The sequence below is a fragment of the Rhinolophus ferrumequinum genome, chromosome 18, assembly GCF_004115265.2.
Source record: "Rhinolophus ferrumequinum isolate MPI-CBG mRhiFer1 chromosome 18, mRhiFer1_v1.p, whole genome shotgun sequence".
Classification (NCBI taxonomy): Eukaryota; Metazoa; Chordata; class Mammalia; order Chiroptera; family Rhinolophidae; genus Rhinolophus; species Rhinolophus ferrumequinum.
Window position 1 is genome coordinate 26,005,202 of NC_046301.1, and position 60,948 is coordinate 26,066,149.

A 60,948-nucleotide genomic window follows, 5' to 3' on the forward strand; every position below is an offset into this window, starting at 1 on the left:
ATGCTTACCTCTAAAAGTGATATTCTATTAGAAGTATTTTTTAAAAACTATTTCAACTTAGGTACGTAGAAAATCATGAAACAGTAGACAGTCATTCTGTTGAGGAAGATTCTTGGGACCTTCACCTACAGGAGCTCTAGGGTTGTTTATAAGCCAGTGCCTAGAAATAAAAAGTGTTAAATAATTTTCAACTCTCTGTAAAAGGCATTTATTTAACCAATGATTGTTTTTTTTAACATGTCTTATCATGAAAGGAAGCAGAAACAAGTCAACCTTTATGACATTTGAAGAATTGGGAGAAAGTTACCTGAGTGTATTTTCTTAATATTTTCTATAAGCAGATTTGTTGATACATACTTCCAATGCTTTGCCTACCTGCTTCATAATTTTCTTTCCCTTCCTTCCTTCCCTTCTTTCCTTCCTTTCTTTCCTTCCTCCCTTCCCTTCTTCCTTCCTTCCTTCCTTCCTATGAGGGTGCATTTTAAAAGCATCTTAAATATATTTATAGGGTACCATTTTCGTCTCCTTTTGAAACACAAACAACTTACAGAATACTAGTGCTATGTAATGATATTAGGAATAAAAGAGTCAATATAACTATTGTCTTAAGACATAAAATAAAAATATGGGTGTCTGTTGTGTAAATATGTTTAGAGGATTTTTAAAATATGAGAATCGATAAAAATCTCTCAGTATCACCAAAGCACAAGAACATTATGTTTACCCAGGAAAGTATGGCATGGCATCTTTTGCAATCTAGATAAGCTAAGAATTTTCTAAATCATCAAGCTCTGTTTCCTTTTTGCTTAATAGTTCTTCCTTCAATCTCTCTTTCCTTTCACATTTTACCAAAAACAGTAAGAAGAAACCAAGCAGTACTTTCAACAATTTGCTTAGAAATATTCTCCCTTAAGTATCCAAATTCATCATTTCTGCACACGGCAGACTATAGTTCACTAAAATTTGCCACTATGTAATAAGGACATCCTGTCCTCCTGTTCCAATAATGGGTTGCTCATTGCCATCTGTGTCCTCATCGGAAGTACTTTTAACATTCATGGTTCTACCAGCGGTCCCTTCACAACATATTACGTCTTCTCTAAGATGTATAGGTTTTCTCTACCATGGCTTCCAATTCTCTACTGTGCTTCTGAATCCTTACTAGCAAAGTCAACCTCCGTATTTTTTTCAACAGTGCATTATTCAAAGCAAACTAGGCTTTTGAAAAATCATGCTCCATAAAATTCTTCTAGCCTTTACCATCTCCCTATCCTAATGCTCCTTTCACATTGTTAGATATTTGTTACACAAGCAACCCACTTCTCAATGCCAACATTTGTACTACTTTCCCATTGTTGCGGTAACAATCACAAATCTGGTTACTTAAAACAACACAAATGGATTATCCTCCATTTCTGGAGGTCAGAAGTTTGAAATGAGTCTCACCGGATTAAAATCAAAGTGTTGGCAGGGCTGTGTTCCTTTCTGGAGGCTCCAAGGGAGAATCCATTTTCTATTCTGATCCTGTTTCTTGAGGCTGCACACATCCCCTAAAATAACCCACTCCCATCTTTAAATGCAGCAATTACTGATCAAGTCTTTCTCACATTGCATCACTCTGACTCTCTCTGACTTTGACTCTGACTTCCTTGCCTCCATCCTTCATTTAGAAGTACCCTGTGATTACAATGGGCCCACATAGGTAATCTAGGATAATTTCCCCAACTCAAGGTCAGTTGATTAGTAATCTTAATTCTATGTGCAACTTAAATTCCCCCTTGCTTTGTGCCATATAACATGCTATATTCACAGGTTTCAGGGATGAGGACATGGACATCTTTGGGCCAGGGGTTGGCAGGCATTATTCTGCCTACCACTCTATTTACTGCTATAAAACACCATCTATTTTGAGAAAATGTAGTGAAAAACGTTTCTGTCACCATTAGAATCTTTTAAAGTCCAAGCTGCTTCATGAATGTCCTACCGGGACTAGAAATTTAGGGATTCCGACCTCCATGATCTGCTTTTCCGAAAGAGATATTTTGAAGTGCTAACAGGGTCCCAGTAATTACAAGTTACCAGTGTAAAATTTGTGTAACTGGGTGTGTTCGAAGAAAATTGAAAGCAAATAAAAAGGAGGATAAAAGAGTAATGAAAAGGAAAAGTGATAATGATTTTTATCTTATCTTTCTTGTGTTCGACAAGTTATCCTGATTTGATAAATAGTACAATCAGTGATTATTTTTGTCTGCTAAAAAATAAAGCAAATTTCTGCCCCTGATACATAAAAGAAAAAAGTATACAATAGTGTACAATAGTCCTCTCACTTCTTCCCTCCTGATGCATTGCCCCCTCACCCCTATCTCTCAATTCCTTTCGGTTTATTAACTTGTGGTTTTGGTTTATGAACTGGACCAAGAAGTCAGCAGAGATGAATCCATTAGTCCCATTACTTTATTTGAACTGATATGGCAATAATATCTCAGAAAAAAGAAAGATGCTGGTTCTAAAAATCCCTAGGTTTAAAGAAAATCATATAACCAGTTTCCAGGTTTAGCAAACTTAATGAATTGATCCTAGATCAGTGTTCTCAAATGTTAATATGCATAGGAATCAATGGGAGAGGGTTATTAAATGAATATTCTGAATCAGTAAGTTTGGGGTGAGGACTGAGGTTGCATATTTTTGACAAGGTCACAGGTAATGCTGATGCTGCTGAAACACAGACCACAGTCTGAGTAGCAAGGAGTTAGTACTCAGTAACTCCTATCCTATCTCTGTTTGTCATTGTTATTTGCAAGTGTGGAAAGAGTACACGTTTGAATGCTTTGTACCTTTGGCAATTATAAGTACAAGAATAACAAGGCATCTTGAGAAGAACACTTGAGCTATTCTGCCTAAGCCAACAAAGCTCCCCAGGGTTGCTTTAAAGTGAATATTTGTCCTCATTAACATTTTTATCAAGGTGGCATAACACTTTCCTATCCTCAATAAAGTGGAGGCAAGTAGGTTTTAACCTGCACATCACCTGAAACACAGAAGAATGGACCTGGAAGCTGACGAAATATTCAGGTATTAATTTATCCACTCATCAGTCATTTGATGAGTGGATAAATGATTCTACTAGGATTCTACTGAATCCCTCCCTATTAAAACCCATGTTCATTGCTAGGCACGTAGGCTGCAAAGATTACTTCCCTAATGCAAAAGTACTTTCAGTCCTTTGTCAGGGTCTATCAAATATCCAGATTAAGGAATGTCTTTCACAGTCACCTTTTGATGATTCCAGCCACCCTCATTCCTAGATTGGTTGCTTTTCCCACATACCTCATTGTCTGGTACAAAGGATGGGAGAAGGATACAAGATACACTCTAGTTGAGAGTCTACCCTGTGTAACACTGAGTAGCCCCTGACAGAAATTACTGAGGTTAAATGAAATACTTATCAAGGATTTTGGTGCGCTGTAGAATTTGAGGATGGTAAAAGCTGAAATTAAAAGCTTTAGCAAGTCACATTCCAAGGTGACAGGCATACTGACAAGAGTAATGCCAGTAGAAGAAAATAAAAACAAACAATTAAACAACAACAAAAAACAGGTTTCATACAAGCCTACAGTGCATGGCAACTAGAGGACAGGCAAATGCGGCCATTTGAACCAAACTGATCTTTCCACTTTGCCTTCCTATAGTTTTATAAATGTACATTGTATTTCTATCAAATGATAGCACTTCCTGTTTCTTGAATATCCATGTCATAGCTTCCCACCTCGACGCCTTTCCTCACGTTTTCCTTGGACTAAAAACAAAACAAAACAAACTTCCTCTATTTCATCTTTTCCCAAATATGAACAACCTTTTAAGGCCTAAATCTAATGCTGCTCCATTGTGAAGTATTTATCCTGTTAAAAAAAAATGTCTTCTGTGCTTTCATGTCATTAAACTTGTTTTTTTAAAAAAATAGTATGTGTTTCTCTTTCAATTATGCATTAGTGGATATTTCTTTTTATTTTTTTCTTCTAGGTTTTAAATAGTACTATGATGAGAGAAGCCCTACTGACCTAAGAGATTATCACGGGTTGAGAGTAGAGGAAGAGAAGATTTCAAAGGTGGCAGAACCAAACATGCAAACTGAAAAGCTATAAACTTTTGCCTGTTACTAACGCAAAGTATATTTAAATGACTTTTTTTCTTAAATGTCTTTTTTGAAAGCTTATTCGAACTGTTTGCCATGAGAAGAGCATGTAGGCAAGAATGGGTGAAAAATATGCAAATACGATGCGTCAAAAATGGGACCAGATTATGTGGTGGGTTCGGGGAGAAATATAATTGGAGATATCCGTGAACAATTAGTTTCAAAGTTCCTGGGTTTGAAGAAGGATCGCATAATAATCATGATTAATTGTGAACTCACAATGGAAAAGCATAATGAGATCTTTTTAAAAAGTCAAAAACAATATCAGAACTTATTTTTCTATGCTGGAATACACAACACACACAAGGCCCCCTCACACACCTGCCCCCCCCACCCCAAACAAATGTACTGAAGCAAGCAGAATCAAGACCTTACTGGAAAGATGTAAATGCTCTGTAATCATTGAATGGCACTTGCAAAGGAGTAGATAGGCTTTAAATCTGAAAACCAGGACAAGCATGCGTGCAGATATCAACTTCCCAGCAGAAATGTTGGAATTTTTAATTGCAGAAAACTAGTTTTTCTGGCTTAGTGCAGAGTGAGGATTTCTTTTTTTCCATAAGCCAAATTTTCCATGAGTTCACTCCCTCTTATTTTCCTTTCTTTTCCCTTGTCCCTGTCCCCTCTTCTCTTGTCACCACAGAGTAACTGCTGGGATGGCGATTGGGTAGCTGGAGGGGCCAGGACTCAGTTCCCCTGCCCTAGTCTGGGTGTGGTGGGTGGGACTCAGCACTGAGCTGGTTTTCCACAAGCACGTTTCTATGCAGTTTTCCTACACTTTCACTGCACTAGACCCGAGGCTAAAAGTAGACAGCAGCTGGGGAGCTGCCCCAAGCGACCTACACCTGCAAGGGAGGGAGCGCCGCCAGCAGACCAGAAATGGGGCCCTGAGTGACCTCACCATGGTGCGTTTTTGCCGCTACTTTCTTTTTCTGTCTGAAGGGGAGGGGTTCTGAAAAGTCGAGTGCCGTGGGGAAAGGAACTGCCGGGTTCCTTAGGGGTCATCAGAGACATACAGAGAGACAAGAACAGACCGCCACCGGAAAGGATTTAGTGTTTCGGAGCAGCGTGGGAATCGGGTTTGCTAGAAACGTCGCGTCCCGCCCAGCCTGTTGAGCAGGTAGACAGGAAGGAGCCCAGTGTGAGCTCTGCGGCCTCGTGTGCGGTGGCTGCACTCACGCAGGGACCAACAGGTGCCACCGCAGAGTCCCCTCTCCCGCCTCCCGCCCTTGACGCCCACTTTCTCTCTGCGTTTACAGTGAGGATTTGCGAGGCGCGCCTTTGAGCTGCTGGAGATCCAGAAACAAAGCCCCGAGCTCTAGGAGGCCACCGAGTAAGTGGTCGCTGCATACCCACGCGGGTCGGGACTCCCTAGAAAGACGGTCCCTGTCCCCGGGCCTCTGGCCTGGGCGGGTCTTCCTACCCGTCCCCCACCCCCTGGGAAGCCTTTCCTGCATTCCCAGCTGCCCAGCCCTGGGCGGCCGGGGCCCGGTTCCCACGCTGGGAAGGACCAAGGGAGCAAAGGAGACGGCGCCCGGGTGTCCGGCTCAGGGCTCGGGGGACCTGCGACGCCTGAGGCAGGAGGACTGACGCGGGGTGGGCGCCTGGCTGACCGCGCCAGCGGCTGCGCTCTGCCATCCGAGGCGCGAGAACGCGCGGGGCGCGCGGGGCCGCCTCTCTCCCACGGCTGGGTCTCGGGGCAGCTCAGTCCGCCAACCCAGGGGAGCCGGGCGGCCTGCGGCGCACGCCGGGACGAGCTGGAACGGCAAAGAGGCGCTGGGATATTAGAGCCTGCGGAGCTGGAGTCTGCGCCTGGGCTTGACCGAAACTTCATCCCGCCTGCTACGGCGTGGGTGAGTGATCGCTGTCCTGGACAGCAAACAGCTACGGTAGCTGGATTGCTTAGAGAAAGCGGGCAGCAAACTTCCAGTGGTGCTGTTTGGAGACTGTGTGTGTGTGTGTGTGTGTGTTAATTACTGGTTGGCAGTCTAATTTATGTTTTCATTGTGACTGCCGCACCTGGGGAAACAGTGAGCAAGGGGTCACCACCATCTCTGCGTTGCCTGGAGCCTGTACTCTATGTGCTAAGCAGCCTCCCTGTGACACTGGTGTGAGGTGGGCTGCACTGCAATGTGATCATGCTATGGATCTCATGAGTCTTTTTTTTTTTTCTCTTCCCGTTTGTTTTCACATGGTTGTTTCTTCCTTTTGTACTTGATAAACAGTTTGCATCTTTTGAAGTAAACCAGAAGGTTGTACATTTCACTTAATGGTGATTGGCCGAAGATATCCTGGTTTCCAACATATTGGAAGCTCCTCTGAAATAGAACAGATCATGTATATATTTTTTAAATTAGAGCTTCATTTGTAACATATCAGTAGTGATTTTCCAGGGTAAGTCCTCTGATGCTGATTTCATTAAATGCTTACCTATTGTACTTACCAGAACTGGGCTTGGTAGGAACATCGTTAACCGTCTGGTTCCATATAAATAAACATTAAACCACTTAGCGATAGATACAGATTTTTCTATCTTGGTTCATAATGTAGAAATAATCTGTTGAGCTTTCCCTAAAATGGCTATATATATATATATATATATATATTTTTTTTTTCTTTTTCTGCTGCTGTGGTCATTTCAGGGACTATATTATGAGGAGTAGTGAAAATCATTAACAACATAAGCATATGAATGTCTAAAATTCCAAAGCAAATCTTAATTTGTCATGAAGCCATACAAACTTTTTATTACTCTTTAATTGGAGGTTTTCTGTGTAGTCTATGTTCTGTTCAGTTACTAAACCACTCACATTCTGTGTATCTGCTTCAAGGGGTCATGAAGTCCCTGGAATCTTATCAAACATTTGAGTTGTTGCATTTTTAGGGAGATAATCTAGAGTCCTTAGATATCCAAAGAGATCTGTGACTCAATAGAAAAATGAGAACCATGAAATTAAAATATATAAGCTACACTTTTTCTTGTCAAAACAATATGTTCTCTATATAAAGCCTGCAGACATAAACAGGAACAATTAAATAGTGTTACAATAATTAAACATTTCATAAAAAATGGACTCATGTTTTCAAATTTACCAGTTAGGAAACTTAGGTAGATGAAGTTTATTTGGTAGAAATTTGTAATGAATAGATGGGAATCTTGTTTCTTCTTGTACTATAAGATTTCTTTCCAGTATATGACAGAGGAAATAAAAATTATATTTGTCTCTCTTTGAAACCCAACAGAAATATAAAGTACTTATGCCTGATATGGTGTTTAATAGTGTATGAATATAAATAGCCCGTTAAAATCCCTGTTTTTAGATGTCCAGGTAGAAAATAACATGTCTAAGAGAATTTTCTGTTATTTCGAGAATGTGGAAGAAAATGTAAAGCTATTTCATTTGTATCTTAAAAGAAAAGGAAATGTGGAAAACTTCACAATGCTTAGTACTTATCTGTCTTGTAACTATTGTTTATTAAATGATTTTGCTTTAAGGCATTATTTTGAAAACTTTAATATTATATTTTACTAAAAACAAAAGTGATAAAATTAAATTATTTCTATTATGAATAAGTCAATAAAATATCTCTGTGACTGAATGTCAACAGTTTTGTCGTAGATATTTTTGAAACAAAAATATCTTTAGTTAACATTACTTTTCGGATAAATAAAAATATTGCATAACGTTGAATTTTGTGAGAAACTATACAAGTGAAATTAACTTCTGTATTTATATTGTAGGTTGCATTTACCAACAACTAATATGAGTGTAGGGGAAAATACTGATAATTTACAAATTAGTTTAAAACAACATATGTATCCCAAAAGTTTCTAATTACCCTTTTCCAGAAATAGATAAAAATCAAATTAGCCTTAAGAATGAATCTCTCCAGATAAAGAGACGTGGAAAGATAAATCAATATTTGAATATACCAGCCGAAAAGTATGTTATTAATGTTATTAATAGGAAGAAATTTTGGAGGAAATTAGTTATTCAGAATATTTTTTATATGTCAGATTTGCCAGGAAGTTGCTTAGCGTTTTTTTGATTTGCTAGAATATATAACTTTTATGGCACTGATTTTTATATCACTTACATTATAAAATTTACCCAAACAACTTTTCTTAAATATTACTATTTATTACTTTTCTGTATATTTGTAGAAACAGATATTTTCCTTTCTAAAATATCAATAATTTCAATGGTTTTTAGTCTCTAGGCCATCTAGATTTATGAAGTATTTATTAGGTGCCTGTGCAATAGTTTTGTTTTGGGTATATCCATCTTGATCTGATACAAAAAGGGCTTTTGGCAATTTTTAGGTCTTGAGATGAACAAATTCAGTTGCCCATTGACTCGTTGACTGCCTTGGGGTTGGAATAAATTTTTAGCTACCCGGGATCACATTTGCTTCTATTTCTTTCAAGCAGTTTGGAAGTATCTGACCTATTTCATATATTTTTCTTTCCACTGGGTTCAGGTCAACAGGCTTTATCTTCCTAGAATTACTTTCAAGGATATAAGAACTTTAGGCCAGCTTCCTTCTCAGCCCACCGTGGAGAGAATGACCAGCTTATAAAACGAGGGCCCCTTGCCACAGAAAATGTGATTCTCACTGCTTGTAGTTAACTGTGCTTACCTGGAATGCTTTCTGGACATTAATAGTCTTTTATTAAAATGAGTTCTCCCTTTCAGAAAATCAAAGGCAACTCTCATTAATTAACTCACATACCACCTCTTCCTTCTCACCATAGTAAGAATTAGCAAGAAGCCAACAGAAGACAATAGCTTTGGGACTGAACTCCCTGGGGAAAGGAAGTTGGGAAGACCAAGGAAAACTTCTTAATCTTGACATTTTTGCCAGGTCTAACCTATCTACATATCCCATGTCGCTCTGCTACATTATATTAAAAATAGCTGTTTCGATGTCTGAATGTCTTGCCAAACTCAAATCGCCCTACGAATATTCATCATTGGACTCATAGTGCCTGGCACATAGTAGGTGTCTGATAAGCTTAATTTGTTGTCTTCGTAATTATTGAATTAAGTTTTTTTATGCCTTGATGCTACAGGTTGCTCTATTCAAGAATACAATTTAAAGAATTGTGTTTGTTTTGCAATGACCCTCCATGGAATATTATGATCTTCTCTAATATGGCTTGCAGCCTGTTCAGAACTGCTTGTAAGCTGTTATTTCTTTCACCATCACCCAACTTCCCTTAGTATTTCTGAGTTCACTAGTGTTAACCTCTCCTTATTATCAGTGCTTGTCGACCCTCTAAACTTTCCACTTTCCTTGGGAATCCAAAACAACGGAGGTTTTTCTTTCTACACATTAATCACCTGTCATTGTTCAGAACTTCATTCAAAATCTACATGTTCGGCTTTCACGGTACCTTAACCTGTTCCACTTTCCTTTGGGAATCCAAGGTATTTGCCCATCTGGGCCTTTGCATCACTCAAAATTGCCCCTGCTGAGAAAGCTAAGAACTTCAAATTCCATTTCTGACCTCAATCTCCTATCTTTCCAGCAATTTCACTCACTTACCATTACCCAACACTCTCCCCTTCCATTATTGTTCCTTGGCCACCCCCAATTTTCTCATGTTTTCCTCTCTTATTATGCTCACCTTGGTCAGCAATGTCAGCTCTGCTCCAACCCTCAAATCTCTTGCAACTAGAATCTGATTCACTCTAACTTCAGTTTAATGAATGGTTAATAGTGATAGGAATTTATTTTATTCTTTCTTGTATGATTCCTTATCAAAGTCTCCATAGTACATGTTCCAGATTTCCCCAGGTTTTCCAGTCCACTCAAGTGATCCTTACTCCTTTCATCCTTGGCAGATGACCTTTTTTCTGAATTCACAGAAAATATGAAGTTCAATTTAGGCAAACTATTTATCAAGATTTATCTTAAATGTAGGAGGCATTTCTTTATTTGATCTGTTCTTAGTATAAGAACTCTTTTCTTATATTGACATATACTGTTTGTCTCTATAATATCCATATCCCAATTTTTACCTTTTAAAATACTTGCACAAACTGTGTCTATATGATAACTCTTGTAGTCTCTATGGTAATATCCAGTTCCTTCATCTCATCCTGAACTGGCATGGTTGCAGAGTCTTGATATAATTAGGGCGTTTCTCCTTTGGGTATATACTTAAAGTGTAGTCTCCAGAATAGAACCCAGAGGAGTGGACTAATATCATTGGATATCTCAGTTTTTCTCCTCTGGATACCATATAGTAAATCATTCTAAAATTTAATCTGTCCTCTCCTCACTTATCTTTTGGTTTGCATCTACACTATGCTATTTAGTGCACACTGTTTTTGCATACTCTTCTGCAAATAAACTCCTCCCCAATTGTACATTTGGCCACTTGATTTGGGACTTTTAAAAATATTTACTGCATTATATAGGGTGACATATGGGCACCGGACTTATTAGGGAGACCACTTCATAGACTGTGTAGATGCCTGATCAGTGTGCTATACACCTGAAGCTGAAGTTGAATAATATTGAATATGTCAACTATAATTAAACACACACACACACACACACACACAGTGCCAAAAAATTGTTTACTCATTTTAAGAAAGGAAAACTGTATTAAAATTGGAATACTCAATGTATATCAATAACAAAAGATGAATACAAGTCACATTTGACTTCTGCAATTACAAGAGGTGCTCAAAGTGGTTACCATCAGCGTCCAGACACTTCTGATTATGGCAAACTACTGCTTGAGCAACATTGATCAAAGTCTCCATTTGTATACATTTTTTGGCATCCCCAGCATGCATATGTGTAGCCCTTATATATATATATGTGTGTGTGTGTGTGTGTGTGTATATATATATATATATATATATATATATGTACATATGTATGTATATATATGGTCACGGGATGTGGAGATTGGGGGAAGGGGGTTATCACTTTGTGAGGGATGTAAATGTCTATTACATTGTTTCGTACACCTGAAACTAATAAAATAAATTTAAAATAAAAATACTTACTACAATTAAATTTTATCTTTACCTTTTGTTGGCCTATTGTTCCAGAAAGTCAAGATATTTTTGGAATATATCCAAAATATATTCCATGATACGGACTAGCAATCCTTCCCAATATAGAGGCATTAACAGATTTAATCAGGATACAATTAATATCTTCATCCAAGTAACTGTGTAAAAGGCTGAACTGGAAGGACATTTGGCATGATCCTAGCCACCTTCCTCTTGCTTTACAGAGTCCATGAATTAGTCCTCTTGATAAGGCTATTTGACCAGTTATATAGTCAAGTAACTCTCTTTCCTCAGAGTTTACGTTCCTTTGTGTGGCCCAGGAGTATACTGTGACAGACTTGGTCAAATTCCTTGCTGAAATGCATTTCCACTTTTTGCAGAATATATATCAGGTAACCCTGTTAAAACAAAGAGGAAATAACACTTGATTAATTTATAATGATAGATTCTTTGCAACCTCTTACTAGCTTATAGGGAACTACACTTCACGTTTTGAGTGCTAACATACCATAATTTTAAGGATCTCTTGGGAACCATGCCTGGAATTAATGTCAGTCTCTCTAGGCTAGAATTGCTGGATCCACCTTCTCTATTTTGAAAATTGAGGCAATGGCTGGATTCTTTGTTCTCTATCAACCCTTATATTCATCATAATATCTGTAAAGATGATTTTAACTCTTCCCTTATGTCATCCACAAGTGCTTTCAGTACTTTGCAATATAACTTCTTCTAATTAGTGGATTTAAACTCATTTAGAATATTTAATATCATACTATATCTTGGGTCTTTAAATTTATTATTTTGATTGTTGTCTTATTTTTGCCAATATGAGTATTATTTTCTTGAGGAACGGAGATGAAACAAAGCAAGACTAGTTCTACCTGTCTGGTCATATACTGTCATTTGAATTTCTTAATCTCCCAGCAGTCAATATACTCTTCCTATATCCAATAAAAATGCCATTATTGGCACTTTATCTGGCAATAATAACAAAAACTAAAAGAACCTTTTTTGAATTTGTAATTTTTGAAAGCTTCGGGTTTCTTATATTTTAGGACATGCTCCTTAGAGGTTCAGTCACTTTTTTGTACTTCTTGCAATAAAGTTTATAATGGTTGTCACTGAGGACGATACAGGCAAAGTTTATGACACAGTCCGTGACTTGAGGGAATGTAAAGTCTGCATGTGGAGATAACAGAAGCCAGAAATAGTTTCAGAATTATATATGTCAACACGTAACAATGAACTTAGCATTTGTGATGCAGTTTTAATAACTTCTAAACAGCTTAGAAGAAGGAGACAGTTCTACAAGATGGAGCTATTGAAGAAGGCTTTCTAGAGATCAAGCACTTACCGTGTTTCCCCCAAAATAAGACCAGGTCTTATATTAATTTTTACTCCAAAAGCCTCATTAGGGCTTATGTTCAGGGGATGTCATCCTGAAAAATCATGCTGGGGTTATTTTTTGGTTAGGTCTTATTTTTGGGGAAACACAGTAGTTGAGATTTTAAAACAGAACAAGTGTGTTGGACTTTGTAGGACATGTAGGATTTAAATAAGAGAATAATGGAAAGAATGTTCTAGACAGAGGAAAGGCAAGGAGCACTGCAGGAAGCAGGTGAGGTGAGTGGTTGTGTGTGTGTGTGTGTGTGTGTGTGTGTGTGTGTGTCTCCAAAGAATGGAGAGAGAAAGGGCAACACCAAATCTTTTCAAGCCACAGCTTTGAGGTATTCCTTTGTGGAAAATACTACTCTCTCCCTCCTTTTCTAGCTTTCCTTTCCCCTTGCTCAATCTTTGAGAGGCCCATACCTACTCAGTCTTTAAATTTCAAACGAGGCTCTATTGCTCAGAAATTATCCCTGATCTTCCAAGTCTGAATTGAGGGCATTGTTATGTTTTCCTTCAGTTCCCCGAACTTCTCTCATATGATTATGCTCTACTACAATGGCTTGCGGAATTGTCTATTTTCTCTATTAGACTGTTAGACTTTGTGGGAGGAGCTACCATTTCTGTTTAGTTCTCATTCTATTCACAGACACCTAATAGAAGTGCTCCATGGATCATAAACACTCAGTAAAAATGTGTGAGATGATATGGGTCTGCTTGGAGCAATGAGGTTATGTAGGAGAATATTTATAAAAAGATTGAAGGTAAAGAGGGGTTAGATTACAAGACCAGAATGTCAGGCTGCCTCTTTGCTTTTTTAGGTAATATGGAACCATTTTGTTTTTTGAGTTTGGGATGGGGTGTATGCATTACTTTTAATTAGCCCTTCATAAGTCATTTCAAACTATTTGAAGTTTGATACGCAGGTCTAGATTTAACTAGGAAATTATTTGGCTGCTTACTGTGCATCAGGTGTTTCTATTCGTGAGGTTGAGAAACCCTATAACTTTAATACTGCGTGTTTTTATTAGAGAAGTTTTGTTATTTCAATAGTCTAATTTTATATGTATGTACTGAAATTGTTAGCTGCTTATTGTTCTCAATTTTCAATCATTTTGCAGCTTCAGATGTACTCTACTGTAAGTAGTTAAAGGATATGTAGTTTATATATTAAGTTAATAAAACACAGGGCGAGGAATTTCAATGCTCCATTAGTACAATATAAACTTTTAAGTTGTGTATTTGTGAGCATAAAGTTCAATCAATATAGCAGTAAAGGTGAAATGTTTAGAAGGTTACAAGGGTAACATGGAAGAGATTTGGACAAACACAGTAACATTATCAGTACTTGATATGTCCACATTTTAAAACAAGGCGTTCTTACACTGGAGGATTAGCATTATGCATTTGTAAGTGTAATTAGCAAAAGGCAGTCCTCCCAATAAAAACTCTTTGGGTAAAACTCCATTTTTGTAATGCTTGAAATAGTTACAGTCACTAATTGTAAGTAACATTCCTCTTTGTCCACCTCCACCCCAAATAACAATTTAATATGCCACAACATTTATATCTGGTTCTTTTCTGTGGTGACTACCCAGAAAAATATTCTTAAGCTCTTATTGTGTCATCTAATGCTAAAAAATTCAGCAGTATTATGTAGGAGAGCTGTGATATTTCTTGACAGACCGTGTACCTTGGTTGGGTAGCAAATTCTTGCAACTGAAGTTTTTGCCTTTCCCCTTTCCTCCCGCTGAAGCTGTAAGAGTTTATCCTAACTTACGTTACATTACCACCTAGAGCTCACTTGCTGGCTTAGCCAAGATCAAGGTCATAAATGAGGTGTATTGCAAGGCCAACCCCCAAAAAAGTTTCTGTCTTTTTGGTCCTTCTCATGGCCTAAAATTCCTTTGTATTATTGCAATCTTTTGGATTTTATTTCTTGGAAGCCATGGGACAACTCTTTTACCTAAAAGACCACTACAACCATGCTTGCCCAATAGGAAAATTCACTTTTATTATGTTGCTGTCTGCCTTCCATCAAGAGCGTGGTTCTTCGACATAGACTTTTAAAGTTCAGAGTAAAAGAAACTGAAAGACCCAGCATGTGGGGCATACACAATAAAGATAGATACAAGCAGGGAACAATTGGCAATGACATGGTGCTCAGACAGGAAGAAGAAGGTCAAACGAAAGGAGAGCAGGTCCTGAAAATAACTATTTCTTCATATTTTTGTTACCTATTAGTTTTCTTCATTGCTAATGAAGCAGTGTGCTAAAGGGGGGCGTTTAGAATATATTTCCTCACCAACATGTTGTGGCCTTCATTATCTACTTAAATTAAACCAGAGTAAAACTGGTTTAGTTATTTTTATCTTACTATTGGATATGTTTCAGTGCCTAGTGGAAAGGTAGCTGCACGTTGTGCGGTCTGGTCTGTTCTACACAGAGTAAAATGGTTTTTGGATATGATTCTTTACATTAGCTGTCCTTGGTAAATAATCATTGGTCAGTATTGTCAAGAATTTTTCCTGCATACCATGTGTTAAAGACCATTTTAAGTGGTGTAGGGATCACGCAGTGTTCATAACTTCAAGCAGATAATCTGACGGCCATACTTGACTGCCTAACTCTGCCATCCAATGCCCTGTTCATTCTCTTAATTGAATACTATGTTACGGCCATATTGTCTCCACTGTAATTAATCACCACGCTCTTCTTTGTTTCTGATGTTAGGCCAATTATATCCTTTATTTCTGATATTGTATTGTTCATTTTTAACATTTTCGATTATTTCTTTACTTTCTATTTTTCAATTGAAACTCCCTACTTATATATGCTATCCAACTCTACCACTGGATTCTGTAATACATTTATCATGGTTATTTTTAAGTTCCTGTCTGATAATACTATCTGGGCCAGTTTTTGGTCTGTTTCTATTAATTGTTCTCTTGTGCGTAGGTCACATTTTTCTTCCTCTTCTTGTGTCATATGTGTCATAGGGGTGTGTGTATCATATCATACATATGTCTTAGGCTGCAAGTGTGGAAGATTGAGTCAATATAAGTTGTGGGGCTCCTCAGGATTCTAATCTGTCATACATCAGTTGAAAGTTTAACCAACTTCTCTTGACCTCTGTCTATGAGTTTCTGTCACTTTCTACTACTTCATCTGGGCTGAAAATAACCATGGCTCTTATTTCTCCTAGGGCTCGCTATTCATTTATTTTGGATTTTAGTTCATTTAGGTTTCTCTGAGTCCTTGACTGAGTTTTTTTTTTTAATCACTTGGTTAAGGTATAATTTATGTACAAGAAACGTCACATATATAAAATATACAATTGGGTAAGATCTGACAGGTGTATACGCCTGTGAAACTACCACCACAATCAAGACAAAAAAAAAAACAAAAAACAAAAAACAACAAAAAACATTTCCATCACCCCTAAAAGTTTTCTTGTATCCCTTTCCAGTCAGTTCCCCTTTTCTCTCCTACCCTCAGGTAACTGTTGATCTGCTTGCTGTACTTACAGATTTGTTTGCAGTCTGCAGATTTTATATAAAAGTAATATTACAGTATGTACTCTTGTGTGTGTGGTCTCATTCACTCAGCATAATTATCTACTTTATTGCATGTATCTGCTGAGTAGGAGTTCTTTACATATATGGCTGTATAACATCATTTTTATTTATTCACATGATGAAAGATATTTGAAACGTTTCCGATTTGGGGCTATTATAAATAAAGCTGCAATGAACATTTACGTATAAGTGTTTGTTGGAATATATTATTTACCTTTTTCTTGGGTAAATGCTTAAAAATAGAACAGCTGAGTGGTATGATAGGATATGTTTAACATTTTAAGAAACCACCAAACTGTTTTCCAAAGTGATTGTATCTTCTTAGGTTCCCCCCAACCTTATACCTGCAACCTTTCTAAAATTACTTCTTATTTCTAGTTATGAGTTTGTAAAGCCCTTGGAAATTTCTACATAAACAATTGTATGTGCATATAGCAGACAGTTTTACTTCTCTCCAATCTTTTTGCCTTTTTTCTTAACTTATTGCAATGGCTAGGACCTAGCCTCAATACGATATTGATTAGATTTGGTGGAAGGTGGCATCCTTGCCTTTTTCCTGATTATACTGAGAAAGTGTTCAGACTTTCACTTTAAAGCATAACTTTAACTGTAGTTTTTTTTAATAGATGCTGTCGGAGAGATTAAAAAAATAAAACAACTACAATTGTATAGCTTATCGAGCTAGTTCTTATTATTGGGGTTGGAGTAGGAGTCTCTTGTGATTTTCTATAACCTAATCAGAAGTGGTAGACTCTACTTTGACTTTTTTTGAGCTAACTTTGTACAGTGTGTGGTAAGTATTCCTCTTTACAGAAAGCTCCCAATATACATAAATCCAGAGATTTGTAATCCTCAAAATCCTTCTTTCAAACTTGCTATTCCTCCATCCATTGGCCTTAATATCATCTTTATTCATTTAACACTACGGTATTTCCTTACCATAGCTCCTTATTTCCTTTTATTTTACTCCACTGTTATTATTGTAATTTGTTTCATCAAAGTCCTAAGTGTCTGTCTCATCTAAAAGTTTAATGATATTTTCTCAGTCTACTTGCTGTTGACTGAATTGTGACCCCCTCATTTATATGTTGAAGCCCTAACCCCAATGTAATGATATTTAGATTATCTTTGGGAGATAATTAGGTTTAGATGAGGTGATCAATGTGGGATCCTAATGACAGAATTAGTGCCCTTAGAAGAAGACAACCTAGAGAGTTTGCTCTCTTGTCTCCCTGTGTCATGTGAGGATACAGCCAGAAGGTAGCCATCTGCAAACCAGGAAGATAGGTCAGGCACCCTGATCTTGGACTTCCGTCTTCCAGAACTGTGAGCAGATGAATTTCTATTGGTGAGGTCCTCCAGTCTTCGGCATTTTATTATGGTGTCTTCAGCTGACTAATACACCCCCTGACCCTCTTCAGACTTATAACATATACTTTTTTTTGAGCATGTCCTCTTCTGTTTACATTCTCATCATTTTTTTCTGATTGCTGCTTCTCCACATTAGTCATAACATCCTTCTCCAACTCTTAAATATGAATTTTCTCCAGGATACTAAATTTGGCCATTTTCTCTTTCTCCTTCCAGCCCTTTGACACTGAGCAGTTTGAATTAAACTCCTGAATTTAATGGCTTCCTCTCTGTGGAGGACCACAAATTAATATCACTAGTCTGTTATATGCTCCTTCATTAAAGACTACAAATTTCAAATGCATCTCTACTAGATGCCCCACTAATAGTTCAAGATCCTTGTATATAAAACAAAATTCAACATCCTTTCTCTCAAGCCTACTTCTGTTACCTCCTTCTATTAATGGCACCATTATTTTACCAGACAAACTTCAGAGTCATCTCGTTCCTCAGATCTAGTCAGTTGACACATGATGACAACTTTAATTTTATAATATCTCTAGCACCCATCCTTTCCTGTCCCTTCCCACAACTTCCTTCATTGCTCAAATGCACTTACCCCATTCTTCCTCTATGGCATGCCCTTTTGGTAACATCTTTATGTCTGAACCTTAGTCATTTTCAAAAAATAAGCTCAAATTTCATAGATTCCAAAAAGGTTTCCCTGGTCATCCTTTTGCTGCCACTGCCTAAAAGTTATATTTCTCATAAATATTGTTGATCTTCTGTCTCTACCTATTCTTCACTTTTTATTTTAGTCATTTAAGAAAATTACGTGCACACACACACACACACACAAACACACACTCATACACACTCATACTAGACTTTGAAGAAAATTAAAGAAGGGGATAGTTTTATTCTCTTCAGAAGCTCAGAAAATATTGATTGATTTATAAATGAACTTATTAATAGCTCATTATAAAACTTTTTTCGGGAAAACAAAGGCATTCCATACGCTCCAAATTATCCTCATCTTATTTGCATCTTATTAGTTTTTTCCCTGTGTTCTGCCCTATATAGTGGTTATAGTTAATAACCTAACATTAGTATTTTTATTGTCTTTAGTTAATATTTATGGAATGCCTAACAATACGTAATACTGTGCTCAGTGCTTCTAATAAAGCATTGAACTATAGGAAGCGTGTGTGGTTTTCCATTTAGCGAATTTCATAGTGAAGTGGTAGAACAGGAGGCTAGGGAATAACATGAGCATTTTTTGGCAGATCTTAGTGAACTTCATAAATTTCTATGTATGGAGAGATTTCTCTCTTCCAAAAAGGTAAAAAAATAAATAGTAAAATAGAAAAGGAAAATAAATGATAAAAATAAAAAAATAAATAAAATAGCTAATAAAATGAAAAAGGAAACTATACAGGAAAACTTTTTGAAAAGTTGTTCTTCTCATGTGTCATTTACATATGTATATTTGTCTCTGTACATACCAAAGATCCAAGGAAAATAAAAGGAAAAAATTGAGTCAATTTGATAATAAGAACTTAAGCTATCTGTATCCCTTCCAGATGACTTCCAGCCAGTAGTTCTGTCTTTTAATTTCAGCACAAAATAACTTATTGGAAGTCCAAAGTTGGATAAATCGTGATCTGCATTGGTTAGTTAGATTAAGGCTAAAAACAAGTCTCACTTTCAATTAAGTGGCAAAGACAGGATAATAAGTAAGGTTATTTAGAAAATATATTTAGAAAATTGAAACGGATAGCTTTCTTGAGAAAGTTCAAAAGGTGATGAGAAAATCATGCAGAAGAGCCTGTAGAAATATTTTAGAAACTGTAGACAGCCAAAACAATTTTATAGTGTGTATTAATATTAGTGTGATATGAAGATGAAACATAAGCCTCTGATGGGATTAAGATGAAGTGTTTACAATAAGCCTCAAATGATTCAGTGTGGAAATTGAATAAAAATACTGAGTGTTAACTTTTTCTCAAAGCAGTTGCTACAATTTTTGGAGGTCCACAAAAGGAGGAGCGCTTTCTCTGCATTGCAGTTGAGTAGGTGATCAGACTATATTAGAGTGAACTCAGCTCGTGGTCAAACTGCCTGAGGCACTGTCTGGTCTCTATACCTCAAGAGTGTGAGGTTTGGGTCAAGTCACCAAAATCTGGACTTCTGCTCGAGCATCTGTAAGTGGGAAAGATTGCAATACCTCATCTCTAACGTTGCTTACGGTTCTAAACTTCTGTTCTGAAAATGCCTGTGTCTCTATGTAGACTTTTATGTAAGAGATACTGAACAATTGTTTAGGGTTTACTGTGAACAGGACAGTTTCTTTTTACTTTCACTATTTTGAACCAATGAGAGGTGAGAAAGTTTTAAAAGAATATGGTTGTGGTTTCAGATTTAATGGGAAAGAACTCAGTCTTTCTCAGCATATCCTTTGTGAGTATCCAAATATATACCTGCAAAGTACATGTCCAAAAGCCAAAATTCATTTCTGGTAATGATGTCTTTTAATTATTATGCAAAAATTCAGATCTACACAAATTCCTAGAACAAGAGAGGCTCAAAGTAATATTTTACAAAAGGGAGTCTCCTTAGAGATCACTAGGACCCTGAAAGTTTCTCTCATACCTGCATTTATGGAATATCGAGGCTTCATTCCCTCAATTGACATGCCCGACAGTCTGACCTCCCATTTTCTTCTGTCTTCTATTTTAGCAGGTAAATGTAATCTTTAGTTTCCAGATTATATTTGTGGGAAGAGGAATTTCAGTAATAATAACTAAGCCCCTTACTTCTCAAGTCCAATCCAGAGCATTGGCTCTGTAATAAAATAGGCCAAGTTCCGTTTCCTGTTTCTGCCACTCACTGGCGATGACCAAGGACAAATGACTTAATCTATGTTTCAGATTCTTCTTGTGTAAAAAATAGTAACACACACACACACACACACACTAATTTCCCCATTTGTGCAGATTAAATGAGATAATGCGTATGATATCCTAGGTCATCCTTTAAGGCAGAGGTCAGCAAACTGATTGTATAAAGGACAAGATGGACAATATAGTAAATATTTTAGGCTTTGCTGACCACGTGGTCCCTTTTGTAATTACTTAACTCTGCTGTTGTAGTTTGAAAGCAGCAGCCATAGGCAATACATCCATAAATGAGCTTGTAAAAGTAAAACTCCTGTTTTTCTTTTACTGTCAGTACTACACTTCTGACACTAAATGTGTGTTTTCCTCACAAGTAGTTCTCCAACACCAGCTTGATGTTGTACAATTCAATTCGATTCCAACACTGTCTACCTGGAGTTAGTGGCAGATCCCATAGACTAATGGCTCAGTCCTACAAGACTGTTCCCACTTAGGATTTTCTAATAGAGGCTTCATTATGTAGGCACCATTGATTAAATCACTGGCCATTAGTGATTAATGCAACCTCCAACCCTTCTCCGCGCCCCAGAGATCTGGGGGGGATGGAAAATTCCAACCCTCTAATCACCTGGATGGTTCCCCTGGCAACTAGGCTCCATCCTGAACATATCCAGGACCCCCAGCCTCCTATTACCTCATTAGCATACAGAAAGATGCTTATCACTTTGGAGATTCAAGGGTTTTATGAGCTATGTGCCAGGAAACAGGGAAAGAGGGAAGGTGGGCAAAGACCAAATATATTTTGCTTATAATGTCAGTTTGACTATGTTCCAATGAAATTTTAGTTATGGGACACTGAAATTTGTATTTCATCTATGTTCCTATATCTTGAAATAGTCTTCTTTTGACTTTTATTCAACCATTTAATAATATCAAGATGATTCTTGACTCAAGAGCTGATAAAAAACAGGCAACTGGCTAGATTTGGCTCACAAGCCATTTGTTGTCAACCCCTACTTTCAAGGGTCGTGAGTGTCCAGTGTTCTTCTCAGTAGTGGTTTAGCTTTGTCTGACCCTTTCAGTCCTGGCCCAGTGTAGGCATCTCCTCCACTGCCTATGCCTCAACCACTGCTAACCTGTGCTCCTATTCTCTTTGGTTTTATCTCAGTTGTTTTCTGTGTGACCAGGCCTACATTTCTTGATTAATTTGTTCTTGATTAGATTGAGTAAGTTTCTATCTCCAGAAGAGCTTACAAGTCTTAAGTTTTCATGGTTCAATTGGTTTGTTGTCATTTGTCTCAAGGATCTTGGGAAAAGTTCCAAAGGATGGAGTAGAAGAATCATGAGGGTCACTATTGTGTCTCCTTCCAGAATCTTTGTTCCAAATACGACAGCTCAGGTAATTTGACTATATTCTGTCATAGCGTGAATTACGTGCTCATAATCACTTCCTTCCCATAAAGGATGGCCACCTTGATACCTCCTCATTGTTCAAATGTTAATTCAAATGCTCTACAGGTATGACAGTCATTCCCAGAATTCCCATTCACTCTTGTCAGAAACTCCTACATCTCCTAATTAGACTCTGGGTGACTTGCCTTGATTCCACAAACATACTAAAATTAACACTCCAGTTAGTAGCTCACCTTTCTCTGCCCATCACCTAAATCTTTTCACAAAATAAGTAAACATTGACAAGGTAAATTTGTTACTGGTACATGATATTGCTCGTACCTTGTATCTGTTCTTGTGTTTTGTAATTATTTGTTACATAAAATTTCTTGTACCATAATATGTTATAAAATAATTGCTAAAATTCCTTTATGATACAAAAAACAAGTACCTAAATATAAACAAATAAAAATTTGAATTAAAAAATTAAAACGAAAGATTTTTTCCCCTGAAAGTATAGGCCAAAAATGTGGGTTCACATTATACACAACAAAATACAGTATATACTCTAATGACATAAGGCTTGCTTGATTTATATAGCAGGTTTCGTTTAATGAGTAGAAAAAGATTTAAAATATAGCATACTCCTTCAATTTTTATTCTAATATTTTGTTAACGAAAGTTGGCATGCAACTTACTAGCTAATGGAATTACATAAGATAAAACCAAAATAGAATCTTACTCCTCTGGGCTGTGCTGTAAATTCTTGTAATTCAATAAAAGGAACCCTAATTATTGACACAGATATTATTTTCTTGCATTAATGTTCTTCAAGTGGAGAATGTTTTCTCTATTTGTATGGCACCAAGCACCTGCTATATAGCAGAGTTCCTCTGGCTTTGAAAAGTGATAAGAAAAAGTGTCATAGGTATAAAACATTTCTGGATCTTCTTGAGAAGATGGAACACATTTGTCAATTATTTATTTAGTGACTTCTGTTAGCATTATTCTCTTGTAGAATAACTTTGCCTGTATTTTCTCTAATTCTTCATGTATCTCTGTTTCATCACCTTTTTACCATTTTGCAGATGAGGTAACGGAAGCTCAATGAAGTTAAGAAACTTCTCTACTGTCCAATGTTGTGGTAGTTAGCATTTATTCATCATGTACTGCGTGCCAGGTGTTTTCCTAAGTGCTTTTCATTTATTGATGTTTACTCTTAACCGCACATTTATGAGATAATTGCTATTGATATCCCTATTTTCCAGATAGAGAAAGTTGAGGTGACGTTAGGTGAAGAACTTGACTAAAGTCACGGAACTGGTAAATGGTAGAGGCCAGAAGCAAACACAGACCCATCTGGCCTTAGAGTCTGAGTTCTTTACTGCTATGCGAACTCCACTACCTTAGGGCACAACCGCGTGTGTTGGCACCTAGATTTATGGGAACTAATCTCTCTATATATCTACATGAATGAATGAATGATACTTTAAAAATCATTATTGCCAAAGAGGGAAAAAAAAGTATATATGTATGTATGTATAATATGAAGTCCGGAAGATGTGCCTCCAGAATTTCCTGATGGGTCAAAATTAAAAAGAAGAGAAAATGGAAATTATAATGTCATTAGTCACCAGTTTCATTATGTCACTTACATGAAAGTTATCAATCAGCCCAATTGTTTAATCATCATGGAATTGTTTTCATTTTAAAAGTTTCATCAGATTATATTTTCGAAATCATGATGAAATCTCTAGTCTTAGAGAATGTGACCTGATTGGGTGATTTTCCCTGGTAGTTAAGTAGCCTTTTCACATTACTTGCAAATTTGAATCAAATATTGTTGAACGTACAAGCATTTCTGACATAACATGATATATACGTTCCTGAAAATCTTTGTATACTGCAAAACTATGTGCTGAAAGAAAGGAACTTATGGGAAGAAAATGTGTTAGCGTGAAACCAATCAACACTTATGAGCACTAACAAAAGCAGTAACAATCCTTAAAAACATATTAAAAAGACAGGTTGAATTCTAACGGACACTGTACTACAGTAACTATAGGCCTAGCTTAAGGGAAAAAAGTGAAAGTAGCTGGAGGGGAAGGGGCTATAAAAAGGGGTCGAGCCTGTTGAGTTGTGGAGACAACGTAAAAATGAAGGAAAACTGCAATAAGTACTTCTAAAAACAGGGCATGTGGTCAAACTGAGCTAAGGGGAAGGACATGGGGTGGGTGAGAATCTAGCATGACTGCTACTTTATAGTACATTATTTCCCTACTTATAATTGCCTATGAGCTGATTCACATTTCAGAAATACACAGTATTTATCTGAAAATACATAAAAACACTGTTTATAGTGTAAACAGGAATTACATTTCTCCCTTAACTCCATTCATAATAATTGTATTTTCAGTAAATATATTTTTAAATAATTAAGTCTCTGTAAGGAACTATTTTAGCAATATAACTATGATGGGAATTATAGAAACAGCTGCAGGAAATTGTTTGATATATTTCAGGAACAAAATATTGAAACATTTATCTGATTTCTTTGTAACCGGCATGATCTATCATAAATGGTAATGATGTTTAATTTGAAGAACTGCTAACTATCTCTATTCAAATTTCAGTGATTATTACACTAGAGAGCTTTAAAAACATAAATATTTAGGATTTATATTTCCAAAGGTTTTGCTCTTTAATTAGTTATAAAACATTCTGTAAACATTTTGATATAAAAACTGAGACTGAGAATCACAAAATGCTAATTCGTAAAGTCTCCCTGCTCTAGAGTATACTAAACCTTACTATTACTTCAAAGATGTCACAGAATTGCCCCCTAACTCCAGTGAAAAAGATTGTGGATCACACTTTCCTTATTTTTAATAAAGAATTAATATAGTTTATTAAACATAATTTGTGTCTGGTACTGTAGCTTTAGTAAGGCAGTTGCCATGGGTGGGGGTTCCTGGGTCCCTAGAGGTGAGGTTGCCATCACCTTTTGAGTTGACCTCTTTGTTTTGGAAGAGTTACCAGCATGGGCTCTGTAGTTACCAAAAATTAAGATAAGCTCCCTCTACTCTTCCTGAAGATAGATGGAAATACCGTATACTTGCATGCAAATGCCATCTGCTGGGAAGGTGAATGCTCTATTCTGTAATATAAATTGGAGTCAGCTTTCCCATGTCTCGGCTATTGAAAACAGAGACATTGGTTTCCAAAAGGAGATTTTAACAGGAGAGTTGGAGCACAACAACTCCTACAAGGTGTTATGTAATATTGAAAACCTCAGATCTGGACTTGCTCAGGACTAAATAACCAGAGTCATGGGAACTACATTATGGACCATTTTGATTGTTCCCCATGGACCCTAGAGTCTTTCTTTGGCTGTGGTATTGAGAAGCAAAGCCAGAGAAATGTGTTCTCCCTTTTCTTCAGTCCCCATGTAGTCAGTAGCCAAGGCCTGTGGATCCTCTCTCTGAACTACGTCTGGAATTGATCTACTTTTTCATTCTCAGGGTCACTCTTAGTTCAACCAAGACCAACAATCTGTCCAACTCTGATGCATTTCTCATTCTGCATTCCAAATAATCTTTTAAAAATGCAATCTAATCTATTCATTTTCTTACTCCTTAATCGTTCAGTTGGTTGACCTCAGAATAGAGTTTTAATTTGTTCAACATGGTTTACGGAGCCCTCCAAATCCTGACCTCAGCCTGTCGCATCTCTTACCACCACCACCACCTTTCTCTCCTTGACTACATGCTCTGCCCAGGCTGGAATTACTTCAGTTCCTAGAACATGACCAGGTCTGTCTTGACCTCCGAGCATGCTGTTCTCTCTTCAACTCTCTTTACCTGGCTCAGGGCCACAGTTCAGCTCAGATATCTCTTGCTCCTGGGACTGGGTATGGATGCTTGATTTGCACTGCTAGAGCACTATGTGCCTCCCATTTTTGTAGCACATGTCACACTTGGACTGATGGGTCAGAAATAGTTTCCCAGCTGGATTGGAAACTCCCTGAGAGCAGGGGATGTTCTTTACTCACTGCTCTGTCACTGCATCTAGAAGAATGCCTGACACATTGTAGCCATCCATAAATATATGTTGAACAGAATGAATGGATACATGACTGAAGTAGAAGGCAATCCAGTATATCAAAGAATCTATGGGAGTGGATATTATGGAAAAGAAAATGTCAATGGCATGGAGAATTGAAGCCTATTAAGAGCCAAAAGTTTCTTGGGGTTTAACTTTTAGAAGCTCACTGCTTAGTTTCTCAGGGAAGGTTTTCAGTAACATAGTGGAAGCAAAAGCCAGAGAGTTGGAGATTTAGGAATAAATATTGTTTAAGGAAGTGGACATAGCACAGAAGGCCTGATCTTACCAGAGTGTGACTATAAAGGGCAGCAGAGATCACGGGAAAGCCAGGGAGGAGGAAAGGTCTGAAGAGTCTGACCTTCATCTGCTTGCCTTTTTCTTAACTTAGTACTGGAGAGACTTGGACACCCTCACCGGTTTTCCTACTACTTTGTCCTCCCTTCCTGATATATCACAGGGGAAAAGTCTATAAATATTTCGTACCGCAAAGTGAAAAGAAACACATTTTAAAATTCTTGATTCATGGGATTTTATTTAATATTTTTTTCAATTTGGGAGGAATGAACACTTTCTAGATTTTCAGTCTACCTGAAAATTAAGCTGTTTTCTTGACACTTGTTTATAAAAATGGCTGTGGCAGTTTGTACTGAAGTATGCAAACTTTATCCTTACTAAGGCAGTTTGTTTTGAAGTTCTTTCCTCCTTTCAGCTACTCTTAAAAATCTAGACTTTGAAATTTCATCTTAACACTTACATCTCTTTAACCCAGATTTGGGCACTGCTAGGTGCTCGGTCTGATGTTGGACACAGATATAGGTATTTGCTTTGATTATGGAGACTTAGTTCATAGCCCACACCCATTTCTAATTTAAAATCTGCTCTTTAATGCCTGCTGCTGTAAAAGTGTCTTCTTGTGTCAGAGAGCACCTGTGGAGTGTTTTCCTCGGGTCTTTTTACATGTAGAAAATACAGTTTTTGTGCTTAATTGGCTCCTAAATGATGGCGCTTTCCTTTACCCGAACAATAAAGCCTCCTGGTTATTAATACAAGGTCACTAACAGGGTCCTTATTCTCACCATAGCAGTTAATCACTTACTAGTAAGAAGGAGAGAGCATTCTGTATATTTGGAGGCTGTTTAATCATCAACTTTGGGAATGGCAAATATTTCTCCGAGTTTCTGAGAACATACAGCCCACTGCTTCCCAAGGCTTTGTCACCAAATTTATTACTTTAATTAATTTGCATTTCCTTTACCATGTTACTGTCATTTCTACAACCAGCTACCGTGTTTCCCTGAAAATAAGACCTGGCCATACAATCAGCTCTAATGCATCTTTTGGAGCAAAAATTAATATAAGGCCTGGTATTATATTATATTGTATTATGTTACATTACATTATATTATATTATGTTGTATATATGTTATACTTATATAAGACCCGTTATATATTATATTATATTATATTATATTATATTATATTTATTATATTTTATTATACCGGGTCTTCTATTAATTTTTGCTCCAAAAAAACGCATTAGAGCTGATTGTCCGACCAGATCTTATTTTCAGGGAAACACAGTATGCACTGAATTTAGCAAGCAATCAAGCTATTTGTGAGGTTACTGCTAATGTTACATGTAAAAAAAAAATCACTGGTTGAGTTGATGGAGCTTTTCTTTATTCCTGGAAGGCAAACACAAGACAAAAGAGGTTTCCAAGGTACTAGCACTGCGTGCATATGTTTCATAGTGTAATTTCAGCAATTGAACAGATAAAGAATGCTAATTAGTTTTTTTATACATTTGTGATTTAATGAGACTAAACACTTAACTGATCTTGAAGTGAGCACAACTTGCTTCCTGTTGTGTTTTTAGTTTCATAAAAAACAGCGCTGGATATATTTTCTGGAAATTACAATACTGTGCAATACAGGAGAATTTCAAGGAAGGTTGACTGCTCAGTTGTATCCTGCCATAGTGAGATTGAATAGGAAGATGAGAATAAAAATCTTGGGTTTAGGGACAAGGGTTGGAATTCATTGCTAATGAGAAGATTAAGCTAATGGAAGACTTTATCACAAACTACATTATATCAAACTCCTAAATCCAGTACTAAAATTCTAATATATACCTTACTTTTGGAAGCAGTTCTACACCTTCATTAGATTTAACCTATAATCAGAATACTGTTGTTTATTGCCTTCCCTTTTATTTGGAGTACCCTCAAAAAATTCCAACTGTTCTTCTAATTTGTTCTTGTAATTGTTGTAGTTATAGTTTGGTATAGCTGAAATCATGGGATTCAGTTAATACGGTTCTTTTTCTTAAAAAAATGACACAAAGTAATAATATAATTTTTATACATAAGTGATTATTTAATATTATCTACTACACTCTCTTTACTTACTTTCATGTACAAAACTGGATCCACTGTATTTTAGGGGTGGATAGGTAGAGGAGATGAGGAAATAACTCGCCTTATAGTCACAATTATATTTGGATTAAAATGCTTCATTTAACTTTCTCAGCTTTTTATAATCAGGGGTCAGAAAACTACAGCTGTGGGCCAAATCTACAGCCTGTTTCTGCAAATAAAGTTTTATTGGAACACATCCATGCCCAATTCTTTGCACATCAGCTATAGCTGCTTTCATGCTGCCATGGCAGTGTTGAATCTTTGATAGAGACCTACAAAGCTGAAGATTTCTATTTTCTGGTCCTTTATGAATGGTTTGCTGACCACTGATCTAAACCATACATGAGGACAGGAGTTAGTAAATAATAATAGAATTATGCTGAGATACATTAAGGCCTGAGAAACAAATATTTGTGGAATTGAATCTTAAAAGAAATGTGGTTGAGAGCATTACATTTTCAGGTCTTTCAGAATCCAAGTAACCATTCCACTCATCCCCAAATTACCTTTGGGTCACTCAGTAGCCTGCTGAGATAGGCAACTCCTTATTCTATTCTGACAGAATATGTTTTCTGCTCATGAATATGTAGGATCTTCCTTGTACCTTCTTGAAGATTCATAAATTACATAAATTACATTTGGTCACAGATTTGGGGTATGACTTGAAGTAAGGGAGAGTACTGGTAGCTTCTTTTGGCACCCATACTTAATAGCCCATGACACCCCAAGGATTGTCAGATGTTGAATTTAGCTTTCTTATTTGTCTCATTTCAGAAAATGAATTGTCCATCATTCTAAACTTATTAGATAACTTATGTGTGACAATTATACAAGCTGTTGCTTATACATATTAAGAGCATTGAGGCACATAGGGAAAAAAAGAAAGAATTGAACTCTAATTGTAAAGGCGGAAGTATAAGGCTTTTTATTCTGAATGATTCAAATGCCACCAGCCAATGAGCAAAAGAATTATGTTCTTGTTTGTTTTTTAATGTAATCTTCTAAGCCATGTCTTTATGTTAAACTAATCCTAGTTTACAAATTAAACCTGATTATTTTAGAAACCAGTGTAATTTGGTAACGTAAGTTTGGGTTAAATGAAAACACATTGACTCTGGAGTCAGATGGACCTACATTTAAACTCTAGTTCTGTCACTTTCTAGCATTTCAAATGAAAGAAAATGACCTAAACTTTTAAGCTCATGGCTCATTGGGGATAATAATACCTGTGTCATATGGTTGCTATAAGGATAAAAGGATTCCTATAAGGCTTAAATGTAAATACAGGGTTCTCAGAACTGTGCCAGGCACATAATAGGGGACAAGTAAACATGGGTTATTTTCCACTCTTTTTTGTATTTTTGGTTCTTCAAGAATGGAAATAGTTGGTGAACCCAGTTAATTAAGACCATTAGCATTGCTCATCAGCTGGACTCACAACTAGACAGTTCCAGTGACAAAAAACCAATGATAAATGGGTTGTGAATTATGTGAGGATTCACAATCACAACATCAACAAATACAAAAGTACAAGGGGAATGGCCTTGTGTATGATTTCAATGGGCCTCTGGGAAGAGAGGCCTTCTTGGTTTACTCCAGTGTTATCTAGATTTGAATTCAGAGACTCTTGCAAATCCAATGGCATGTTTTTAGGTATCAGGAGTTCTTTGAAATAATATTACTTTTTTCATTGTAATGATATTTTAAAGTTATTTGACTATTTATAGAGACTAGTATCTTTTATGGTAACTATTTCAATTAATTTTTTTCATCTACAAGTCAGTATTCCAGATCTGGAATATATTGAAGCATATATATACTGTGTTTCCCCGAAAATAAGACCTAACCAGAAAATAAATCCTCGCATGAGTTTTCAGGATGACATCCCCTGAACATAAGCCCTAATGCATTTTTGGAACAAAAATTAATATAAGACCCGGTCTTATTTTCGGGGAAACACGAGATTATATCTATATATCTATCTATATCTATATCTATATCTATATCTATATCTATATCTATATCTATATTTATAATGGTTTATGCTATTCTGATTTATCAGAAATGAGAGCATAATGAGAATGTAGTAGAATTAGCAATAATAAAACATAGATTTACACTTGGCTTCTGTCTTAAAACCATAGTGTTCTATTCATGTGGAATTAAACCAGACCACGTGGGCTATAAAAATGGCCATCAGTAGTTTGTGCTAATAAGGACACTTTGGAGAAAAAAAAGTCCTTATTATATTTATATTCATTTGAAGAGTATTACAATATTAAAAGGAAGTATTTTACTAGTATACTAAAATACACACATATTAAAGATCTTTATCAAATATTTCATCCATTTTATAATTGACATTTCCACCAGATTTTTTTTTTAATTTGAAAATGCAATATGACTGTATAGTCTTTCCTTCTTCACACCTGGCTTTTTCTGTTTTCCTAAGTGTACAAAGTCACTCCTCTTTCTGTTCTGACTTTCTACTGTTCACAGACACCCTAGTCACCAGTGCCCTTGATCTGACAGTGGCTTCTGTTTGTCAGTCCCACGTAAGAAAAACTGTTCCCCAGGAGGAGATCCACAGCAAGGTGAGGCCACCAACGCCATGTTCTGTACGAAGCTGAAGGATCTCAAGATCACAGGGGACTGTCCTTTCTCCTTACTGGCACCAGGGCAGGTTCCTAAAGAGCAAGCAGAGGAAGCAGCAGGAAGCTCAGACAGCTGCCAAGCCACTCTGCCCATCTGTCAGGATGTTTCTGAGAAGAATGCACAAGGAAGTCTTCCCCAAAGGAAGACCAGTCGGACCCGTGTCTATCTCCACACTTTGGCAGAGAGCATTTGCAAACTGATTTTCCCAGAGGTGAGTACTCACGCTTTGGCGATTTTACTGCTCTTTTGAAAATTGTTAAAGAATGTTTTTTTCCTGAGGAAAATGTCAGCACTTGCTTTCTCACTTTCAAGGCTATAATAGATGTAGACTATTTCCTGGAAACATATTAAAAAACATCCCTTTAAAACAATCATATTCTTAAATTGTGTTTATCTTAAAATGTGTAAGATCTTGAATTGTTTTCAAAAGGATCTTGCACTCTGACAAGCTTTTTGACTGAGCAACTGCGTAACCTCCTTAGCATCAGCTTTCTCGTCTGGAGAACGGAAACGATAACAGTTCCTACCCCCTAGAGTTTTAATGAACATGAAGTGAAGTTCTCCATATACTCCACAGCTCTTGCAATACCATAAATGCCCAGTAGCTGTTAGCTACTATTTTAAAATGAAAAATCCTTGAAGAATAAATTATATTCTGCAGTGTTTTCTTTTTCTTTTGATTCCGAAGAGCATCGTGTATCCCCTGACTATTTGTTGAGCTGGGAAAAATCTCCCTTTTCCTACTGGTTCTGAGACTGAAGTCTCTGCTGAAGCCAGGCTTGACCTGCTCCTTTGGGTCAGCGTCATGGGCCGGTGGTTGCCAATATCCATGCATAGTTAGCTTGGACATTTCTTGATAGAGCTCTGTCATCTGTGATAGAGCAAATGCCATTTTGAGACATGGAACCCTTTTTGTTTATCTACCTTCATAAGAAACTCTGGGGAAAGGGCATATACCTAAATAGGTCCAATGTCTTAGAAATAGAAGGGGCATGTAGAAAGCTCCTCTTCCCTTGCAGGGCTAAAGAGAGCAGAAACTGGAAGTCTTCATGATGTCCTTCATGATGTGTTCAGTTTTATAGAAACTTGCTTAACCTATGAGTTTCGACACTGATATAATCAGACTCCAGCTATCATAATCTACCGGTGATTTTCAATTGATGCAACACCAAAGCAGTGAGGAACACAGACTTGCTGACTTTTAGTGACTGAAAGGAACTTCAGAGGTCACCTTGTTTCCGCTTCCTAGAAGGACTCGGGGAGTTAAATAACTTGACCAAAGTCATATAATTTTTGAAGGGCAGAGCAAGCAATTATTGCTGTCAAATAATACGGGCTCGAGTGACTGGGAAAGAAGAGACTTGAATTGAAGCTTGAAGCATGGATAAATTAGAATTAGCAGAAAGTTGAAGGTACTTATTTCACATAGAATAGTAACACAGAAGAACTTTGGTTAATGGCCTTTGAAATAGAAGTATTTAATTATTCTCACCCTACTCTAGTCACTAGACAGCCAACTTTGGCCGGGATGAGGGATGTAGCACTTGTCAGGGAGCTGGTTGGCATCACAGTCTGCGAAATGGTTGGTATTCTCATTTCCAAGGACAGAGTGAGATGCCCAGAGTTGAACAGATGGTGATGATGGGAAAGCTGGAGCGCATCCATGCTTCCCCTGAGTCTTGTCATTACCGTGTTGGCTTCATGTGTTTGTTTGATAAATGTTGAATTCCTAAAGTAGAAATCATACACATGTTGGAAGCTCTTTTAAAAACATTCTGAATACCAATATAAATGATATTTTACTTTTTTCTTTGTCTTTACTTAGGATAATCTGTGTTGTTTGTTTATGAACTCATGGTAGTTAAGATTTGACTACACTGCCATACAGAAGACAGAGAAGGCAAAACTAAAGAATTCTAAGCGGCAGGAGTTGGCATTGATCACTGGAAATTTTCTTCCAACAAGCGAGGCCATTTGCCTTATAACAGTAAATGTCCTAATGTCGGACACATTTGGACTGTGTAATAATAATCTAGACAACTTCATCATCTGTCCAAACATCTGATTGTCTTTAATTAAATAACACTTTTTTTCTGACTGTTTTCAGTAGACAGATTTAATTCTTAGTATATTGTCTAGTTTCAGTTCTATTGGTAATCCAAAGGAAGAGACTCAAAATGCCATTTGACAGCATCATAGTTCTTTTTAGATAATCAGATTTAACTCCCCAATTTATGTTTTTAGGGGGGGCAAGTATTAAAATTCATTACTCTTAGCAAATTTAAAGTAGGAGGTATCATTCCATAGTTGTGGAATAGTCAGGCTTAAACGGTCTTGTTGATCATCTAATGCAAACTTTTCATTTCTGTTGAAGAAATCGAGGCACATAAAGTTAGGCCACTTGCTTTTACGTAAAAGAGACAACTGAAGAAATGGAAAGGTCTCAGCATTTTATTCGCAGTCCGTTATTTGTGATAATGTTTGCACATTTTTTTCATGGCTATTGCTCCCCGATAATTTTGTAGGCTCTTCAGGGATGGTGTCTTTAGGAACTTACTATGTAGTCTGAGCCACAGTTGGTCTGTCTTTGGTCTGGAAAATCATTAAAACTGTAAAAAAGTAGAAAATCAACTGAAATGGTCAAACCATACCAATGAAATTCCATTCAGTGTTCACAGTAATATTGCATCAAATGATAGTTATACCTGAAATATTAATATATAGTGCATTTGTGAGAAAAGTACTGGTTTTAACAATGAATACATATCAATCCTTTATCAAGTCAAAAGATAATTGTTAAGTGAAGATAAACAAACTTGAGAGCAACACTTCATTTACTTTTGGGGACAGGCGCCCCCTCTGTGAATCAGAAATTCCATGATCCACCACACTTCCAGGTCCAAGAATTGTGGATGTAAGCAGAGCTCATTTTTCCGAACCTCAAATGGAGGCTTTCCCAAATAAAAGGGAGTTTGGGTGTTAAGTACTAAACATCAACAGAAGACTACTACACAATATTTATGTGTATTGGATTGCAGAAACCGTGTTTTGAAGAAAATATTGGATTTAGCCCTAATTTACCATGCTAAACTAAAAATCAATATACGGATTTGTCAGAACGGGGAGTATTTGACCTTCCTAAAGCAGTTCTGATTGTATGTCATGAGGCCCTGAAGTTGGCCTTGTGTGACAGGACTCACTCAAAGTTGAGTCCTGCCAATGGCTTTATTGTGAAATTGTGTCATCCCAGGGTCTAGGTTTAGGATATATTATAGGAGCAACAGAGCCAAGGCAGGGACCTCTATGCACCATCAGCCTTTACAATAAATGTGTTGCCTGGAAAGCTTGTGGGTTTTGATTTTGTTTTTTTTTTACCGTATAACAATTTTCCAGAGGAGCAATGATATATCATAAAAGCAGATATAAAAGTCTGTTAACCCATAATATCACTAGAGTATGCTACTAAAGCTTTTCTAAGACTTCAGCACCTTTTTCTTTAGAAAAACAAGTTCTGATTCAAAATGAAAAGTTAGGAACAACATATGTTCCACGAGCTCCAGCAATGGGAAGAGGGACCATTTCTCCTCCCCTCTTACAATGACAGCACTTACGTTAAGTGGAAAGTACCAGAAAAAGAAGTTCCTGGTGAGAGTGAGACGTAAATGATAGGCCAAGAAAGATCTTGATTGAAAAGGGTAAAAGTACACCTGAGGGTTTAATCAGAGGTAAAGAGGGAGAGAATGATGTCTCTACTAGCACTTGGGAAGAGGAAGGACACATCCTTCAGTGGCAGAATTGGATGGGTTTGTTTTTTTCTCATTGCCCATCAAGAGTGTTTGGTCAGAGGAGCAACTGGTATATAAACAGCTCTAATTCAAATTATTTTAAATTGGAAACAATCTAAATGTATTTGTAAACAAGCTAAAAGAGTAATGCCTCTTACTTGGCTCTATTGCTTCACTGATACAATTTTATACATTAAGCTTTCAAGACTTGGAACCTCTGACGGGGTCTCACTCATTCATTCATTAATTCCATCAATGTGTATTGAGCATCTCATATGGCTATGTACTGTTCTAGGTGCGGGATATATAGTGGTGAACAAAACAGGTGTTCTCTTCCCTTTTGGAGTTTCCACTCTAGTGGAGGACATAATAATACTAATACTAATACTAATACTAATAATAATAATAATAATAATAAATAATAATAATAGCAGGTGACAAATGCATGAAGGCAAAGTGAGGGCTCATCACAAAGGCAATGACCGTCATTTTATTGATGACCTGTTGGCCCATATGGATATGTTTTGCGGGAAGAAAGAACTCCCAGCAACCCATGGTTTCATGGGTTTTAATCCACCTGAATATGCTGGTGTTAGTAATGCCAGAGGAACTTTCTACGAAGTAAAAACGCCGTTGAGAAATTGAAGCTTTTCAAGCATGCTGGCTGATCCACCTCATTTACAGTATCCAATTTAACATTCCTCTTTTCTTGACATAAAAGACTGCTGAGAAACGTGCCCTTCCCAAACATGTTCCTCATCTGCTGGGCATCCTGCCCTTTGCCACCACACAGGTCCCCAGGACCTTGTTTAGAATCTGCCCACTCGAGAATTCTCCCGCCAGCCTTTCGTTCATCCTGAGGCAGACATATCTTGCTTCTCCTTATCAGAACAGAGAAGTTGTTCTACATACCATGTTTCCCCCCAAATAAGACCTACCCGGAAAATAAGCCCTTGCATGATTTTTCAGGACATCCCCTGAACATAAGCCCTAATGCATCTTTTGGAGCAAAAATTAATATAAGACCTGGTCTTATTTTCGGGGAAACACAGTAGTAAATTTAAGTTTTCTTTTTTTTCTTTTGGGCCTTTGCATTTTCGTTCAATAAATTTCAGATTTCTTTTCTAAGCGCTGTAATGTATATTAAAACAAAATTCTTTTTGGACCTTATTTCATTAAAACAGAAGATTGGCTATTTTCCTGAACTCTATTGCCTCATTTGACCAGTGGAAACTCTAAGACAGATATAAATAGTTCTTGAGGAGAAAGGAATTTCCCAATTTGGGACGTAGCCAGAAAATTCTTGACTTTCCTCTGGGTAATCTACAGAAAGAGTCAACGATTATATATACACATGTAGATATATATGATTTTTATATGGAATGCCAAAAAATTGGCATCACTTTTTACCAATGCTCTACATCCCCTTATCAACTAGAGACGACAACCTGTTTAGAAAGATTAATAGATAGTCAACAAGTTTATAAAAGTATGGAAGCTTATACCCAAATATCTTGCAGTATAGGAAAAGTCATGAAATACTCAGCAATCAATGAAAGAGAGTTAAACTGTAAGTATTCAGTGAAGATTGTCAGTTGAAAGAAAGGGCAAGTTAGGGCAAATCCAAGATTTGTTTCAAGTTAATGATCAACTGATCTTGGTAACAGATTGGTTTTAAGGGATAAAAGAAAGGGGAAAGACAGATATCTCCAGTTTCCTTGAGCAGGAGATGTAAATGATGCCTGAAACATTAATGGGACTTTGCAGTTAAGGGCTGAGAGTCACTGATGTGATGGGTTTGTGAAAGGAACAGGGAGTTGCTTGGCGCGAGCCATGCTGACATTGAAGTATTGGGAGCGGATCGAAGGAGATTTCCTGACCCAGAGGTAGTGATGCCCAGGATTCATTCATGGAAGACCTGACTTTACCAAACTGGAGTCTTCTACTTGGATTCCAACTCAACCTGACTTTGTTCTGTGGCTGTCAGAGACCACCCACCAAGGGCCAAGCCCTGGGCCACAGCCCGTATCCAAACTCAAAGGAGTCTGAGCTCATTGTTTCTTCCCAGGTTTGAAAAACCCATTGAAAATCAATCTCACTTTCCAAAGTGTAAATTCACAACACGTATCATTTAAGTATTGCTGTATCTGCTTTTTCACAAGAAACTTTCAGGATAAACGTCTACAATATATCTTCAAGTAAATTTTAGTTAAGGGAATGTTTAAAACTTTTGTTTTCAATTTTCAGTTCGAGCAGCTGAGTCTTGCACTTCAGAGAACACTGGCAAAACACAAAATCAAAGCAAGCAGGTAAATTAAACCATTGTAATTGTCCGAACTTCCTAGTACCATCTCTGATACTATTGCTAGTAACCAACACTTACTGAAAGGCTGAATGTATTTGGAATCCTTATGGTATGCCAGAAACTGGACTACGTGTTTTAGCTACCGTGAATCGGAAAGTAAGTGCATTTATTGTTTATATTTTACATATCACTAAGCGCAGGTTTATATAAAATGGTTAGGATTTCATAGGGGTTTAGGAAAAGGCAAACTGAATTTCCAACCTTATTTTTCAAAGTCCATGATTTTAACCATGTTGCCATATACTGCTGCTTTAACAAACTCCCATAGACCTCTTCTTTCCTACTAAGGGGTAATTTCTGAAATATTTAACAGGTAAGCCATGGATCCCAGACAATCAGTACAGACTCCTTGCCCGAAGGATATGCTAAAAGGTTGGGGCAGGGTCCCAGTGATACCTCTCCCCTCGCTTCTGCCCCGCGCCCACCCAGGTTAAACTTTTAGCTGTTGTAACAGGAGGTGAGATGGGAGAAGGATCAAGGTGGGTGAATGGGGGCTTGGGGCAGCAGCTATGTATCAATCCTTAGGGAAGTCTTTCAGTATTTTCAAAACTAGTTTGGTTATACTGGTGTGCACTGGCTGAGTATCAGTCCATGTATACATTTTCTTGTACTCTGTCTTTGAAATTTTCTTAAGAAAGCTTTCTGTAGAGGCTTACTATATAAGGTGATTTTTTAAAAGATCTGACTTATAGAGTTAATTTTTCAAATATATGTTGGCATAGTTACTGCTGGTAGATAACTTGATTTGGCCTTGTTTTTGATTCCTTGAAATCTCAAGGATTATTTCATCTGTAAATGATAGAATAAATACTTGAGTTCAAATGTACAGAATTGAACACTGAAGTTTTGCAAAGCAGTACAATTGTCAGGAATATTTTATAAATTCATTCATCTCTTTACTACTCATGATTTAATAATCTGTTCTGTGGATTATCTGTGCTTAATCTTCCTTGCTGACTAACTTGTCCCAGACTGCAGGCAGCAGGCTGCCAAGAAGGCATCACAGATGGGTCCAGAAGGAGAGAATGTGAATCTATGTGTCTGACAGAAGCTTTGTTTACACGAGTGATATGAAAAGCATTCCAGAATGCCTCTGACCTTAATTCTCAGTCACGCTGATAAGATACCCACACGTCATTGTAGCCGTGCTACTGTGTCTGTCTGCTTAAGTCCTTGGCAGCCAGTTTACTCAAAATTTATTCTCAGGGCTTTGTGGTCTGAAATGTTCTAAACTAGGTGCAGGGATCCTGTTAGGTTGTGGTCCCAGCAGTGTATCTCTTTTAAAAATCTCGAAACTGAAAAAAAAGAAAGAAAAAGATTTTATTTGGAAATCTTGAACAATCTTTTACCACTTCCCTGATTTCTTACAGAACTAATCATACTTTTAAATTGTCCTCATGATAACATTCAGTTGTTGAAATAAGATGAGGGCCCTTTTTTCTTGTAAGAGTGCCTGCAAATATGCCAAATGGCTTCTCTCTGCTTTGCTTTTACAGTTCGTGGGTATGTTCTTTGTTTCTGTTCTTTGTTTTTACCCCCCAATCTTCCTTTTGGCAAGGCAGCTACCATTTCTATTGCTCTCATTTTGCCAACTGCTGAACACACCTTAACTCCTGTTTGGACTGCTTGTTATCTTATATGACTTGAAAAGCAAAATAAACAAATAAACAAAAACAATATAATATACTGTCCCTAAATAAATTTTAGTGCAGCCATTCTGATACTTCTCTAGGTTGTTTGCACATTGAGCTTTTGCTTCGTTTCTTTTATGGGATCTTTTGTTCACATCATCATGTGTAGGAACTCATGGCTGGTGTTTGTGTACAACGCACAGACATTTACAGGTGCACATACAAGCTTACACTTCCTTTTTTATTTTGAAGGGACAGATAGGGAACTTACTTTGAAGTGCAATATGTGTCCTTTGGACTCACTAAGCTCTGTTCACATATCATTGGTGCTGGGAGTTGGCAGAATTGTAGCTCTCTGAACAGATTTGCTCTCATTCTTTAGCAAGAAATAGAAATTGCTTAAATGAAAAAAAGTAAATCTAAGGACTGATTAATATGAAATAATATATATCAAGGAGTTAGGTGATGGACAGAGACTAGACTTTCGGTGGTGAGCACACAACAGAGTTGTATTATAAGGACATACAACTGAAACTTATATAATGTTATTATTAGCTAATGTCACCCTAATAGATGTATACTGTTTTATATATATAAACAGTATGTATATATATATATACATACATATATATATATGTATGTATGTGTGTGTGTATATATATATATGTAAGTGTGTGTGTATATATATGTGTGTGTGTGTGTGTGTGTGTGTGTATATATATATATACACACACATATATATATCAGTATATATCTATAGGTTTGGGGATCTCTAGAGTCAAACTAGATAATATTATAGAGTGATCCCAAACCAATTTAGATAAGAAAATATTTCCACTGAGTATTTTAAATAATTATAAGCAATACACCCTTATGTGACAAAGTAGTAGACTTAGCAATTTTTTTTCTTGAAAATATTTTCTTTTGAAACTTCTCTACATGTATAGTGTTTTATTGAAATCTGTTTAAAATTTTGGATTTATGCCTGTTTGTAAACTTGGTTTGTCTAATGGTAAACTAAACCCCAAATAGAACTTGGGTATCTTTTAATATGCTTCTGCTGTTTGGCAAATTTGCTCATTATCAGTCATCGCTATAAGAAATCATCAAACAATTAGGCAGACCTAAATCAACAAATTGTCCAATTGAAATTGCGAGAGGCTTCTATCAATTAAAATGTATGCTATTACATTAAAGGATAGACTTTTTAGTTACTAATTTTTATACAAGATCAAGGATAAAAGTTTAATGATATCTGACAGTTAAATATCTAGGACCTAAAACTCAAAAGCAAGTTATGCTATGTATTTACCTTAGGAAAAAAAATAGTGATAGTTAAAAGTGAAATCCATCAGGATGTAGGTGTTTCTTCTTGGTTGGTTTATCAGAAAAACCTTGGGCTGCTTTATTATCATCTCTTTCTGGACCATTTCACACTCCTGGTTCCCTACCAGTGTAGACCTGTATAATATAACCTGTGGATAGTAAAAAGATGAGTCCACATCATAAAAAATGATGAAACGTTTTATGTCAGGTGTATGTGGGAGTTTTCTAGCGTTGTTTTGGTTGGTACATGTCGCTGCTCCTTTCCTATAAACTTGACATTCAGTCAAGATTTGCTGTTACAGAAAAGGTAATTTAAGTTATTTTCTGTCATTTCTGTATGTTATAATCTGAAGCTTTGGCATTTATTTGTCAGTTTATAATTTAAATATTGAAATAATTTCAGAAAATCTGTGGAAAGAGAAGACTTTGAGAAAATAATTGCAGACCAAGCACTTGCAGCAGGTAATGGAATTGTTTAAGTATATGTAATTAGGAAATAATTATACAACTAATAGTTTACCTGTAAACTGCCATTTTCTATTCGTAGAAAATACCTATAAAACTAGTGTTTTCTTCTAAAGTATTTATATTTATTTGTTGGTGACTTCCAGTGTGAAGTGTTCAATGTTGTATATTGTGTTAGCATAATGACTAACTCTTTTTCATACTATACATATACTTTTTTTACCTAAAACATTTCCTCTTCTTGTCCTGTTTATTTGCTGAGAAGTAGATAAGGCCAAAAGGGAAACTGACTCATAGACATTTACATGCTTTGGTCTTGAAGTTGTCTAAGTATTCCTCATTTATGCATGGAAAATCTTAATCAACAAAGTAAAATAAATGACTTTTTTTCATGTTGGAAACAATCATGTGGAAAGGGGTTAACGGTGTTCTCATATTAATAATTAGTTTAGGGAGACAAGTAGATGAGTAAATTTGTTACACTGACCCTTTCAAAGTTTGAATACATGGATGGACCAATAGGCTAAATTTTTATAAAAGTATAAGATATTAAGAATTTAATAATAATAACACCACCAATAATAATAATAATAATAATAATAATAGTGGTGATGATGGCTAACTTATATGGAACCCTTCCTAGGAGCCAGGCACTATTGTAAACATCATCCCCCACATATCCCAACAGTGCTATGAAGAGGGCACTATTGCTTTTGTAAGTTACAGATGAGAAAAACGTAATACACAGAGTTTAAAAGCAAAGGAAGTTGTAGAAAGTAAACAATATATTCCAAACACAGATTCATTCGAGTAACATTAAACAACAAGAATGGTATTTTACTCAGAAAACAAACAAACAAAAACCTGCTTTTTATAATCTGGAAAGAAAAATGACAAAATTGAGTTTCACGACCAGTGATTTCAAATTAATTCCTGTATCTGAAGCTTATACTCCTGGACGCCCTGCAAGGGGGACAGTACCCCTTCATCAACATGTGCTGGTTTTATTATTAACAAAATGGGAGAGCTTTTTCTGAAATGGACCTGATCCTGTAATTCCAATTGATCTTTCATAGTTAAGTTTAAGGGAGATAAAAAGTTGGATGTTACATGCAATTGATCATTCTTTTTTAATTAATTGATTTGGGATTTTTACTCAGAGCTACCAGAATTTTAGTAACTAATATATGTAGATAATTGGAAGGTAGGTAGTTAATTTGGGTTGGAATTCTTATTCCCATATATAAAGGGAAAAGAATCATCAAATAAAACAATGTTAGGAATAGTAGTAACAGCACAGTGCTACCAATATGACGTATTTGATATAGCAGAAAATGTATTATATGCTTTCAGGAGTTCCGGTGGAGACCATCAAAGAATCTCTCGGGGAAGAGCTTTTTAAAGTATGTTATGAGGAAGATGAACACATCCTGGGGGTAGTTGGAGGAACCCTCAAAGATTTTTTAAATAGCTTCAGCACCCTTCTGAAGCAGAGCAGCCACTGCCAAGAAGCAGAAAAGAAGGGCAGGCTCGAGGATGCCTCCATTCTCTGCCTGGATAAAGATCACGATTTCTTAAATGTTTACTATTTCTTCCCTAAGAAGGTCACATCCCTGATTCTTCCCGGCGTCATTAAGGCAGCTGCTCACATCCTGTACGAAACCGAAGTGGAAGTGTCGTTAGTGCCTTCCTGCTTCTGTAATGATGGCAGCGAGTTTGTTAATCAGCCCTATTTGTTATACTCCGTTCATGTCAAAAGCACCAAACCATCCCTGTCCCCAGGCAAACCCCAGTCCTCGCTCGTCATTCCTGCTTCTCTCTTCTGTAAGACATTTCCATTCCATTTCATGTTTGACAAAGATATGACAATTCTGCAATTTGGCAATGGCATCAGGAGACTGATGAACAGGAGAGACTTCCAAGGAAAGCCTAATTTTGCAGAGTATTTCGAGATTCTGACTCCCAAAATCAGCCAAACGTTTAGTGGAATCATGACTATGTTGAATATGCAGTTTGTGGTCCGTGTGAGGAGATGGGACAATTCTGTGAAGAAATCTTCAAGGGTAAGAGCAGCAGCATAACAGTATTTTGAATATGAAATAAATTATTTTTTATTTAGGGACCAGAAACAAAAAAGAAAAGATAAAAATACATGCATCACTTCAAAGGTTTTGATAAAATATTTATGTTTGAAAAACTCTAAAGTACTTTTAAGGTTGGAATAAATTTAAACCAAGACCCTTTCTGAATTTATTTGCTTGCTTACTTGACCCATTTCTTCACAAATATTCATTGAACGTCATCTACCTTTTTTCAATCATCGTGAAATAGCTGACTTAATTTGGAATATAAGAGGTATTGTTCTACAATAAACAAACAAAAACCAATTGTTCCTTATAGGACCCCACTAAGTGGATTTTTAAATCAGTATTTAATAGACATAGAAAAAAATCAGTAACTTGTTTAATTGTTAGAGAATGTGGGGGAAAGTTTTCTGTCATCTCATGATAGAGAACTTTAGTAATTATTTAGTCTTAGGAAAGAAAGTTTGCTAAATCATAGTTGATAGTACAAGCAAAGCAACAGAGAGGCTTATGATGCGTATAACTTTTAGACATGCATGCGCCCAGCAGATGCACTGTTTGTTCCCAAAAATGAAAACAGTTTTATTACTTTTTATCATAAAAAATGTAGAGCTACATGTTCTTTTTTCAAATGGTAATACTTAAAGATGTCCATTGCAGCAAAAAAATCAAAAACATTAATTATACACATTTTTGTTTAAAACAAAATACTATTTATAACTTCCTTTTTATTACTAAGCAATATAGTATTTTAGATATATTCCATTGTCATTAGCTATAGGTCTATTTCACTTTTCAAAGGCTGTGTAGTACCCATTGTAAAGTTGTCCTCTATTTAATTATCTGCTGTTGAAGGACATTTAGGTTGCTTCGGACTCTTCGCTGCAGTGAACACACATATGCGTGTTTGTCCACACTCATTCAAGTAAATCTTATGATACAGGATGACCACTTAAGTCTCACCCCTCTCAAGGCTCCTTGATACACTATTCCTGCTGGCTGCTACTATCAAAGGGATGTAGTAACAAAAGCATCCGTGTAGCGCTTAGTGAGAAAATCCTTCAAGCAAGAAATTTTTGTACTGCTCATTGAAAGTTATATGCAGAGTATACTCCAATATAGTCTCTAAATAGCTGCATACATTTTAGAACTCATAGTAACTTGGAACTATTGTTCCATTTAGCGAAAACGTATTGTTCTTTGTCAGCAGGTAGGAAAAAAAATCAAGTTTAAATACAAAGCGTTTATTAGTGTATCAACTTCCTCTCCTTTTGTCTCAAAAAGGTATTGGAAACTTGAATAAATCACTGCAATTGGTTCTCCTTTGTTTCATAGGTTATGGACCTCAAAGGCCAAATGATCTACATCATTGAATCCAGTGCGATCTTGTTCTTGGGCTCACCCTGTGTGGACAGGTTAGAAGATTTTACAGGACGTGGGCTCTACCTCTCAGACATTCCGATTCACAATGCACTGAGGGATGTGGTCTTGATAGGAGAACAGGCCAGAGCACAAGATGGCCTGAAGAAGAGGCTGGGCAAGCTGAAGGCCACCCTTGAGCAAGCCCACCAAGCCCTGGAGGAAGAGAAGAAGAAAACAGTGGATCTTCTTTGCTCTATATTTCCCTGCGAGGTTGCACAGCAGCTGTGGCAAGGGCAAGTTGTGCAAGCGAAGAAGTTCAGTAATGTCACCATGCTTTTCTCAGACATTGTTGGGTTCACGGCCATCTGCTCCCAGTGCTCCCCGCTGCAGGTCATCACCATGCTCAATGCCCTCTACACGCGCTTTGACCAGCAGTGCGGAGAGCTGGATGTCTATAAGGTAGGGGTGGAGTGGGGCGATGCCCGTTTTCCAGGCAAAAGCTCCTGAAAAAAAGCACTGCAGCTAGGACCTGAGTTACAATGGAAACAAAAGGCTTTCCTTGGCAGAGTTAACCTGGGAGCCACATCTGAGAGCGGATACTGGGCATCAGTTATGTGGGTGTCCTCCAGCCAGGAAGAGCTCTGAATCTGCTCAGAAACAGAAGATGATTATTCCGTGAAAGGCCTGCCATATTGTCTTCTCAATGAATAGGCATAGAATAGTGGCATGACACAATGAGTAGAGGATGGAGTATAGCACCCAGGATAAATTACAGTTTAAATGTCGGTGATCACTATGTTGTTTTGTACACCTGAGACGAAAAAAAAGAAAAGTCAATGAACGTGACACTTGACTGTAGAAACTGAGTTGAGTTATTAAGCATGAGATCATTCAAAGTGTGGCTTGTATAATCCACACTTTGTTTTGTATCCATAAAAGTAAAAAAAAAACAAAAACCAGGATTATTGAAATTATATTTCAATAGATTAATTCAGTATAGAGTTAACATGACAATCTTCATGACCAGTTAACAGATATCCAAATTATCTATGTAAGGCATTATTATAAAGAGGCCGAGAGCAGACAGTTCTTCAAACCTTGTCTCTACCTGACTTGCTTTGTAAACTGAGAAAGTTAACCTTTCTCATTTCTGCAACAGAGAAAATATTATGCACCCAGAGTTTGTATGCATGAATAATATGCAATATGTCCCATAATCTTTATGAACAAGATTGTTATAAATATTGTGGTAAATAATATCTGTTATTCTTCAGGCAACAGGATTTTTTGAGAGCCTGTGAGGTACCAGGCATCATTCCAGGCACTGTGAATGTACAGTGATTGTCCCTAAGCCATAAATTATTTTTTTAAAAAAGTAACTATTATCAATAAGAGAACTAAGGAAGAGATTTCACGTTCTGCCTGTCTCTTTAGAAGTAAAACGTATTTTTTTTACTGATTTTGAAGTATTTTGCATTGTTTTAGATACCAGCATTAAGAATAAAACATGCTTCTCATTTGTGTGTGTGGAATCATCCCTTAATTGGCCACATAACAATCTGGCATTTCAGAGCTTAACTCAGCACAGTATAGATAAATGATTGAGGAAGAAATAAAAAGTATTTGTGGGACTACATAAGACCCTGTTTTGTTTTGTTTTTTCAATCTAGATGCTAGAAGTAAAACAAACAAATAAACAAACAAAGAAACCCTTCCTTTTAAAAATTTGTAACAGGAAATTCCAGACAGAACTATGATCCCTTGGGACAAAAATAGGTCCATGTATAACTACAGATAAAATCATTGGCTTCAGTTAGGTTAAGCTTGATGACCTCTTGTGGAATTTATTGTATTTACTAGTTTTTGTAGACAGTTTCTATCTAAGAATGTTTCCTGTCTCAGAATTGTGAGAAGGAGGTCTTGCTCTCCTTTGCAAACTGCTGTGAGCAATGACAGAAGTAGTCCTCTTCTGCAAGCTTCAAATTGGTGATTCCTATCAAGCGTTCAGAATCTAGCCTCGTTACTATGAAGATGGTAGCCATGGAGTTCCCTGATGAACCCAGCTGCTGCACAGGCTAGTGAATCATCGTCTGTAGTAGTCCTTATTTCTACCTTCTCTTCACTTCCAGGCATGAAAACACCTGGAGACAGCTGTACATGAATAAGGGTCTTAACCATAAAATAAATTTAAGATATACAGAATGTATAATCATAGGCTGACCTATAGGTGTCATGGCTTCCAAGAAATAGTCAAGTTTATTTACTCCAGGACCTGAGGATATCAGGACTTTATTTAATTTCATTTTCTGTCATTCAATCTTTTGATCTTTTTTTTGTGTGTGTTAGTAACTTATTTAGCCATTGTTTTAGCAAATACCTACTTGTCATCTAGCACTTGCCAGCATGGTGGGCACGATCCCTGTGAGAAGAGTTCATGTGGGAGGGCAGTGGAGGGGTGGCACTGACAAATGCTGGATTTCCATGTGACATGATGAAAGCTCCATTTCACTCAAGTCTGTACAAGGTGCTACAACAGCACAGCACAGAGAATAGGCACCTAACTCCAAGTTGGGGTGAGAGTACCTCTTCTAAGTAGTAACATTTATGGAGCACCTGTGATCTCTTAGCCTTTATGTTAAGCACTTCTTATGTATCCATTACCAAAGAAAAGCTTAATGTTAGGCATGGCTGCCTTGTCCATTCTTTGGTGAATATACTGGGCACCGCTGATATAAGAAAGAGTTAATAAAATAGACAAATTCAGAGAGTTCTACTGGGGGAAAGAAGGACAATAAACAGATAAGTAAATTTATAGCATTCCAGGAAGTATAATATTCTGGAGGAAAGATAAAGCAGGTTAAGGGGTAGAAGGGCAGAGGATAAGGGACGATTACTATTTGGTAGAGGGTGGTCGGGATAGGCCTTTCTCCTAAGGTGATGTTTTAGTAGGGGCTGAACGAAATGAAGGATGATCCAAGTGGTTATCTGCAGGAAGCTTATTCCAGGCAATGGAATAGCAATTGGGAGCATGTCTGGTATGTTTGAGGGAAAGCAGGAGGCCAGTGGCTTTGGGTCAGAGTGAGCAGAAAGTAGAATTAAGAGATAAAAGCAGGGATTAGCAGAGAGGTGGGTCAAGGAGAACTTCGGGTGTATTACAAGGGCTTCAGCATTTTTCTGAGTGAAATGGAAAATTACTGAAAGTTTGTGTCTCTTTTTCCCTTTCTTATCTCCATTTCTCCATACTGTAAGCTTTGTACAAGAGGAGTGAGATGATCTGATAAATTACAATAAATATTTAGAGGAGAAGAAATATGCAACTATTATATTATTACAATTTGGTGCATTTTTTTGTGGATTTAAATTTACTGTTAGCTTTTCGTAGCCAGTATCACAGACAGATAACACTAAGATTCATTCATCTGCTGTATGAATTTTAATTCTGCTGTATGTTACCTACTGATTTTTCCTGAACTTTTATTTGTAATATGGAAAATATGTTATGTGTAGGTGGAGACCATTGGTGACGCATATTGTGTGGCTGGGGGATTACACAAAGAAACTGATACCCACGCTATTCAAATAGCTTTGATGGCCCTAAAGATGATGGAGCTCTCTGATGAAGTCATGTCTCCCCATGGCGAACCTATCAAGGTAAGGTAGATCAAAAATTGTCCAGGAAATGAGAGTAAATGCTTATTAGTTATCAAAAAGAACAGTGGATTATTATTTGGGGTTTAGTTGCAGAGGGCAAAATCTCTAACTTATTTAAGCAGGAAGAAATTTACTACATGGTATTAAATGGTTTACATAATTATTCAGAGGACCAAAGAAACCAGGTATAAACTGAGTTTCAAAAAAGTGGCTCCCACAGCCACACTTGAGAACCACTACTTTTCCCACAATCAGGAAGCTGGCTCCAGAAGTACATACCACATCAGCCACAGTCAGGGAACTTCTGTGTTGAGAAAGCTGCTGCCTCTAATACTGGCTACAGAACAAAACTATAATATCAGCAACATGGAAATCCTTCATCATGACACACACAAAATAAGTGACTGGAAACAGTTCTCTTCTGAACATGCCATGGAAAATCCAAAGGCTTCCACAGGTCTGCCTGCACTTGTAAGCAACAGAAGTGCAGTCACAGCAGAAATCCTGGCTTGCAAATCTCACGCCAGTGTATCTGATTCACCAAACCTAAATGCATATGGAAATTGCCAGTGAGTTTGTAAAATGTAATTTTTATTTTTCTAATCTTCAGGGGAGGACGTTAAAATTCAGGCACCTAAAATTCAAAAATTTCTAGATGAACCAGATCCCAGAATAATATTTTATTGCAGATGAGAAAATAAAATAAACATGCTAGGCATTGGTTTAATAGATAGAACATGAGCAGATTATCTTTATTTGTGGCACTTGCAGTGAATCGCCACTTAAGTTTTATAGAACAGGCCTCTCTTGATGACTTTCAGAAATGGGCCTTTGAAATGATATAGAATCCTCTTTGGTATGCTATGAAATATACAGAGAAGAAAGAAAAGAAGCTTTAAAACAAAACTATACTATTTAGAAGTTTAGTCTTGGCTCTCTCTTTTTTTAAAAGATAGTTCTTGATTATCCTCTTTTATTGTTAGATGGTTTTCTAAGGGAAACAAAAAACACTAGGTGATGATTATAATACAATAAAAAAAGGTACTGCTAGTCCTGACTCTTAAGTGTTAACAAAAACCATACACTTAAGCCTTCATAATTGGTGTCTAACTTCACTGTTTACCCACATATATATTGCTATGTGACACACTTCCACATATTTAGTGCTGTAAAACACAAACTTTTATTAGGCATGGATTCTGTGTGTCAGAAGATTGGATGATGCATAGCAGGAATTCCTCATATCTGCTCACAGTATCTAGTACCTCAGCTGGGAAAACTCAAATGGTGGAGGGCATTCAGGATAGTCGGATGTACCACTTGGATCTGGAGGGCCCATTCCAAGATGGTAGCTTCACTCATATGCCTGGTTCCTTGCTGAGAATGGCTGAAAGGTTGGGTTCAGCAAGGACTGTTTGCCCGTGTGCTTAGATGTGACATAACCTCAGAGTAGTCACACTTCTTACATGGTGGCTCCTGTCCCAGGGAACAAGATTGGTAGAAATCTTGTTCATAAAAGGCATGGCCTTTTATGACCTGGCCTTAGGAGACACACAGTGAGACTTCCATTATATTCTATTGGTCAAAGCAATCATGTGTCTGCATAGAGTGAAGGAGAATTAGGCCCCACGTCTCAATACGAAGAGTGGAATAATTTGCAACTGTGTTTAAAAACCATCATAGCATCTGACTCTTCATGATTTAATTTCTATAATTGCACTTTTTTTAGAGTAGAATTATGTATCCCCCCTTTTTTGTGAGACGACTCATAGCATCAAAGTAAAATTTTAAAATAAAACCTGTGACTTCTAAATGTATTTTGTAATTAAAAAGTATATGGTTGCAAGGGGGTTAGTGATATGATTTTTATTACTTGTAGAAGTGTATTTTTAGAGTTTTACAGTTAGAGGAATTATTTATAGCTTGTTTCAAAGATAATTACCTGGGTAATAATAGTTTAGTTTTAATGGCCTGTAAAGTGAGATGTTAAACACCTTTTTATTTGTACTAACCTGCAGTCCTAGGGAATACCTGATGGCCTTAGGAGCTACCCATAAAATATCACAGAGACAGAACTGAAGAGTCATTTGACTAGAGAGAGAAACATTAATGTGTATCAGAGAGAGAGGATTGTGACTTGAATGTTGTCTCATTTAATCTTTGTGACACCATTAGGAATAGGACTCCACAATTCACTTATGGACAAGCATAGTCAAGTTTCTCTTGCATCTGGATTTGGAGTCATGTCTATCTGGCTTCAAAACCTGGGCTTTTATTCCCTCTTACCCTGCTATTCTATGAAATGAAATCAAAGTGAAAGAATAGGAAATATTTCCTTTTTTTTTTTCTTTTCAAGCTCTATGGTTTTCTCCAATGTGTCTTGTGTACAAGTCATCTATTCACTGATTCCTACTGATTTCTTCATTAACATCCACCCACTCAGGCTTAGGAAACTGACAGAGACCGGAGGGCTGAAATAGCAGTGAAAGTCAGTGACTGGAAAGTGAACTTGGAAGCAAACTTCTTGTACTCCTCCTTCCCTATTCCCAGAAGCCTGTGATGATGAGTAAAGAACTATGTCAAAAGTGGTCCCCAAGGGCCATCCCAGTTTTGGGTACCCCCTCATAAGAGAGCTGTATTTTCACTTTAATAAAAATCTTTGCTCCTCTAAAAAAAAAAAAAAAAAAAAAAAAAAAGGAAGTGGTCCCCAAATGGAAGACTTCCTCAGCAGATTTCCATTCAAGCTTTTGCCAAAATACAGAATTTTGTCTGTCTTTTATGATTTCACATGAAAGTCTATTCCCTGGGAAAAGAGATGCATTAACGATATGCATCTTAAACTTTGGGTCAGGTTCTTGTTCCTGCATTTGCAAAGTTCGCTGATAAGAAAGCAGTGGAGCTGAGAGTGAGATTCAGAAGTGGAGAAGGGAGGTGGGAGGGAGAGCTACATAGGGGCAGCCAAAGGAGCATTTGGTTTATCTGCATTCTTTGGATTTTTATACGGAGAATGTATTTATACATTGATTAAATAGAAGAAATATATTAAATGAATCTATTTCATAAATACGTTAATGAAATAGAAAAATAAGAATGCTATGCTAAATTTACCATATAAAGAGCTAGAATAACAAGTATGGAGAGAGAAACTGGTTTACCCAGAAGATTGCAGAAAGAGAGCAAAAACGTCTCTACCTAAATGTTCTAAACTTGTGGCTGTTATTTATAGGCAGAAGATAACTTTTGCTCATCTTTCTTGTCTGTTTATGTTGTTTAGAAGTTATGCATGTAAAACCATCTACTCCTAAAGAAGAAAAAGCCAGATGTAATAGACCTCTAAGTTCTGTTGCTGAAAGTAAAATTGTGACAAAGAAATGGGATTTTGTCCATCCTTTATATTTTATATAATATAAATATATCAAAATTTATAGATGAAGAAATGGAGGGGGAGAAAAAGACTTACAGATAGTCAGACTAGCCATTATTAGCAGAGTTTGGTTTAAAATACAAATCTCCTGATTCATAATATGGTGCTTTTTGTTTGGAAATTTTGCAAAATTGATGATTTGACATCTTATAAGCAAATAATTTAGGAGCGTTTCTAGCAGATATCGGAAATAAGCTATAAAACAAGGCAGAACTGGAGTCTTCAGAATTCTAGATTACTGAGTTCTAAATTCTGAGTTACTGAGTTCTTAGCCTTTGTTTAAAAGGTATATATCTGACAAAACTTATTTTTAAATGGTCAGCTGAACAAAGAACTTGAAAATAATGCACATAGTTTCTGATGGTCATTTAAAATATCCCCACTTTAACTTATTAGCAGTGACTTAAGACTTTGTGCATCCTCTAAGATAATCAAATCTTCTAGAATATCCCAGTTTAAAGTATTCTGTCCCGTGGCTCTCCAAATCATTGATAACGTTCAGAATTCCTAAATCTTTGCCACACACATTCCAGACTACATCGTATATCTAGATATGGCACAACACTGGTTTTTCCATGGGTCTAGATGTTTTCAACTAAAGTGTATATAGTCACTATAATTTGGGCGTCAGCAACAACTTCCCGCTTCCTCTGTTATTTTTTTGCTTAAATATTACAATTCCCTTTCTCTAGCTATAATCATTTGAATAATGAGGTAGTGTTTGGCATAAAGTTCTTTCAAAGCAAAATGCCTAAAAACCCATATTTTATATAGTGAGAGCTAGCTTCTTTTGCCCCCCTCTCTAACAGTGCTTGGGAAAATGACTCCTGTAGTCCAGAAGTTATGTCTGTCTCACTTGATGGACAGAGCATTTTCACATAGACAGCGCATAGACACTTTGTCTTGTCACTATGGTGACTGTGCTAGGTATGTGTGGAAATTTGTCTTAGATGTTGAAGACAGGTGAAATAAAAGTGCATACATGGGGAAAAGTTAAGAGGTAAGACTGATTCTGCACTGGTAATTTTTAATCAGCTATGAGGAGTAGAAGGAAGTTGGCTGGAGGTTTTGAGGAAGGAGGGAGTGGTGTGGTGAGAGCGATTGGTAAAACAGTTTAGACAGAGTATTCAAACAACACTGACAAGTGGGAAATGTTTTACCAATGACCAGGAACATTGTGGTCCTTTTTGTTTTCAGATGCGAATCGGACTGCATTCTGGGTCGGTTTTTGCTGGAGTTGTTGGAGTTAAAATGCCCCGTTACTGTCTTTTTGGAAACAATGTCACTTTGGCTAACAAATTTGAGTCCTGCAGTGTACCACGGAAAATCAATGTCAGTCCAACAACTTACAGGTACTGTTGCATTGACCACCTGAAATTTATTGTTTTATTATTTTCTTGGGGAAAATGGTATTTGGTCAAGAGGAAGTAAAGCAAAATGCCCATCATATGTGCACATCTGCCCTGGGACTTTTGCTGCCATCTTTGGGTCTTACTGCCATCAAGTTTTCATCTAAACAGTTATATTTTTCTAACCTGATTTTCTTACAAACTTTGATCTTTATTTAAAGATGATTTAATGAACGTTTCTAACTCCATGACACACTAATTGTGTTTATCTGGAAGTTTCTTTAAAAAGCACAGGATTTGTATTCAGAAGACATGTCTTGATCGTTCCAAATACAGGGATTACCAGCTGTTGGATCTTGAGCAAGGCACATAATAAATTCAAATGATACAAAGGTTATGATTGGAATTACCATATTTAATAAGAAATGTAGGGCAGAAAAAAATATTTTCAAATTTGGTAATCACCTATGGTTTTATACGTTTTTGTCTATTAAACCTTTATAGTTTTATACATTTTTACAACTCATTTTTAAACATTTCAAACATACAGGAAAAAAAATCAAAGAAAATATGTTACTCATGTAGCCAATACTGTTTAATAGTTAACAAATATCAACATCTTGCCATATTTGTTTCAGATCCCTGTTTTATGAAAGAAATAAAATATCACAGGTTCTTTGCCCCTATTCATTCTCAGTCTGACCTACTGAACTCTATACCCCTTAGGGTTTGTAGGAACATCCGAGAAAATATACATCCTGCAGACAAACAGGCTCCCAAAGAGAGAGGCAGGAAGGCACTGAGTAGAGTAATAAGATATGCTGCTTCTGTTTATCAGGAAGGAAAATGGGCAGAAAGAGGCTAGAAGTATAACTATCATTTAGATTCCTCCTGATGGAAAAATAAAGCCAGAGGAAAATAAATTTCCACAGAACCTATTCGTATCCTTTTATATCCTTGCCTTGAATCCACACCTACACTACGTTTTTGAGAAATTTTTTCTTGACAAAATATACATCTAGCTCTTACAAATCTAATTCATTTATTTAAACTATTTCTAATGCAATGGTGTGCTGGTAAACCAGCTTTGGGGAGTGAAATGGAGAATCCCTGATTTCTAGCATTTACCAATTTCTCTGGTGTCAATACTCTCAACATGGCAAGTTTCAGACCACTGATAGCTTACAAAATTCATGAATGTCCAACAGTTGATGGTCACAAGCCAGTACAAGCCAGACCAAGCATGTCACTATACATGCATGTGATATAATATATATTCTAGAGTACGAATAAGTCAGAATCCATCTTCTACCCATGGTTAATTAGAGTGTATCCAGTTTTTCATTGTTATAAATGTGATTTGATAAATATTCTTATACATACATATCTAGATAATATACCTACAAATGGTATTTCAAGATCAAAGACTCTACCCAGTTTCAACTTTACTAAGGATCAATTTGTTGTCCAAATTGGTTTTACCAATATGTATTTTACCAATGGTGTATGAAGGTTTCTCTTCCCCAAAGCCCGATATTATCAGACTAACTGTTACCAATATGGGTGTTATGTGACATCTAATTAATGCTTGATCAATCTTGTGTAATTTATTTAATTTTCACAACTGTCCTCAGAGGCATGTAGTATTATACCCATTTTAAAGTTTAGAAAACTGACATCTTTGCTGCTATTCAAAGCTAAATCTACCAGAGTTTGAAGCTTATACCTTTACTATTGGATTCTGTAACTTTTCATTATATATTACCAAATACTGTGCCTTATAAAAAATAGGCACTCAAAAATATTTATGAATTCATGACTAAAGTATCATTTTCATTAGTTTTACTTTGCAGATTTTATATTCACTGATGCACTGATAAAAAAAAAATAGTTAGCAAAATACTCACATGTTGTATTCTACTCAAGGTCTGTCATTCTTGAGACCTAGATTTCTATTCATTTGGTTTCTTCAGTACATAGAAGGATGTCACAATATCAAAATCTAATGCAGCACCATCATCCCATCATTTAGACATGGCATCACAGACTGGTGAGTAGAAGGCCATGATTGGTTGGGCAGATATGATGAGTGATTTTCTATATAGAAGTTGGTGTAGAGCCCAAAACTATTCAACATTTTTCATGGCCTGAATAATCGATTACAGCGATGCTTATTAAGTTTGCATTTGACAAAGTGAGAGAAGCAAATAAGAAGAGGAGCCAGTAACTTAATCAGTAGGATTGGAATTTAAAAGGAGTTTAGTATAATGGACAAGTAGTTAGTAGCAAATAATAAAATTTGATAGAATAGATGAATTTAGGAAAGAAAAATATTGCAAGTACCAGATGGGAAGTAGAGTGTCAACATGTACAATTAAATCTCATTTAAGTCCTACTAACCTAGAATTTGTAAAAGTTCCATTGAGAGATCAAAAGTTATTCTTACATTTTACACACACACACACACACACACACACACACACACACACACACACCCCTACACCTGAGTAAAACTTTTCCTTCACAACTTCTTGCCCATGATTACTTCTCACTAATATTTACAAAATGAATGAATCGATAAATGGACAATGTTTTAACTCTTTCAAATTAGGGAAGCCTTATTCTAGAACATTATATTTATGTATTTGTGTTTTTGCTGTTATTAGACCTTTGAATTATTTGTTTTTTCCCCACTACTGTGAATAGCACTGTTAGATAGATTATAGATTATATCTTTGCAAAAATATTTTATAATTAATTTTTTCTAATATGAGTGAAATACATTATATGGTATAATTTTCTTGTTACTGTGAATTAATTACTTATACTTCTGTGAATGTATTTGTTAACATCATTAGTACCTTTCTGTCAATCACAGTGAAAATAACCGGTTTATTCATATTTTCAAGTATAGTCATTTAGTTATGACTTTTTTTGAGTAGACAGTTATGTCAGTATTAAATTTTAATGGTAATATTTTTATTTTAATCTCTCAGATTACTCAAAGATTGTCCTGGTTTTGTGTTTACCCCTCGATCAAGGGAGGAACTTCCACCAAACTTCCCCAGTGAAATTCCTGGAATTTGTTATTTTCTGGAATCTTATCAACAAGGAACAAATTCAAAACCGTGGTTCCAAAAGAAAGAGGTTGAAGATGGCAATGCTAATTTTTTAGGCAAAGCAACGGGAATAGATTAGGAAAATATGTCCACGATTATTAGTCTTTGGGGGTTGACTCCTTAGAGCATGTGTGGAATCTCTGAAAGCACTTTAGGAAGCAGATGGCTAAAGAGCAGTATTAAAATTTCAGGAGATAAGTCACCATCTACTTTTTCTTCCACTTAACATGACAAAACACTTACTTTAATAATTCAACTCTTCAGTGAAATTAAAAAACAAAGAAACCTCGAAAAGTGACTTTTGGGGATGTATCTATTATATAACAATCACTTATTTAGCACATTGTACATAATATATCAGGCATTTGTAGTGACCTGTACAATGTGATGGAGTCACTTGCAATATTGTGTCCTGGTGGAATGCCATGGTTATTAAAGTGTATTTGTGATAGTGTTGCCTTAAAAAAGCTTTTGAATAGAAATTATAATCTTCAGTACCGTAAGTTCTTTGACTCTTTCAACTCTGCCTTTTATTACCTCATTTAATTTTTAGCATATATAACAAAATAGATTAAGTTTTTTGTTCCTGTTGCACTTTTCTTTCTTCTTTTTATTGCTTTAAGAATATAAGCAATTATGGGTTAGATGCAATGTGAATATAAAATAGATCTTATGTAAATATCAAAGATTATTTTATAAAAATATTCTCCATAACGTGATGTGTCATTAACAATAAATACTTCTTTTTGTTTGACTTTTCTTTTTTATTCTATACATGGTGAAAGCTATTTTAATTCATATTAGCAATTTAATTCCTATTAATTCATTTTTGCATTATAGTATTTAGGATAAAAGAGGCTTACAGCCTATGTTGAAATGCAATAATACCATTCTAGTTAATTTAACCAGAAGCAACATGAGAGTAAGTAAGCATTCAGGTTAAATTCCAGAAAGTACAGAAACAAAATATTTACACACACACACACACAAACACACACACACACACACACAAAACACACAATAATTTACACAACACACAACACAAATTACAACACACAGTAATTTGGGTCTATTTCAGCAGACAACCTCTGTTGACATGCTGAGCCATATAAAGTTTTAATAAGAAAATCAAAGTTCAGAAGTGGGAAATAAGACTTGTTCTTTTTTTCTGACAGTGTATTTTTAAGTATTTGTCTTGAACACTTTATTGTGTGTATATGTCCTAAGAATCATCCATTTTTTTTGTCTTATTAAGTACACATCTGTGAATTTGTGTTCTAATTGAAATATCTCAATGATATTGTTTAAAGAGAATGTTAGTGTTGATGAAGAAAGTGATGCGGTAATTGGAAACTTTTCAACATTTTTCTGGAGCTTGAACTTTAATTTTTCATGATGTTAGTCTAAGATCTCTGGTGAATTAAATAACCTACAGAGTTTGGTTTAGGATAAGGATTTGATTTTAAAAGAGCTCAACTTCAAAGCAAGAGAAAGGTGAACATTATAGTTTTTAAATCAATATTAACAGAGCCAGAGGTATGCTGAACTCTTATTTGGGGAGTTAAGAAGTAACTCAGTTTAAAAGTTCTTTAATTAACTCCACAAGTTCCCAGGCTACCCCATGGTTACCTCAGGAATAAAAAGTAATTGTTGATTGGCCTCTAGAATCCCGAGTCTACTAATACAGATATCACATTGATTATTATTAACTTCGTCATACCCTAACATCTTGAAGGACTGAATGTGTTTCATTAAATACCAATCCTATTGTTGGAAAACACCATAGGCCTTGGGAAAATATAGCTATAGTCTTACAAATATATGAAATTAATAAAAACACTTAGAAGGAAAATTATTACTTACATACATTTTTTGTTTCTGGAATTGAGCCCTAGGGAAAATAATAAGAATTTAAGGAAATTAAAAACATAAAATAAAATGTCTTTATCAAATATTTAAACAGATCCCACTTTGGTAATTATTTGTGTTCTAAAAGTTTGTAAGTCAATTAGAATTCAAAAAATATTTTCTCTCTGTGTGTGTTCACATACAAAATCAATAGAGTAAAACGTGCACAATCTGGGTAAAAGCTATAGGAGAATTCCTTGTACTATTCCTGCAACCTTTCTATAAATTTGACATTTTATCCAAATAAAAAGTCACCAAAAATATATTTTCCCACAGAAATGAAATAATCTGTGATAGGTTCCCTACACCAGCCTACAAAGTTTCATTAATTATGGAATACTTTGTGGACCTTGAGCAAGATGACCATTCAGCATTTCCACAATTGAATACATTCAAAATCCACAAAAAATTGTAAGGAATTCCCTTTCCCTCTGTTTTATCCAATTTGGAGGATAAGGGTTATGGAGGCATTTTCATATCCAGAACACTGGTGGTAGCTAGGGGCAGAGAGCCTAAAAGGTAATTCTCACAGAAATAATTGAACAAAACAGGAGCTCTGAGTTAGGAATAAACTGAGGACAGAGAAAAGAATGGACATAGAGGGCCTGTGGAAGGGTTGGGAGCTAAGGGTTCTGAATCCTGTTGCCAGATTAACTTTCCTAAAAAATAATGTGGGGTCCCAAGACTGTTTCCTTATCAGCTAGTTTTTCCTGAGAATTTCAGGAGCTGTTCCTTTTGTTCAAATTTCATCGTTTCCACTCATGGCTTCTTGTCCCATTATCTTGTGCCCAGTAAATAAATTTAAACAAAATAAATTTTCATCTTTGTTTCTCAAGCAAGCATAGAGTTCCCCTCAAATTTTCTAAAGACATTTGCATCAAAAAGCAAAGAGGAATATAGAGTTAAAATGTCTCTTCCCATTTTTTCTCATCTTTTTATTTCCATCTATACTTTGTAAGAAAACGCAAAGTTTGAACCTAAATAAAAATAGATTCACTTACTCAATTTCATTTATTTTTTTCATCATTTCTTGAATGACTTTTATATGCCAGGAATAATATTGTTTTGGAATTCAAAGATAAAGTATGGCTCATTCTATCAAAAAAGGAAAATGAAAGATGAACATAAGATAATTAATTATAAAATTCTGTGAGAGCACAAAGTAGGAGGAGACTCAGTGCTTGGCGAAGTGTCTTGGTCTTAGAGGAGTCCATTAAGCCAAGAGGAAAGGACTTGGTTCAAGCAAATAATCAAGTACACACAAAGAAATGGAGTCTTTGGAGATGCATAGTATATCCTGATGGCAAGTGGCCGGGGATGAGTTGGAGGTGAGGAAAACAAGGACAGAAAGACCACTGGATACAAATCATGAAGGGGACTATTTGTCACATTAAGGTGTGTGATTATTATTAGTATTAATCATCATCATTATTTATTTCTATGGAGCTTTGGTTCAAAACAAATCTCACAAGAGAAAAAAAAAAGCAAAACAGTAAAAGAAGTAGACCATTGGCTTCTGCCTCCCTCCCCAACAGTTTTAAAACTACTAGTAGCCACGGGGGATGTCAGATGTTAAAGGAAGAAATGATAAGATCGGATGTGTGTTTTTGAAAGACCAAGTCAGAAACAGCATGGATAAGAGTGGATATTTACTTGCACAGATGACCAAATGAACATTCTTCCATATCTCAGAAGGATATGATTCGTGCTATATCCTGGGTATTTTACCACAAGTATGAACATAAAGCTGGGATGTCTGGCCCTGGAATTTCATATTACTCTCAAGGCCATTAGTCCTCTGGATCCTTTGGTGGGAAGGAAGAGTTGCTTCTGCCTAACAAGTGAGAGATGATGAAGTGGGGTGCCTTTTCCTCATAGATCTGGGGAATAGACATGACCCCCTGAGATTCCCTAGCTCGGAAAGCGCCCAAGTAGAGCTTTACATGCAAAGCCCAAATGAAGTCTAGGGCTGTTCAATGCTTGAAAGCCACATTCAGGTCCCTGTTAAAGCAACAGTTAAAAGTCCCAAAGAGAATGGGTTAATGAATTATTATAGTAGTTTTAAGTGCATAGAGTTTACCTGGATAAATCATTATTGAAACGTGGAAATAAATCTCTTTGATACATATTTGTTGGGCGGCTGAATAGCTCACTACCCTTCACTGAGCAATAAAACATACAGTGTTCGTTTTGCATGATTATGTACTTTGGTGTCATTCTTTAGATATCTGCGCTTAGAAAGTTAAACGAAGGCAGATTTGAAGGGTGGAAGGATGGGAGGATTTAATGTGTGTGAGAGAGGCAGAAGGGCAGTCATTAGAGGAGCTAGACCAGAGGTGTTGTGATTCCTGTGAGGAAGGACTTACTATCTCCTGCAAAACAAAAACTCAATGCTGCAGAGAGGATAGGGAAATGTAGTTTTCTTGTCTAATTAATCACAGGCTAAAAGCAAGGACAGCTTGCTTTGTTAAGCAGGGAACACCAAAATGTAATTTCCAACCAAAGTTTACAGTGTTATAATGTACATTCTTTGTTGGGGTTCTTCTCAAATCCAGAGAAAACTTGGTATCCTATAGTGTGAAGAAGAAGAACCACTCCTGTTGTGAAAGCCATGAGCTTGGGAGCCATTAGTCCCTTGTTCAGTTTCCTTCTACTCTTTGCATGTTTGCTTCCAGATTTTAGATAGTGTGCCTTCCTTTTCAATGCTTCTTTTATTATATTGATGATGTGTACTCCTTTAATATTCTTACTTTAAGCTAAGACAAACATTTTACATTTTATTGCCATCTATATTTCTCTTTAAGGAGCTTTAAATTTGTCATGCCTGCATTTGTTTTGGCTAGCTCATGGAATCTACACACTTTTTCGTCCAAAATTATTCTCTTATTTTCTTCTTTATGCCCATTTCTTCCCATATTCAGAGCATGCCAAAAAATAGCATAAAGGCATAGATTCTGTTTTGTTTTGTATTTTTTTAAACTAAGCAAAGGGGAGAGAAGAGGAAGTGATATCCTGAAAGTGAGGCATCTTTTATCATCAGTGCTGATTCTTTTCCATCATAATAAACTTAGTTTCAGGAAAATGTTAATATTTTAGATTTACACATTGGGATAGAAACCAGGACAAAATTAAATGGCAGATCCAGTAGGACAAAATCTCAGACATTCTGGTAGAAGATTTTGGATAAGGTTGTGCTGCCTTTCAATTTTTTAAGTACTTAATGTCACAATATTAAATTGCCAATAAACCTTACAGATTGTGAAGAAAATTGCTTGGCAGAAAAGGACTTTGCATAACGCTCAAATCTGGAAGCATCCACTAAGATGTCTGTTTAGTCTGAAATGTTGCCAAACCCATCTGTGTTGAAGAAAGAAATAGGAAGTGGCCTCAAAGAAAATTAAAACAAAACAAATAGAAACAAAAAAGCTATTACAGAAGTTGGACAAGCCAGTGTATTCCACACCTGGAATA

General features: G+C 36.4%; 1 protein-coding gene across 7 annotated transcripts; it reads left to right on the top strand.

Moving 5' to 3' along the window:
- Window positions 1-4,958: 4,958 nt before the first annotated feature.
- On the top strand, window positions 4,959-56,589 carry GUCY1A1 (guanylate cyclase 1 soluble subunit alpha 1). Of its 7 annotated transcripts, none has more exons than XM_033135088.1 (10): window positions 4,959-5,097; window positions 5,452-5,525; window positions 30,853-31,219; window positions 37,041-37,102; window positions 40,519-40,577; window positions 41,934-42,643; window positions 44,000-44,485; window positions 47,534-47,677; window positions 52,299-52,453; window positions 55,447-56,589. In XM_033135088.1, exons 3-10 carry the CDS (start codon window positions 30,965-30,967, stop codon window positions 55,646-55,648), a joined length of 2,073 nt encoding a protein of 690 aa, XP_032990979.1. In that variant the 5' UTR covers window positions 4,959-5,097; window positions 5,452-5,525; window positions 30,853-30,964; the 3' UTR covers window positions 55,649-56,589. The 7 variants fall into 7 exon arrangements, with proteins under 7 accessions (XP_032990979.1, XP_032990976.1, XP_032990977.1 ...); XM_033135085.1 differs by lacking the exon at window positions 4,959-5,097 and adding an exon at window positions 5,149-5,312; XM_033135089.1 differs by lacking the exons at window positions 4,959-5,097; window positions 5,452-5,525 and adding exons at window positions 19,620-19,747; window positions 21,744-21,839.
- Window positions 56,590-60,948: the final 4,359 nt, after the last annotated feature.

Bases quoted from the DNA above. Each gene is read 5' to 3' on its own strand.
- GUCY1A1 (XM_033135088.1), top strand. From the start codon at position 30,965: ATGTTCTGTACGAAGCTGAAGGATCTCAAGATCACAGGGGACTGTCCT. The intron at 42,644-43,999 runs GTAAGAGCAGCA...TTTGTTTCATAG, and splicing joins CTGTGAAGAAATCTTCAAGG to GTTATGGACCTCAAAGGCCA. The intron at 44,486-47,533 runs GTAGGGGTGGAG...TGTTATGTGTAG, and splicing joins GAGAGCTGGATGTCTATAAG to GTGGAGACCATTGGTGACGC.